General features: G+C 38.9%; 1 protein-coding gene across 1 annotated transcript; it reads left to right on the top strand.

Moving 5' to 3' along the window:
- Positions 1-34,479: 34,479 nt before the first annotated feature.
- Sem1 (SEM1 26S proteasome subunit) lies at positions 34,480-53,772 on the top strand. The gene is made up of 3 exons (XM_021638285.2): positions 34,480-34,679; positions 50,788-50,881; positions 53,568-53,772. Exons 1-3 carry the CDS (start codon positions 34,604-34,606, stop codon positions 53,608-53,610), a joined length of 213 nt encoding a protein of 70 aa, XP_021493960.1. The 5' UTR covers positions 34,480-34,603; the 3' UTR covers positions 53,611-53,772.
- The last annotated feature ends 18,317 nt before the right edge of the window (positions 53,773-72,089 follow it).

The following is a 72,089-nucleotide window of genomic DNA, read 5'->3' as shown; positions in this document are numbered from 1 at the left end:
TGTGGCTTTTAGAATTTTTTCAAATCACTTTTTAAAACTTAAATATTTTAATTCTTGAGGATTTCATACATGTGTCCTAACTGTATTATTATCCCTCAAATTTTATTTTTTGAATGATGCCTTCAGTAAGTTCTCTGTCCAAACTCTACACATCCATCATGCATTTCTCTTGTAGTTTGTTTTCTTCTACAATGATACCTATACACACTAACTCCTTTACTAATTTATAACTGTGTTTGATTAATAATATTGTAATCCCATGTACATATGAATTTTCTATCTGGATTTTGTTTTTCTCTTTGTTATGTCTTATAAGTCTAACATTTAAAACATTTTTGTGTGTGTGTGCAAAAGTGTTTTTAAGGGAATGTGTCTACAACAATAACAAGATACCATGGTAAAATATATTTTTTGTTATTGCTCCACTACAAATATGAAAAGTTTTTTATTTTAAAATATCAAAGTTGATGCTTTAGCTTATATGTAGGCCACCTTAATTTGCATATCTATAATTTAAGCTATCTCACTTCTACCTTTTCTGTGGAGATCTTTCTTTTACAGATCCTTGTAAAAGATTCCAATTTTTCTCTCTGTTGCTCCAGTATTTCATTCCCAGCATTTTTGTGTTAATCTGTCTATGATAAACCTCCCTCTGTGTTCACCTTTAATGAGAAAGTGCAGAATGAGGACCTTTAGAGTTGCTCTCTTCTCTGAATTGAATTGTTCTAATTCTCCTAAATTTTACTCCAATAATGAGTTTCCACTTCTTCAGTTGTCAGTTCTGTGGTTCTTTTATCAAACATGCTTTGTTTTCTTTCTGTTTAGGAATTCTTTCTTGGGTGTAAGCTTTGGCCACTCAAAGACCACTTCAGTGAGACAAATGGAGAAGAGCACACAGAAACATAAAGGGAGATTCCTTCTCTACCCATTTTTTCAAAATATTTTTTAATTAGTTCTTTGAGAATTTCATACGAGTTTTCATTACATTCATCCCTTTTTCCCATTTCTTTCAGAACCTTCCTAACTCCCTACCCACCCAACTTCATGATCTCTCTCTCTCTCTCTCTCTCTCTCCCTTTCTTTCCCTTCCTTCTCCTCCCTTCCCTCTCCCTCCCTCTACCTTTCCCTCTCCTTCTCCTACTGAGTATAGTTTGTTTTAGCCAACTACCTCTGGATACGATCATGTCTTGAAATTAGGTCAATCTACTCGCTATCATTCTACTAAAAAAATTAACTTTCTTTCTCCCTACATCCAATTAAGTGTCAATAATGCCAGATCTAAGAGTTGGACTTCATGCCTACTACCCCTCTCCTTCATGCTAGGATTCTGTCTAGTTTGATTTTAACTACATCTCGTGCATGTCATAATTATTGTGAAATCATATGTACATCTATCGAGTTGCATCTGGAAGCCATTCATGACCTTTCACTCTTTCATGGTAACTTCAAGGAAGTAGTCACTTATGAACAGGTCATATAATATTTCTGCCTCTTCTTCCACATAGTTCTTTTAGGCTTGAGGGTAGGAGTATGATATAAATATCCCACATAGGGCTGTGCACTCTGACGCCTTGTAGACTCTGCACATTGACTAGTTGTGGATCTCTGTGGTAATTATCATCTACTGTTCATAGAAGTATCTCTGATGATGGTTGGTCTACAGGTATAGCAGTAAGGCATGAAGAGTCAGTGTGTTGCTATGACCATTTCGCAGACAAATAGCAATAGGTCAGGAATCTATGGCGAGATAAGTAGACAGGGTCAGGTATTAGCTCTATGTTGTGAAGCAGGCCTTAAACCTAATCAAAAGTGGTTGGTTAATTTCATGACACTCAGGTCACTGTTGGACCAATGGGCGTATCTTGCCAAACTTGCTCCCCATTCATTCATATTTAAAATAACAAGTTTGCCAACACAACATGTGTAGTTTGCTTTGTATCAGTTTGGAACCTCATGTAAATATGCTAAAAAGTGATCACATCACATAAGCAGTGATATATCAACATACCTATTCTTGTACATATGCTGGGGAGAGATACTTTGAAGGACTCTGTAGAATACCCCCTGTCTCATCTCAGTTCTGGATAGATTTTAAAAAATAAAATGAATAATGAAAAAAAGTGGAAAAGTCAAAATAGTATTTGGATGAAGGCTGGACCCACACAGGAAGTCATGACTTTAGAGTTATGAACTTAATAGAGCTGACAAACAGTTGTAGAAGTGGGCAACTCACCAGCCCATTACAGCAATGCATGGTGAGAACACATCTTTCCTGAGGGGACCCTAAAGAAGTACTGTGTACACTGCAGATAACAGATCCAAGAGGAGGAAAAGGGATTTAACTGGAAAAACCTGGGACTCTTGGCTTTCTTTTTTTTCCATAAATTATTGTATTCTCAACCATGTTCTTATAAAATATTTTCATATGGACATAAGAGTAGAGGAAAGCAATACCTCACTCCTTTGTTGGTTCTACCTATGTCCTTTCCTTAACATTAAGAAATTTAGAGGCACTCTCTTTTATCATTGGTTCTCAAGTAGAGGTTTGTTTTCCTTTTGGTGATATTCGGCAACATCTGGAAACATTTTGAGGAATCTTAGAGGGGAGAGAGTTCCACTGATAGAGGCTGGATGCTTCTAATCACCTAACAATGTTCAGGGCAGAACCAACAGTACAGACTTAGCTGTGAAAGCACGGCAACACATGCTTATAGTCCTAGAACACAGGAGGCTAAGTCCAGAGAATGACAAATCAAGATGCTGGAACCACCTTTTGAGATACTATCTTAGAAAATAAAATTAAAAATAATATTAAAAAGAAGGAAAAAGGAACATCTGGCTCAGGATAGACACAATAGTACAAAGGCTGATACACTTTGTCAAAGGCACATACTTCCTCCCATTTGTACTCCTCTACTCTTAAGACCCCCAAATCCTAAAAGGCATGGCTGAGTGTTTGACTTTGCATATTCAGTGTTCAGTTGTTGATCAACACACATTTTTTAAAAGTATTTAGTGAATGAATGCTGTCATGAACAATAAGGCACCAAGAACAATAGCCACCTAAACTTCTGGATAACATAAAGACCACTGTGGTAGTTTGAGTTAGGATTATACCAATAGGCTCACATATTTGAATGCTTAGTCACCAGAGAGTGGAACTGTTTGATGGGATTGGAAGGATTAGAAGGTATGACCTTGCTAGAGGAAGCGTCAGATTTTTACAAAAGCCTATGACAGACCCAGACTTGCTCTTTCTGCCTGTAGACCAGGATGCAGCTTTCAACTACTGATCAAGCAAGCACTATGCCTGCCATGATAATGAACAACCCAATGAAACTGTAAACAAGTCCCAATTAAATGCTTCCTAAGAGTTGTCATAGTCATAATGTCTCTTCTCAGTAATAGAACAGTGATGAAGACAGAAGTTAGTACCAGAAGTGTACTATTGCTGTGACAGGCCTGACCATACTGTTTGTTGGGGGACTATGAAAGACTTTGGGACATTAGACTACAAAAACAGTTTGATGCTTTAGCTGAGGCTAAATGAGCTATTCTCATAGGAGTATAGAAGATAATACTTAGGGTGGTTTAAACTTAGGGGGCCTAGCTCAAGTGGTTTCAGAAGGGAAGTATATTAGAGACTAATTCTGATAATTTGGCAAAGGATGTGGCTGTTTTTTACCCTTGTCCTAAAAATCTGCCTGACCCTAAATTGAAGAGTTTCAGATTAATTAATGATGTTGTTGGCAGAGCAGGTTTCAAGACAGCCTAGTACTGAGTATGCTGTATGATTGCTAGTAATCACTCTTATGCAGATCTATAATGAAAAGGAACAAGCTGGAAGAAGAGAAATGAAAAACGTACAGTTTGAGGAGAAAAGAAACCTCAGGAACTATAGGTCAGGAGCCAAGGTCAGTGCTCAAGGAGATAAAAAATGTAGAGAAAAGCCTGATGTTAAGTGGAATAAAGAGAGGGGTTACCTCGGGGCAAGACCGCATGCAGCTAAGCTTCCAACTTGTGAAAAGAAATTAAAGGAAAGCTCATAAACAGTAAAGGAAACCATCAACAGCAGAAAGCTGATGCCAAGATATTGAAGGAGGAGGCCAAGTTCCAGCTCCATCAAACAGCAGAACTTGGCATCTCGGGCCACATGGTTCCGTCTTTAGCATCAAGGATACAAGAAAGTAGTTGCGGTATCTCTCTTTAAGGCTAAGCAAAGCTGCTGAAGTCAAGGTGGTGTCAGGGATGTTCCTGCATGGAGACCGAGAGAGGCCATTGTGTAATGCTGTCAGTATGAAGCCTGGATGGTGTTGGAGACCCCAAAATTTAGACATGCCAGGGTCCTGGGATAGAAAAGCTTCAGAACAAGTGTGGAACCAGCCCAAGAGAGAGAAGCGTGTTGCAGTCAACAAAGCTAAAAGGAGCTGCATATCTGAAGAATGCTTTGACATCAGATACAAAGATGTAGAATTTTGAGTTTGCCCAGATTGTCTTAGACCTTGTTTTGGTCTGGTCTTTCCTCACTATACTCCCTTTCCTTGCCTAAGCCTCTGAAACTGTAATATACATTCTGTACTGGAAGTCTGTGATGTGCTTTCTTTAAATAATTTTATTTAAATTATTTAAATTACTCATCAGGAGTGGCTGCATTGTCATCCTCTGTGGCCTGGTAAGGCTGCTCCCCGCTCAGGGGGAGGTGATCAAAGAGCAGGCCAATCAGATTATGTCAGAGGCAGTCCCTGTTCCCATTACTATGGAACCAACTAGGAGACTGAACTGTCATGGGCTATATCTGTGCAGGGGTCTTAGATTATCTCCATGCATGCTACTTGGTTGGACTATCAGTCTCAGGGAAGACCCATGTGCCCAGATTTTTTGGATCTGTTGCTCTCCTTGTGGAGCTCCTGTCCCCTCCAGGTCTTACTAACTCCTACTTCTTTCATAAGATTCTCCGCAATCTCCTCAAAGGTTGGCCATAAATCTCAGTATCTCAGACTCTGCAGGGCAGAGTCTTTCAGAGGCCCTCTTTGGTAGGCTCCTAACTTGTTCCCTGTTTTCTCCTTCTGATGCCCATCCTCTTTGCCTTTCTGGATGGGGATTGAGCATTTTAGCCAGAGTTCTCCCTCTTGATTAGTTTCTTTAGGTGTACAGATTTTAGTAGATTTATCCTATATTATATATAAGACAGCCACTTGTAATCAAGGTTTTTAAGCTAGAACCTAAATTCGTGGTCAATAAACAAGTAAAATTCCACAGAAAATTTTTCTTACTTGTTTTTATTTTTTTAGTACAGTACCTAGATTTTATCATAATTTTAAAGAAGTCTAACACTCTAGTAATATTTTTTTTTTAATTCTACGAACTTTAAGCATCAATTCCCTTGCAGGAGAGTTTTGGCCAAACTTGTCATAAAAGAATTTACTTGTGATTCTGGTTTCTCAAGTTGAGAATCAAAATTGCTTGTTTTCAAGCCTGGAGATTCCTTTCTTTGACTTCCTCTCTGTCCTGTTCCCCTTCATGACCCTTGTCATAACATTTGCTGTGTTCCTACAAGGATGGCCTTCAAATATTTTATCCTCAGGATCTGTCTAATTTCATTCCATCTTGGTTCTTGATGCATTTAATTGGCCAGAACATTGTATTTTAGCACAGATGTTCAAAAGTATTATATCTGCCTGGTCTACAAAGAAAAGGCATGTGTCCTTACTCCGTATCTCTACCTACTAGTAACACTTGAAGTTTGGCATCAGGTTCTTTTTCCCATTTCTCATTCATGCAAAGGATTTTCTGCTGGAGAAAAGAGAGAGAAACATCTACTAAAACTGTTGCTTGGCCATTTAGTGGCTATGCAATCTATCGTTAAATACTTTTTATCTTTGAGACTTGGTTCCTTCATCTGAGAGAAGGGTAACAATAATGGCAATCACCTCATAAGGTGCGTGTAACCTGCTTAACTATTGCATGCTACCAAGTAAGTATGCTTACTGCTAACATTACAGTAGTTTAATGGGTTATTGTAGAGGGTTACAAGACTCTAGTTAACCAAAATATAGACAACGCTTCTTGGATAATTAGTAAGAGCCTGAGTTTTCTCTTTGAGTAATTTAGCTGAAACACCTTCTTGACATTTCTTTCTTGAGAATCTTAGCACTGAGCAAGGGAGGGGCTTGTAGTTTAATTTCATGTTGGCAAACTACTAATCAAAATTGCTGCTTAATCACCCCATTCTCCAATTAATCTGTGCAAAGTAGTTTCAGTACATGGAGTGGATACATTTTCTGCTAAATTAATTTGAGTGATATCTTAGTTCTGCAAGTTGCTTTTCAGCACTTGATGCTATTGATCTTTTAAGACTGTAGAGGAGTAAAGCAATGGGTGGGGTGCTGACTGCTGAGAAACCTTTGTAAGATAGAAAGAAAAAGCACTAAATTAGCTGAACTGCTTTCACTGATGTGACTGGTGGTTATACATAAAAATAAGCTCTCTCTGCCCAGCATGGTGGCACATGCTTTTAAGCCCAGACCTTGGGAGAGAGAAGTAGGTGGATCCTTATGGGTTCAATGCCAGCCTGGCATATGTAGCAAATTTCAGGCCAGCCACAGCTCCATTATGAGATCTCGTCACAGTAAACACACAAAAACCAAACTCTCTTGGTAAAGCCTTTAGAAATAAGTTTGTCTGACTTCCCTTTTTGGGGTATGTGTGCACATGTATATACCTAAAATTTGAGACTACAGAAGTTAATGTTAGGAGAGAAAACATGTTATGTAATAAGTGGGCATTTTACCTATTTACTCAGATTTTCTGTTGGACTCTTACATCATTAGGGTTTAAAACTTTCCATGAAGTTTTGTTCCTTAACTGCTGAAGTTGGCTCCTAGGTGCTTTCGTTTTGACTGTTGCTGTAAATGGTTATTTTGCTGAATATTGTTGGTTAAGCAAATTCTTTTTTTAAAGATTTTTTATTTATTTTTATTTTAGTTACATTTTATTAACTCTGTATCCCAGCTGTATCCTGCTCCCTCATCTCATTCCTTCCCAATCCCATCCTCCCTCTCTCATCTCCTCCCTGCCCCTTTCCAAGTCCACTGATAGGGGAGGACCTCCTCCCCTTTCATCTGATCCTGTTTTATCAGGTATCTTCAGGACTGGCTGCAAAGTCCTCCTATGTGGCCTAGCAGGGCTGCTCCTCCCTTGTGGGGTGGGGTGGTCAAAGAGCCTGCCATTGAGTTCATGTCAGAAAAATAGTCCCTGTTCCCCTTACTAGGGTATCCGCTTGGATACTGAGCTACCATGGACTACATCCAAGCAGAGGTTCTAGGTTATATCCATACAAGGTCCTTGGTTGGAGAAACAGTCTCGTATAAGACCCCTGTGCCCAGATATGTTCTGAATGGAAATTCGGTAGAGTCTTAATATTTTCAATATTTTGTTAAAGTCTTGGTGCTTTAATAGATCTTGCATTCATAAAAATTAATATTTGTTTGTTTGTTTCTAATTCTCTCCCTCCCTTTTTACTTTCTTCCATACACCACCTCTCTTTTTAAGACATGGCCTTGCTATATCACACTGAGTAGTTTTGTATTCCTGGTCTCGGGAAATCATCTCAAGTAGCTGGAGGTATATGTGCCACCATTCTGTAGGATGTTGCTTTTCCTTGCATGATGGTGTCCTTTGCTGGACAGAAGCTTTTCAGTTTCATGAGGGCCCATTTATTAATTGTCGATCTCAGTGCCTCTGCTTTTGATGTCCCGTTCAGAAAGTGTTTTCCTGTGTCAATGTCTTCAAGGCTATATTCCGCTTACTCTTCTGTTCTGTTCAGTATGTCTGGTTTTATGCTGAGGTCCTCCACCCATCTAGCATTTAAGTTTTGAGCAGAGTAAAGATATGGGTCTACTTGCATTCTTTTACTGGCAGCCATCCAGTCTGGCCAGCACCATTTGTTGAAGATGTTGTTTTTTTTTTTTTTTTTTTTCCAGTGTGGACACAGCACCTTTACCTGTTGAGCCAACTTGCCACCCTATTGCCCATCTGTGTTTTAAATTTAAGGTCTGACATATTTCTCTAATTTTAAAAACTTTTGCTCATTGTATTCCCAAATATTTGTGTTTCTCCCTTTATATATTCCTTCTTCCCAAGATTCCTATTGTATAGATATTGGCTCTTTTAAAAAAAAGAAAACCACAAAACTTCTGTCTTCTGTGTGTCTTACTTTCTCTTATTTATATATTCCTGTTTCCCAAGAAAGCAAACATGTACCTTACCAGGTACAGATATTGCATTATTTGGTTCAACTCTCATCATTTGATGTGGTCTTCAAACATTTTGTTGTTGTTGTTCTTGAGGGTTTTTATTATGCGATAGACAATTTTGACCTTTCTTGTACACCAATGGTGCCTCATTTAGTACGGATTGTTCAATTTGTCTTATTTTGTGGTGCTTATACCTCACGGAACTACTTCCTTGGCTAACAGTGCTTTTCAGTAAAGTTGGAAAGAGCGAGGCTGTTTCTCCTCTGCAGGGTGTACTTGGAAGTGGAGAGGGTGTGTCCCTCAAGGAAGAATGCCTTGGGTATTTTAAGTCACCTTCTATTACTCATTGTGCTGTTCTCTTTGCCACCTAGTACTAGGCACCCACTTTCAACCTCCTGTAGCTTCATCAGTGGAAGCATCCTTTATTAAGAGTGCTCTGAGCCCCTGTCGTGGATTCCATAAGAAGGGGAGAAAGCAACCAAAAGGTCTGGCCTCTCACATTTGCTCTAGTGATTTCCTGCAGTGGGTTCTTTTCCATGGTTTGATCCAGGGCACAGGACAGCATCTGCTGTGGACTGCCATGACCCTCACACTTTCTGCTGCCCCTAAAGAGTCTACAGGACTCATTGTCAGGGGCTCAGGTCTTTAATCTACTTTATATGCTTTTTTGACACTTTGCTTAAAACCAGTGACTGGTTCACTCTTTTGAGAGGATCAGTTACTTTCAAAGAGCTCCTGAATGCACATCCAGGTTTGCTGATAAAATATGCACACTCTCCCAATGGTTGCCGCAGGTGGAGAGATAGCAGTTTTATGCCACACTTTGATAAAGAACATATATAAAGCTAGTGTGATGAGATGAAGTTTAACAAATTGTGTTGCTGTCCAGGATATAGACAAATTTTATTCATCCTCTCTTTCTTCCTCTTCCACCTTTTCCCTTCCCTCTGACTGACGCTCTCTCTTTCTCTGTGTGTGTGTGTTTATATGTGTCTTTTCTCCTCTTTCTTTATCTCCTGCCCTTTCTACATGTAAAAATAATTAGGTCTTATTTGCCCACAGCAGTAGCAATCTATCCAGTGACACTCAAATAAAAGAATATTTTCAGAAGGAAGTTTGGTGGAAAGGCAGAGAGAAACTCTTTCTCACCTAGCCTGAGGCTTATGTTTAGACAAGAAAGACTGATTTGACTCCAAAATAAAAATGTTGCCGTGCAATTTTTCCAACAACAAAAGGTAGGCTCATAAGCAAAATACTATGGTTCTCTTTGTTCTTCTAATTATAATGTCCCCTCTGATTTCACTTAATGTGTTTCTTGCCAGAGCAAGCTGGATAATTGAATAAAGACTGCCAGATTAGTCCCTCCAAATCACCTATGGTCTAATGAAGAGAAAGATTGCCAGAAATATACAATCAATTTTTTATTTCCTTCTAAACAGAAAATGTGCAGAGAACTATTCAGAAAATGTTATTTTATTTGCATTCTGCATTTATGTAAATCCACAAGAATAAGTGGTTTTCAATGACATCATCCTCCTTCCTTTCTTTGTAAGTCGATAATTAGCTGCCGGGTACACTTTCCAAAAGAAGGATTTCACCAAATAAAGGGCTTTGCGAATGCAAATCGCAAAGCAGGCGGCACACAATGAATAGAGAAATAAACTTACCCCCCAAATGGAAGGAATATACCTAAGTAACTGTGCCTTAGAAAGAGTAGTTACTAGTTATTTTATACTTTCTTTTTCAGATCTCACCAGGAGAGTCCAAAGAAAACCAGTTTCAACCCCTGGTTCAATGGATGGATTTGAAATGAGAGTGAGAGAAGCTGTTAGTTGTTGGCTTCTGCTCAGAGCTCCACCTGGTATAACTACTCACCCTCCACCTAGGCTCTCTCGTGGCCAGGCCAGACAATGAAATCTCCATCCTTAACTGATTATGCGCCTCTTTCTGGGCTTCCTTATGTGCTGAACTACAGGGACAGACCCAGGAAGCAAACGGCAGATCAAAAATTGTCTGTCAAGACAGAGGGAACACTGGAGACTCTTTATGCTAATGGGAGCAATTTTTCCTAGACTTCTACAAAACCAGACTCCAAAGCTCTGCGAGCATTTGGCAGAAATGATTCCTGGATTTATCTTTCCCCTTCACCATCACAGGTACCCATATCTCCTCTTTCTGGATATGAAAACCAGGCCTCGGACTCAGTAGCCTCAGTTGTCCTTCCTGCTCTATTCCTCTATTTTTATCTGCATGCACTCTCACCTTCAGACTCGAATTGTCTGCTTGTTTTACTGTTGTGTCTGTTTTGCTAGAAGGGTGTCTTTTCTCCTTCTCCACGCCTCCACACATATCTGTAGCCTTGTGGCCAGTATAGTAATGCCCTAACAAAGGTAACTAAAGACCCTAGAGAATTAGATAATTAGACCCTAAAGAATCTAGAGAATTACTTTACCGTATTGAATTGTAATCATCTTGATGTTTGAAACTGATAATTTCCAAATACATTCCAAACACATTCCAACATACCTTCTATTTAGTTATAGCTAGCTGTGTGTTGTACACACATTTTGTATGTGCAGATGAATCTTTGAATATTTCCACGATAACCATTGAACATGGGGATCTTTATTGATACCATTTTAAAAAATACATAGTAGTGGCCTGTGAAGGGGTTAAGTAATTTCTCATTTCTCCTGTCGAGAGGGAGAAAGTCTTCAATAAGTTCATGCTGAGTCCAAGCCCATGCATGGTCTATGCTCCACTCTGACATTCCTACTGCCCAAGGTATGTCTTTGTCTCCATAGTTTTTAGATTCCTCCACATTTTTATTAGGTCTAGCCTTGAATCCTCCAGGCTATCTATAGAGATCCATCAATCAGTTCAGATTGCCCTAGAAAAATCCCTCGGACTTAGTGGCTTACACTTGGAAGTTTATTTTCTCACAGGCAAAAATTTTCTCACAGGAGATTAGAAGTATGAAATTGGCATCCCAACACGGTGAGAACTAAGGGCTTCATGCCTTATAGACAGTCAGTTTCTCACTGTGCTTTCATGTGACCTTTTATGTCTGTGTAAATGCAGGGAGACTTTTGGTGTGTTTTCTTCTGATAAGGCCACCAGATTTACTAGAATAGATTATCACCTTTATAGTATAACTTAACCCCAATGCTCTTGTCAAAGCCCACTTCCAGACACAGTCACATTCAAGGCCAAGGCTACCAATAGGAATCTGACACTATCCTTTAGTTCAGACCCTCCTCCTTACCTCTAACTCCTTCTCACATCCATTTCTCCAGATCTTCCCACAATCACTTCTGATTCAACAAACTAAATTTTGTGCACTCATTTCTCTCTCACAGAAGTCTAATAATCTCTGTTTTTATTTCAGACTCAAAAACCTCTGGTGGCTTTCAGATTTTATTCCACCCCAGTTCTGCTCACCACCAAAGAACTTTGACCTTTGAAGTATATCTCATACTCCTCCTCCAAACACCCCGAAACTTAATCTTAAAATACTTATTTAGCATTTACCTTGTGTTTATGGGCTGGACAGGGGGTTAACTGATTAAGGCTTTGTTCAGCAAGGACTCAGCTGCTCCTGGGTTTGCTGAAGAGAGATTGGCCAAGTTTTCTTCTCTTGGTGAAGATGAAATCCGGTAGTCACGTAACGATATAAATGTTTCTTACGTTCTTGTTGACAACATCTCCACTAGCAACTTTGCTAGCAACCAAAGCAAGTAGCCAGGCCAAATCTCTAGCCACCAGTTAGAGGACAGGAACTGCACGTGAGAGGAGTATATATTAGAAATAGTGATGCATCCCACCATGTCTTATGAAGACTTAGATTTTTCGACTTTTTAGACAACTTTTAGACTTTTTAGTAGTTCCTTGGGGCAGTTTCACTCTTTGTTGTCCAGATATCAGCAGCCCAGTCAAATCCCAAACATTAAACTGCAACATGAACCAATAGCAGTGGCAAGACTCAGCAGAAACACCAAGACTCTACCAAATCAGTGAAAGCAGCAAGACTGAGCTGGAGTGCCATAAGAAATACTCTGGAGTGCTCTCTCTGAGAAGTGAAGTGCAGAAAAACAAAGACCAGTGAAGCAGTATAAACCTTATCAGCATTGTGATGCAAAAGTGATGTCTCTCTGTCTGTGGCTTCTACTTATCCCTTCTCAGAGTCCATGCCCTTTGCATGAGACAGCTTCCAGGAGAACATCATGTACCCTCTCATGTGTCTGTTTTCAACTGACCAAGATTGTGTGTCCTCTCACAAGTTTGTTTTCGACTAAGGATGAACTAAGAACATTTCCACATCCCACATTTGGGAGCAAAACAAAACAAAACACATAAAAGAAACCCAGACTTTCATTACACATCTTCTATTTATATATTACGGCGCACAAGCTCATAATGGCTTTTGGTGACTATATATGTATACATAACATATATAATCACATATGTAATATGTATAATGTATATATATATATACATTATATATATACATACATATATATATATATAATCACAGCCCACTGCTTCTTGTATACATGTCCCGGGTTACCCTTCCATCAACGACCAGTTTTGTCATAATACTCATTCTGTTCAGAAGTGATGGGTGGGTTAAATCCAACTGCCATTGGATTTAAAGCTCTTTTTCTTATCTTTCAAACATCCTCATAATTTGACCATTTATTTACTCAACATAAAGTAAAGCCTTCACTCTCATCACAGATACCTTTTTCATGAGCATCTTTTATTCTCTTCTTAGTGTCTTTTCTTGCCTGAGCGGCTGTCTTCTTTTTCTATTCCTGATGACTTGGTCCTCTAGATAATTTTTTCCAACTTTTATACTTGTTAGGATATTGATCGATGTGTCACTTCTCCCAGTGAGATCTGTCGATCATTAGTTCAGCCAAGAACCATTTTCTAAGTACTTACTGGCAGCCAACATTGTACCAAATGTTAGCGATAGCAGAAGAAGAAGAATTCAGTCCAAGATCACAGGCTGATATCTGGAAGAAAATCTTGGTATCAGAGGGCTGCAAAGGAATGATCATAAGCCACACGGGGGTGGATTTAAGTGCTCTTTTAGAAAAACATGGTCAGATATTTTCATTCATAGCTGTCTGTGGTCAAATCCGTGTAGTTAGTGGGAGTTATTTAGGTAAAAGCGAAGAATGCATTTAGAGTAGAAAAGGCTACAGCAGGAAAGAAAGAGCCACCATCTTTGGAGAGCTGCCCACGATTCAAGAGTAGCCAGAAAAATCCCACAGAAGACAGAGAAAGGAGGAAATGAAGGCTGGAGAAGAAGTCACACCAAGGGAAGAAGGGAGCTAGTAGGAACATCTCTAACACAGACAAGGGAAACAGTTGCATTCTTAAAGTAGGAAGCATGAGAAGAAGATGAAGATAGAAGAAGATAGAAGGCAAGGGAAAAGCAGGGAGGATGGTAAAGAAAGGTAGAGACTCACAGACTGATAATTTAAGAATAATTCTTGGTTTATATCTGACCAAACAGACAGGTAAGAAGGTCTTCTAGCATTCCTGAAATCAGTCTCTCCTGGGCAGCAGTCTTGCTGGGTAGGGGTAGGTTTGAACTGGCCCATGCCTGGGAGGGGTGCTGAAGGTCATGTCATCCAGATCAGCTCCAGATCAGCTTAGATATACTCACCATAACGAGATCTCCAAAATAATGCCACAGGCACAGTGAGTTCTCCTCACAGTGGACTTAGAACAGTGCTGATTTCCGAGATCTCTCAACTCTCCTCATCTTTTGGTGCAGTTTCTGGAAGACATGGCGCATCCTTGTATATGTAGTGACACCAGAAAAATAGTGCTTTGCCAGGCAGAAAAACCAAAGAACTAAGTACTAAGAAGAGAGTCGGCCTTGCATTTAATAAAGTTTATGTTCTTTGTAAAGAAACTGAAGTTAATGTTTGTTTATATATCTTAAGGAGTAAGATTCCCTCTGCTAAAGGAATAATCAAAATATACACTCTGTCTTAAAAATGAAAAGCTTTCTGCGGTGTTTATATTAATATCAATGACATTGGAAGGCTTTTTTTTTTTCCTAAGAGAAAATAACGCAAGTGGATTTGAATGATAGATTTTTTTTTTCAGGGAGAGAATCTTACTGGTTTGCAATGTATTCAATTAGTGGCCAGACCGGCCATCCCCGGCCTTCAACAGTATCAAGCGCTCTTAGATTACCTAACACGGCCCCTCCAAGTACGGTAGGTGTGTTCAAGGGGGCTCGTTCAGTCTAGTTCTAAAGGTCTTAAGCTTCAAAGCTTTAATCACCTCCTTTAGAAGACTCTTCCCTACTATCATAGGAAGTATGTCCTTAAGGGAAATTTGCTGATACTTAACCCATATTTTACTTGTTATAATTTCCTATTAGTCTAATTAATACCTTTCTCTGTGCCATTCCTTGTGACTCATCCTTCAGGCATCACCTAGTCCTCTGCGCCACTTTTGCCGTCAGATCCTTTGCATGTGGACAGTTAGTCTGTGTCTCTAGTCAATCTTAATTGTTAGGAAATGTTTAAGCCTGTAGTGCTAATAAATCAGCTCAACATATAATTAGAGGCTTAACTCCGTGAAGAGAAGATACAGCCTATTTGTTAATAATATCACTTAGGTCTTCTTAAACATTCTTGCTTAAAATAACTCCGTTAAATTAGCAAGTAGCCTTAAACAAAATGTCAAAATAATGGCCTTGCAGGACACGAGGAGTCCAATTCTTTTACCAAAAGCAAAGAGCTAGGAATGGGCTATCCTTTCCTAGCAGTTATTCTAGAGGCTAATTGACTCTACTTTTGCAAAGCTGGAGAAAATGCAGATTGCGTTGACATTACTAACATGCTGGACACATTCCTTTATCCTTCAGATCATATACACTTGGCAGATGTAGGCCAAAACTGAGAGAAGCGCAGTAACGTGCCCGATGCCTCACAGGAAAAAGTGAAACATGACGATGTTTTCAGAATAACACAAAAGGTCACACCCTGACCTTTTAAAACATCACACAACGTAGGATGATTGCAGATCACTTAGTAGGCCTGAGCTTCTCCACCACACAAAAATTTCGGCATCCCATTTTTCCTACAGGCATAATAATTATGTTTATGAATACATACGTAAAATAGTCACAGAATTCATATTTTCATCCTCCATCATTTATATCACCACCACTCCCCCTGTTTGCATGCTGTTATGGTTCCAATGTAAAATATCTGCACAGTTTCCTTGAGGGATATAGGACTATTCAATCTGTATCCAAGTGGGTTACCCTAGTAAGAGGAACAGGGACTGTCTCTGACATGAACTCAGTGGCTGGCTCTTTGACACCCCCCCCCTCCAGGAAGGAGCAGCCTTGCTAGGTCACAGAGGAGGACTTTGCAGCCAGTCCTGAAGAGACCTGATAAGCTAGGGTCAGATGGAAGGGGAGGAGGACCTCCCCTATCAGTGGACTTAGGGGCAGGGAGGAGATGAGGGACGGTGGGTTGGATTGGGAGGGAATGAGGGAGCGGGATACAGATGGGATACAAAGTAAATAAACTGTAATATAAAAATAAAAATTTAATTAAAAAAATTCACACAGGCCTATATGTTTGAGAAGTTGGTTCCCACTGGTGGTATTGTCTTGAAAGGCTGTGGAACTATGAGCTCTGGAGATTACCTATAAGTGGGTTGTTGGGGGCAGGCCTTGAAGTTAAGACTTGCTCATGGTTCTGAGTTCTCCACTTCTTGTTCCAGCCTGGATATGAGGAGCAGTTGCCTCATGCTCCATCTGCTACAGATGGACCCACCACTGCAGCCACGACTGTCTTCCATAACATAACAGACTGTATTCTCAGAATCCTCAGGCCAAAATAAACCTCTATCCCCTTAACTTGTTTCTGTCAAGTATGTGGTCATGAAAAAAGAAGTAACCAATACATATGATGAGTTTTCATGCTGGCTCTGGCATATGCACTTCACCGGGAACCCCAGTAATGAGCTAGCTGTGACAAGACAAGGTGATTGACAACAAGGCAGGAGTTAATTGATTGCTCTGGCTTGTCTTCACTTCTGTCTCTGGTTCATTGCTGATGTCAAGAGGAGGAGGAATACATACAGATCTTCAAGCAGGACGGAAGAGCACAATTACTTCTGTCTAACCCAGAGGTAACCCACCCCTTTCAGAGAACTACCCCTCTTGGTGTAGACCCAGGAGTATGGAGATTTGTCATCTTAGCCTCGTGTACATTAACACAGAAGAAAAACTAGGAGAATGTCTCTAGCACACTTCTGTGTTGGGCTGAGGTAGAGGCTCAGAGGCAACATGGCCCTTCTCCCTTAGCACGCACTCTCTTAGCTCTTGGAATCAGACTCCGGAACGCTTACTTATGAAGCGCTCTGTCCATGTCTCCCATAGCAAGGTGTGGAGGGATTTGAGCAGATCAAAACAGGAAAATCCAGAACGTGCCTGGATACTGGGATCCAGCTGGTTCTGGGGTCAGTACTAATGAAGCCACTTTTCTTATTAAACCACTGCCAGAAGTAATTTTCTGAGAAAAGATACAGTATGGATACTTCTGTATTAAGTATAAACTAATAATGGAAAACAGTGGTGCTCTGTTCTCTGTGGGGTTTAATTTATAAAGCAAAGAGGACATAGAGTCAAGAGCTTTTTATCTCACACGGAGGATAAACAGCACTAGTACAGATCTCGATATTACAGTAGTTTCTTTACTATAATATTAAGATGAAGTAGTGGGCGTACATGTAGGAATCTTGCTCTCTGAAAAATGAATGGTGTGGAAAAACAAACAAGCAAACAAACAAACCCCTGCAATTCTGAGAGAGACACAACCTGAGGAGAAAGCATGATCACAATTCTACCTCAAGCTCAACCTAAAGCCTTCACGAGGTGAGGAGTATTACAGAAGCGATCTTTCTCCATCCTTCTCAGTATGTAATCAGCCCTCTGCATCCATGCGTTCTGCATCTATGGAGTCAGTCAACCATGGATCAAAGACATTTTTAATTGCATGTACAGTGAACAGGTACATTGTTCCCAAAATAATACAGTGTAATCATTATTTATACAGAACTCAAGTTGTAGTAAATAGACATGAGCTAGCAATAATCAAATAGTTTGTGCACAGCTCATGAGCAAATGTTATTGTATTATATATAGGGAATTGGGGCTTCTTCAGGTTTTAATATGCTTGAAAGTTTTGGAACTATGCCCACACAGATGAGAAGAGATTGTGGTGTGTATTTTTTGGCTTGAATATACATAGTTTTCTTCACTTACATTAAAACCACACACTTTGGAACTTTCCTACCTATGGTGTAGGATCACATTATTATAGATCCTCAACGTCCATCTCAACAATACAGTGACATTACCAAACAATACTGAAACCCCATTGTGGTGATCATAGTTTTAATCACTTTTTTCTTTCTATTCTTAAAGTAGGAAAAAAAATGTAAGTAGTAGCTGGCAGATCTGGAATTATGATAAAGCATTATAGGAAACTGTGATTTTTCTCATGACCATGGTGCAGTATTCTAGCAACATCTGGATGGACACAGAACTGTGGGTTTTTTTTTTTTTTTTTTTTTTTATCACCATAAGACGGGCATTGGTTGGAGGTCAATTTTGCTCATAAAACATTTGTTAGCTATTTACACGATTATGATTAATTATCACAGGCCAATAAGATGGATCAGTGGGTATGGTGCTTGCTGCCAACACTAACAATGTAAGTTTGATCCCCAGGCCATGGTAGAAAGAGAGAATTGACTCCTGCAATTTGTTCTCGCTCCTCCACGCCCCTGTACTATGCAATGCCCATGAATGTGTGTGTCTACACACACATACACACACACACACACACAAACATACATACAAAAATACATGATTATAATTTTAAAGCTATTAATCATCACTTTTTAAAATAGTGCATGCAAAAAAATAAAGTTTCAGTCATCTTTAAAAAATAAAATAAAATAAAATAGTACATGCCTCTGTAATCCCCAGCTCTTGAGCCATTTATTTCCGTGTTCAGATGGTGTGGAAGGAGGCACGATAAAGAGCAATGTCGCGTTTGTATTTGGAAGCTTGGCTGAAATCTTCCATATATGATTTACACATAAGATACGTGCTACTCACAGCTATTTGATTAACGAGATGACCCTAAGATTATTCTAAAGGTCAGGTGCCTAAACTCAGAATCAAATGTAAGTCCCTGACTCCAAAGTCTATCCTCTCAGGAATGCTGGGAAAAACAGCCAGAGTGATTGCAACATGCTATTCAAAATCAAATACAATGAGCAAGAGCTGATCAGATCAATTTCTTGCACACAAATTGTACCCAAAATGAACTTTAAAACTCACTAAACCAGTCTTCCTATTATGCAATCTCTCATCCTAACATTTCTAAATATGCAATGTCATCTTTAATGCATTATGATCTGAATGCTTCATAGCTAGTTCTAATGGTACTACTACTTGGATAAATGATACTTAAAATTAAATTTAACACTCATTTAAAAGAAATGTCATGCTTTATAATTAATTACAATTTCCAACGAGCATTTACCGTCATAAACTCTAAGACGAGTGATCAACACCGACAGTGACAAGACATGTTGATAATATCCTTGATATAATGGGATAAAATTGTTACTTTACCTCACGGTTTTTCTCTCCCAATACACAAGAAAAGCATTAGAGAAATCTCAACTGGGGGCATCCTACAAAATACTATGTGCATATATATGTGTGAAATAAAAGTACTCTTGAATACTTAATGTCATAATGAGTCTAGAAAGTCTAAGGCATTGTCATAGTTGTGAGGACCCCAAGAACATGTGATCATGGAATAAATATAATGTGTTCTTCTGGATGGGATTTTGGGGTGGAAGACATAGGGTAAAAGCTAAGGAAATATGCATAAAGCATGAACTCTAAGAACAGTGTGTAGACAAAATTAACTGGGAGGCAGATGAGAATCTCTGTAGTAGCTACATAATACTTTTTTTTTAATCTAAATATGTTCTTTACAGGGATGATAATTAAGATAATAAACAGAAGGGTACATAGACAGAATTTGCTTTTAATAAATTTCTTAAAATTTATATTCTTCTATTCCTGTTCTTATGTTTCTTGAAAAACTGAAGAAGAGAGTCACAAAATCATCTTTTTTCTTATTCACTGAAAATGTGTTTTCATGAGAAAAACACATTAACAAGTTAGCCTTTTCCACCTTTACTTTTGAAATAGAGACCAAGAAACAGACAGCTTTATTTAACTTTGTTATTGACCAGCGATATTTAAAAGTCACCTTAAAATGAAATTAATTAAGTGTAGTATGCTGCCAGGCAGTGGTGGCACACGCCTTTAATCCCAGCACTCGGGGGGCAAAGGCAGAGGTCAGCAGATCTCTGTGTTTGAGGCCATCTGGTCTACAAGCGAGTTCCAGCACAGCCAAAGCTACAGAGAGAAATCCAGACTCAAAACAGAATTTTGATATATAAATATGAGTATATATTATTCAAAAGAAAACCTGACCAATGAAGACTAGTTAGGTAAATCTAATCTGATGGAAAAATTAGCTTTTTAGTAAAAGTATTCCTAAAATTAAAAAAAAAAAGTTATTTGTAAATTTGTCAAATAGATGTAATCCTACCTTGGAGTAACCTTTAAAGTTCAATGAGAAGACATAGAAAGAAAGTACATGAAAAAAGCTATGGTATGGCTAGCTTTCTAACATCACAGCTTTTAAAATAATGTTCAAATACTGTCCAGATTTGAATATCCTGTGAGTAAAGAAGCCGGCACCGTATGATTTTATCCTTAAAAAAAATTTTTTTTCATAAGCATGAATGCAAACTTCAACCTTGCTCAAATAACAGAACATGCTGATACAAGCTAGAGGCAGAACTGCAGAGACATTCCACACCCAGCCTCCTGCAGTGTTCTCAAAATCCAGGCCACAGTGTGACCCAGATGTGCAAGTCTGTGTTTGATGAATCAGCCCTCCATTCAAGAAACACATCCTTGGCAACCTGGCTATGATGCTCCAAGGTGGGAGGACTGATTTGCCCAGGAAGAAGCCATCCAGAGCCACCACAGACTGGCTCTGCCCAGGATGTGGGGAGGTGTTGTTTGCTTGGAATCAGGACTAGAACTTAGAATGAGCCAACTTCTGTAATATCCTGAGAGTGTACATATTTTGTTGGTAAGATTCTAGGTGCCGGATTTGCTGTTTAGGCTCTCGTATATGAATCAATCTGAAGTCCTTTATATTAATACATAATTGCTTGATCTCCTAAGGTAATGTGAAGTAAAATGGGTCGTTCAATTCAAGAAACAAGCTTATCTGTATAAACCACTGCATGTGTGATCAGAGGAACCACAACATAATAAGTATGACTACAGGTTCTCAAAGGAGACATGACTGTGTCTACTCCAGGACCTAGGCAGCCAGGGTGAAGTACAGCCATCACTAGTGTTCTGTTATCTTATGGTTTTGCTACTGATTCCCACTTCAAAAAACAATCAGTGAAAGCAACAGTAAACAGACACGCTATGCAAAAGAACCTAGTAGGTCCACTCTCTGACCCAAGGTAATATCTAGGTGTCTTTCTTCTCTCAGAACTCATGGTGATAAAGACCTAACTCATGATGTATACTCGCAAGAATTTTATGAAACATAAATTCATTGGACTTTACAGTTTGACTTCAAATGTTTTCCTACTTGGAGGTTGTAGACCAATTTCCATTTCCATCATTACTCTTCTCTTTTACCATCTTGCTTCTTTGCCCAGAGATTCTACTCTTTGTTCATCTCTATGACAGATGTGAGTAGAGCAGAGCTATGGTCCAAATGCTCTCTTGTTAACTGCATTAATGGTATTTCTGCTTTAGAGATTTGCAGTACTGTAGAAATGTTGACACCAGAGAAGAATGTAATAAGTATGGAGGAAGTTGTCAAAGCCTAAAAACAAAACAAAACAAATAAATAAAAAAAAAAGAAACCTATGTAGAATTCTTTCAGGTATAGTCTCTAGCTTACAGTTGGAGGACGACATATTTTGTCTTTTATTTCTTGTTCATAAATGTGATCCTTAGACTGGGAATATACTTCCAAATTTGGTGGCCATTTTCACCACACAGGAACAATCCCCCATGGATTATGTCAGTAGGGTGGTACTATCCCTCCCTGGCCCTACTGTAGAATGCGAGTCAATATACTGAAAACCTCTTCACCTTCTGTTTCAGTCATCCTACTGATGAGAGTGAGAAGGACTCATTGAGCAGAAACACGTCTCTGAATCACATTCGTAAGTCCCTGTGGCTTGGTTTGCAATTTCATTATCATGAGCTTAATCAGCAATGTTGCTGGCGCTCAGCATTCACCTACATGGCCTTCCTCACCCATCCCTTAGGTCAAAAGCTCATCCGAAGCTTGCATGTATACTGTGCTCCGCAAAGTCAGAAGAATAGTCTTCTAGCTTGAATTCCAAGTCTATGCTAAAAGGGGCAATTTCCTCTTCTCTCCAGCTACCAGCTTCACAAGCAATCTCAGGATAGCAATAGGCATACGTGCAAATTAAAAAAAAAAAAAAAAAAAAAAAAAAGAGTATGTTCTTAAAGTTGAGATGGCTTGCTTACAGCTTTTCTTATAACTGTGGTATTTCAGGGTTATGTCCACCCAGGGGCCTAAATTTTCCTGTCACAAGTCTGGATGCATTTAGTTTGGGACAAGACAAAAATCTTTACCTTACTTACAATTCACATTTTTATGGATGCCATATGTATCCACACATTAAAGATTTTATATTTCTAATCCTCATTGCAACCACCTTACATTTTGATAAAGTCTCTGTTTTTTGACATTCTTTTTACCCAACGACCTACCAAAAGAAAGTATCCATGTATATAATTTACTAATTGCTGTGAGTTGTACTTAGGTAGGGCTTGTCTTTTCTTTCCCACAATTTTTCTCATATTAAGCTTGTCTATCAAATGATTACAATAATATATGGAAATAGTCCTTCATGTTTCCAATTTGTATTCCTGGAATAAGATAGGTTGTATTAGCAGAGCAACAATAAAAAAATGTTATTATTAAATCACAGAGAAGCATCATTTAGGATAAACACGCCTTTGTCTAGCCTTCTATAAATAAATGTGAATGGAGAACTAATACTGAATGATGTTAAGATCTTAGTACTTTGTATTATATAACAGTAAATGACAGGGTGGAATTGAACAAGCCTATTTATGGTCATTCATTACTAACCTGGAGTTTTGATTCAGAAGACTGTCCTAATTACAGTGATTAAAAAGATTTTCTAAGAGTTGACAACCATGTGGAGAGGAAAAATAGAATAATTTATATTAATGAAATATTAATACAGGCTATAAATCATTCTTACCTAAAGCTTAAATGGATCTTATAATCAACAAATAATGCTAGGACAACTTGATATTCATATGAGAATGGATGAAACTGGACTCTTATTTCACACCATATACAGTGTTCAACCCAAAATGGATTATAAACTTTGATGTGAGAATAAAGTTTTCTTACTAGAAAGCATTGGTATAAATATCCATGACCTTGGTTTATACAATGGTTTTTAGTTGGGATCCATGAGCATAAGTACGAACAGAAAAGAATTAGGCAGTTACATTTCATCAACATTAATTTTTTTTTCTTGCTTCAGTGGACACTGACATACAGATGAAGAGCAACTCTCAGAGTGAATAAATATATTTGTAAAGCATGTGTCTGATAATGAATTTGCATACAGAATCTATAACGAACTCAAAGAGTCAGGTGTGGTGGCTCACAGCTTTGATCTCAGCACTTGAGAGGCTGAGACAGGCAGATTTCCGTAAGTTAGAGGACATCCTGGTCTACATAGAGGACATCCAGAGCTACATAGTGAGACTCTGTCCCAAAAATCAAAATAACAACAACAAGACAAAACAAAAAAGAAGTCATAGAACACAACAATGAAAAAAACCCACCCAATTTTAAAAGCAAGCAAAGGATTTGACAACAGATTTCTACAAAAATATCCATGAATGTCTAGTGAGCCAGTGAGCACATAAAGAAGACACACGATGTCATTGGTCACTAGCAAAAATTGCAAATCAAAGCCAAAGTGAAATAGCTGTTAAACCATTAAGATGACCATTTAAAAAAAAGGAAAATGCCAAATCACAGAAAAGATGTGGAGAAAACAGAATCCTCATGTATTGCTATTAGTAATATGAAATGGCACACTCCTTTAAAAACAATCTGACAGTTCTTTTAATAGTGTGGACACATTACTGCAAAAGGGATGGCTCCATTCTCGAGGCATGTAGTGAATTAAGTGAGAAATGTCTCCCATGGGTTCCAGTATTTGAACATTTCGTCCAACGTTGGTCTGTTTGGGAGGGTTTTGGAGGTGGAGCCTTACAAAATGAAGTGTGTCTCCAAGAGCACGACTCGTGGCTATTCAGCCTCGCCTCACTTCCAGTTCCATCTCTCTGCTTTGTGCTTCCAATACCCAATACCGTCTCCTGCTCCCACCGCTTGCTGCCATGCCTCCCCGGCATGACTGACTCTTGTCCCTCTGAAACCATAAGCCAAAATAAACTCTTTCTCTCTTAAGTTGCCTTTGGTCATGATGTTTTTATCCCAGCAGCAGAAAAGTAGCTAATACACTAGATCTTCTCACAGTTACATCCCAAGAGCAAAGAAAAGATACATCTATAAAAATTCAAAATAGTCAAAATACAGACAAAATATACATACACTGAAGGATCAACAAAATGTACTATACAGATATAATTACATAACAATTTGGCCATAAAATGGAAGAAAAAAAAAGATCCTGATATATACTATAACATAGATGGACTCTGAAAACATGGAAGGGGAGAAGTTAAACAGGAAAATATGATGTCATATAATAGCTATTGGAGTTCTTTGTGAAGTAAGAGAAATGTTCTAGAACTGGTGATGGTCGTGGCAAATTTGCAAATGTAGTAAAATGAGTTGTACACTCTAAACTGGAGAATGTGATGTGATGTAAGTCAGATATTTTAACTATCTGTACCTTAAGAAAAAAAATATTGCTGCAATTGGGAAGGGCTACCAACTTTATTAAGAAGGAGGTGGTGTGGGGTGGTGATCAGCTCCGGGTTTCTCAAACCAATCTCTGCAGCTCAGCAGCGTCAGCCTTACCCAGAAGCAAGTTTAGAGAAGTGTCTTCTCTGGTTACACCCAGCTGCTGAGTCAGAACCCCTAGGGCTGGGCTCAGTGGTGTTTTAGCAAGTGCTCCAAGTGCTCTGGTGCTCACTGGAGGGGGAGGGGGAAGCCAGTGGGTGAGTTACAGTTTTAAAAACATAATTGTTCCTCCACTCACTACATAGGCAGCCTTTGGCAAATCTCTTGACCTTTCTATGTCTTAAATTATTCACCTGGATAAATAGTTCCTTGTGGAGTTATTGTGAGGATTAAATGTTTTAACGCAGGCGACGTGCTTGAAAAGGGCCAGCCATTCAATGTGTAGTAAATAAAGGCACCGGTTACCCATCAGTCCTAAGGTGATGAGGGGCACAAGCACATCGGAAAATGAGTCACATACACACACTTGTATTTTCTTGTAGCCACTTTTTTTTTTTACAAAGTTAAAAACACAACAAATTTTAATGTATTTTATTCAACCCAATGTATCAAAAATATTACTTCAATACAGAATCAACATAAAAATTTTGAAATATTTTATACTCAATTCCTTCCTACTAAATCTTTAATCAGTCCAATGTATTTTAGCATCTGTCTGTGTTTGGAATAATCCAATTTCAATTGCTTGCTATCTAGCCTCATGAGGCTGTGGCCATCCTGTAAAACAGCATGAGTTCAAACCTGTGTTGGTTTCTCCTTATGAAGTCCTTCAATATTCAGAGCCATAGGCTGCACCTGGGAAGCTGGCCAGGTGGTGTCCTGCCGTGTTTTCCTTGACCATCTGAACAGGTGATGTGGGGTTGCATCTAAATCTGAACTGACCCATCTCCTCGGTATGGATTGCTTTACAAGGAAAAGCCAGGAGACTACCGGCAAAGAATGTCAATGATGTCACCTATTACATCCCAGCCTGTCATGTGTTCCTTACTGTTGGATTTGCAGAGTCTCACTTATCCTGTCTAAAATACAGCGGACGCTAATGACCGCCAACAGTGATTTTTCTAACTTATTTAATGCCTATCTTTTAAACATCTGAAAAATGTAACTTCTCTTTTGTTACCACGTCTACAATCAAATTAATTTGGTTTATCAAATTGATTTTTTAAGCCTCTCAGCTACCTTTAAATGCTTGCCAAACGTTTAGTAAAAACAAGTTTACAAAGATAATAAACCTATAACAGAATTGCCAATATTTGGGGGTTTTATTGCAATAAATATACATTCAGTATATGCACAAATGATAAGGATTGCATGTAAATTTAGATATTTCTTATTGTTACTCTAAAAAAAAGGAGAGCGAGAAGCAAATATTCAGAGTTCTAATACTTAGGATTCCTCCTACATTGTCAACATCAGGAACTATATAGGCTGTGTGGATATGCTAGCAATCCATGATGCTAGGTCACGCTGACATTATTCAGCGCCACCTCTTGAACACTGGTGCCACACAGTTGTACCAGCTGAGTGCTGGGTGAGTGGCTACCAGGGAGGCTGGTACATTATAAATTATAAATTAATATGGTTACTAAGCTTTTCAGTTTTTCAAAGCAATAAGTTGTGGGAAACTTACTGAGAGGAAAAGAAAAGGTCCTTGTCAGAGTCTAGAAATCATCTCTGACTTCACATCTTAATGTTCTCCCTCCCCTCCACCCAGAAGCCTCATTCTTGTTCCTCAAACACAGCAGGTTTGACAGTTCTCCCTTCTTGGGATGTTCCTCCTTTAAAAATGTCTCTGGCTATCTCTGCAACTCTTTCTGCTCTTCCTCAAGCCCTCCCCCTCTCCAGGAGTTCTGTTCTCCACTGTTAAAAACTCCAACCCCAGTGCCTCCTCTTGCTTAGCCTGCCCTATCTTAGCCTTGCTACCTCTTAATTAAACATCTGGCAGACGGTGTTGACTCTGCACTGTTCCTCATACCAAAACGTCACTCCAAAGGGTGAAGCTCTTGTCCATTTTGTTTACGCACGTGCACAGTCCTAGAACAGTGACTGACAGTAGGCACTCAGTAAACCCTTGCATGATGAATGAACAAAGTAATTCACCGATAAAGGAGGCTCTGGATCTATGTCTCTTTTCTCTGTCATGATTTACCCTGCTATAGGATTTGAACCAGGTAAGTTTTTCAAGCATGTTTCCTAACCTGTTCATTGGGCTCCCTAAGTTAGGGATCCTCAGTTTCGGAATTTATTCTTCTGGGTAGAGTGCCAGGGCCGAAACTTGTCATCTTTACTGTATGATGCAAGGTTTGGAGTTTTTATTTATTTTTTATTTATTTTTATTTTTAGAGTGTGTTTCGATTTTGACTGACTTTATTGTTTTGTCTGAGGATTTGGTCTTGTGTTGAGATGAGTTCTGTCTGTCTGGGTTGATCAAGCAATTTAGCAACTATTCTCCACAGAGCTGTGGAATAGTAGAAACCAGAGCTGGAAAAGTCCTCCTGGTTGATCCGGGCTTCCCCCCTTGCCATTAAGTCTTGTGCTTTACAATACGTAGTCCATGGCTTTGTTCAGTGAGGTTTCAAATATCTTCAGAGATTCCTTTGGGCACCCACTCAACAAATCTAATACTCCTAACAATTAACAAGAATTCGCAATGCATTGTCTAAACTTTCCCGGTCTTATTTTCACTTTACTTCCCCTATTTATAGTTCAAGGTAACAAGCCCTTTTGCTTTTGGCATTTTATATCTTTTGAAGAGGTGTAGACTTATATTTCTGTTTTCCCAGCTTGTTAACCAAACCATACATGTGTTCGCAGCTTAATCTTCTGTCCTCCTCTTTGTTAAATTTTGCTTTTGCTTATTGAATTCCTTCTATGTCTTCACCTTGATTTGCTGTCTGTGCAATTCCACTGGTCACCATTGAACAATGCTGTTCTTCTGACAGCATGAGACGTACTTAAATGCCTTAAGACAAAGCACAACCACTGCCGGATGAAATGGTGGCTATATTAAGTTTACTGCAGAATCCGCCTAGTATGATTTTATTTTACTCACGAGAATAAGAAGTGAGCTTTGTGCAATGATGTTCACTTTGATAGTAATTGTGTAATATCAGATACCTTGCTTATGCCTTTTGCATCCTTGTGTCTGTATCTGCAACAGGAGGAAATAGCAGCTACTTTTCAGCCTCCTTCTCTGCAGTCTTGTGGAAACAAATACAAGATTCTAGGGATGGAAACGAGATTTTTTAGAGATGAAAAGCACCCCACTTCCCACCTTCCAGAGTTCCACATGATGAATTCTTCTCAGTACAGTAAAGTTCAAATGACACTCCTTGTTTTCTGGCTAACAGTAATTTATGTTAAATCCAAACATCTCTATTTGTAGTGAAAGGTAAAATTTAAAACTTTTCAAATGCCATGGACCTATGTTTAGAAAAGAGAGTCTCCCCGTCATATGGGTGTGTTGTCAAACTGCTCTAAGGGTTTCTAAATGTTCGTGGCAGTTCCCTGTCGTAGTCTCGGACAGGCACATTTTAAAAAGCCCCGTGAGAGATAATTTCATTCTTCACCTTTAGATTGAAATGCCTTTGAAGAAAAATCTTTCTTTTCTAAAGAGTATAATTAGACTTGCATTTCCACAGTGTTCCATCTACTTCAATTCAAGGTCAACTTAAAAAACAGAACACTCAGAAGGATTGTATTGACCCCTGCAACAATCTAGTGTGGCTTGTGAAAACAAAAACAAACAAATACAAACAAACAAACAAAACCCAAAGAGCTGAACAAACAACCATTTGATAATTTCTCCCCAAACCTTGGCTACCTTTCCACATTTATTTATGAGGCAATTAATAATTTATCTCATAAGATGAAATCAGAAGGTAAATATTTTAAATATTAAAAATTATTATTTATAATTGTACATATTCATGAGATGTCTCATGATAGGGCAACATCAAAATACTTTCAAGGCAGCTAAAAAAAGAAAATCACCACAATTATAGAATATCCACCCAGCCAACTTAAAAAAATAATCTCTTCCTCACAGAGACCTTAGAAGCTTCACTTCTCAAACTGTTCAAAGGCCGATAAGGCAAAAAACACCAGGACCAGGCTACCACAGGAAGGAACCCACAATCCAAAAGAAGCAGAATAAGCAAATCCGACAGCCCAGGGCTTCCTCAGCCCCACCTGGCACCACGCCAACGATCTGTGCTTTCTGGATTTGAGACCTAGATTATATGTCAGTAATGGCTGTGAGAGTTCTTCTAGAAATAGGCTATGGTTATGAGATGCCATGGGCTCCCAGTCGGTGTCTTTTTACAGTTTGAGGAGAAGTGAAACTTCAAGTTTTAGCATGCGTTTGAAATAGGTTTTTCTTCTTTTTGGTGGGCTTTAATTATTTGGAGAGTGAATTGAATAAACATTTCATTTTTCCAGGCAATTAAATAAAGTTTATGGGAAAACATGAAATGTGGGGGGAAATTAAATATAGTAAACTGAAAAAATGTAATACATAAGTTACACATTGGATTTTTATGATCTACAAATCTAGTCCAAGAAAAAGAAAAATCGAAATTTGAAGACTTCGGAGCTTGTTTTTAAAAACAGTAAAAATAAGTTCCAGGTGGTGTGGGAACAAGGATAGAGTCCCAACTCACAGCCAAAGTAGAACAGAGGACCTAGGTAAATAATTGTAGGATGGATGAGGTGTGGGCAGAGGGAAACTTAAAAGCAGAACATTTTGCCTTGTTTACTTAAGAACTTTCTACAAAAGTAAGAAAATAGATATCCATATGTCTCCAGCAGATAAAGTATATAGAAATATTGTATCACATGAAGCTTTGCTTTGCTTCCCCAGAGCAAGTAATAACACACGGCCAGTGTGGCTTAATCACTGATGAATGCAATAAAGGGAACAGATCATTAGCTCCTAAAGCTAATTATTTTGTTTTTGTAAAAATGTTTCAATATGCCAGATGTTTCATTAATTTTTTATTATTTAAACTGATTTATAAGTTAAAATGCTCAACTTTTTTTTCTTGAGATGTTAAAATCTGAGTGTTAAAAACCGTTAACAAACAGAATTTACAGTTCAGTTAACAGTCACTGAATGTGAAAAGAGTTCTTAAAACGCTTCTCTTCAGAGCCATTCTGGTTCCCATAGAAACCAATGCGCGATCCTGCAAAACAAGGTAAGTTCTAAAATAATCACCATTATAAATACCCATTATATAAATGTAAATACAGGCAATTGAAATGATTTAGATGATTTTGAAATTGCATATCATTTCCCAAACCATAATGATTCCTTCAGAGTGGTTCTTGTCTGTCATATAAATACAGCATTTACAAAATTTTAAAAATTCTTATGATTTGCTTGTGAGACCATAATCACCTTTTCAAACAAGTCTTGGGCATGCAAATATCGATTTTTGAACATGCATTTTGGTGCAAGATGGGTCTTTGGGGCTGTGCTTTTACTTCATGGTAGATTAAGTACTTCTCATTATTAACTTTTGGATTTATATAATATTTTCTTTGTTGGTTGCTAATTACAATAAGATAAGATATCTTAAAATTATGTTTTTTCTATTTTATTTATCCAGACAGTTCATTTAGTCATGATATCACCCCCCCATCCAATGTAAAAAGTTTTTTTGGGGGGGAGAGGCGGGTATCATAACAAAATGAATAATGATTTGGATATAAAATCCTCATAGTATTATTGAATCTGTAAGTAGGCTTGCTCACACATGTGTGTGCATGTGTGTGTGTATGCCTACACACAGACAGACACACACACACACAAACAAATCCAAAAGAATTTAATATAAGTGTAAGACCCACCATTTGAATCTCCTAGAAAGAAACACAGAAGAGCTGCGTCCCATTACTTTACTCCATGGTTTCTGGATTATGACTCTAAACTATAAACAACAAAAGCAAAAACAGACAAGCAGGACTTAAAACTCAAAAGTTCCTAACCAACACAATGAAAAGACAGCATAGGAAATTAGAGGAAATATTTTCTCACCAAACAGCTGATAGGTTAATAGTCAACAGAAATAAAACTTCTGAAATTAAATAGTAAAACCCAGAGTAGCTCAATTAAAATATAAACAAATGGCTTCCCCACAAAAGACATAAAAATAAGCAACATGAGAAGTTTCTCACCTTTACTAGTCATCAGGAAAACGCAAATCAGAGCCACAATGAAATGATACCTCACGCCATTTAGAAGGGCTATAATCCAAAAGCACAGACAGCAAACGATGAAGATATGAAAATTATTAGAATTGGAGATTTTTGCACTATACTGCTGGGACTGAGAAATGGAAAACAGGAAAGATGCTTCTCAGAAAAACTAAAACTAGAATTGCATGTGACCTTACTGTCCTACTTGTGACTATATAACCATAGAATATGCAAGGAAGAGAGTGATGAGATAGGTAGGTATACTTCCAAGGTCACTGTGGCATAATTTATACTAGTCAAAACATGGAAATAAACTGTATATCCATGGATGAAGCTTAACAATTGTTATACCATTAAGAAAAAGCAAAGTCAGCCATGTGTAATGCATGTTTCTCAAAAGCATCACGGGATGGACATTATTTTAAGGGAAACAAGCCTGCTGCGGAAGCATAAAAACGGCCTGATTTAACTGAGATTGAAAGAATCCCCGGAGCCTATCTAGACGGGGAGACCCCGCTTCCCAAGGAACAGCAAGACCAGCCTTTGGATGCAAACCGCAAGAGGTTTATTTTGATACACGGGTACCCGGGGTGACCAAGCCTATCGGAGGACTTGCGCGCCTCTCGGTTGGGGTGACGGGTTTTTATAGGGCTCGGGAGCAGGAGGCGTGGTTACAGAAGCGAGAAGCATAGTTACAGGGGTCTGATTGGGTGGTTTGAACAAAGCCGTAGTTAAGTCACGTACCCAGAACAGGGAAGGCGGGAAGACAGATTGTGAGCCAAGTCACGTACCCACCCGGAACCGGAAGGCGGGAAAGAATGCAGCGAGGTAGCTCTTGCTATACCGTGCCTACTCTACATAGTGTTAACAATCGCTGCTTATCTTTTGGTCTTTCAAGATAAAGCGTGTTATTCTGAAAAAAAAAATGATTTAAAGGGAGAAAAATTTATTTAGGCTCATGGCTATACAGCTTTTAGTCCATGGCTGTTTGGTTTCTGCAGTTTGGGGGCCTGTGATGAAGCAGAACAGCTTGGTAGGGAATGTGTTGAGGAAAGCAGCTACGTACAGTCTCTTCAAGGACATGTCCCCCAAGACTCAACTTCCTATACTAGACTCCAAGTTTCCATCACCTCACCACAGTGCCATAGGCTGCTGAACAAACTTCAGTGTATGGACCACTAGAGATCTCTAAGATCTAAACCATAAAATTGGGGTATCCAGAAAAGGTCATCGTAGAAACAGGAAATACAGTGGTGGACATCAGGGGAAATGGGGGCTTGCAAGTAGACTCTGGATATCTGAAGCTAACTCTAAACCCTACTGGGATGATGATGATGATGATGATGATGATGATGATGATGATGATGATTTATTGTTTAAGATCTAACCTCTTAAATTCTTTACATTTTAGCTAGGCGATGCTGGCACAGGCCTTTAATCCCGATACTTGGGAAGCAGAGGCAGGCAGATCTCTGATTTAAAGGCCAGCCTGGTATACAGAGTGAGTTCCAAGACAACGTGGTTACACAGAGAACCCCTCGCCCCCCAAATTAGAGGGCCATCTATACTTTAATTTTAAAAACATGTTAATTCTTTGAGAATGTTATTATATAATGAGTAATTTTTAGAAATGTGCTGTATAACAGAGCATCTACATTTAACATTACAGCACTCTACACTTCAGGCTTTAAGAGTGCTGGACATGGTAGCACGTACCTTAATCCCAGCACTTAGGAGGCAAGGCAGGCTCTACGAATTGCACTACAGTCAGGCCTACATGGTGAGTTCTTGGCCAGGCAGGTTTACATAGTAAGAGCCCTCTAAAAACAAACACCTTCCTCTCTTCAGAGAGTTGCCTGTGCTTTCAAATGGTATTAGTGGTTGTTCAATTAAAAAAAAAAGTTCAGCTATAAAATCGTCATTGGTCACAAAATGTGGAGAAATCAACTTAGTACTACTGATCAAGAAGCTTCCTCCCTGCTGGTTAGCTTTCATGGGAAGGTGCCATGCAAGTTGCTAGGTGGAGAAAGCTGTTTTTTACCTGGCTGGCCAGTGCAATAATGTATGCCCATGAGTACAAGAGTAGCACAAATGTTATGGTGGTAACCAACTTATTTCAGATTGGATTTAAGCCTCTTCACAAGAGTTGGCTTCGAGTATCCAGAATCCTGTTGAATAGGGGAGAGTCCATTATTCTTACTGCATCCATCTGCTTCAGGGGAAAGTGAGTTAATATTATAGATCCCAAAAGAGTGAACATTTGACCAGGAAACTGTGTGCGTGATGATTAGTCTTAATTGTCAATCTGACACAGAATAGGATCACCTGGGAAGAAAAATGTCTTAATAAGATAATTGTTATTGGGCATGTCTATGAGGGGCTGTCCTGATTACATTAAGTGAGATGGAAACTCCTGCCCACTACAAGCTGGGCATTCACTAGGAAGAGCATCCTGGACTGTGTGAGTTCATAGACAGCACTGAACACAAACAGCAAGCGCATATTCATTCTCTGACTGTGGATGTAAAAGCTACTTCAAAGGTTTTTTTTTTTCCCCTTGGCATTCCTGCAGTAATGGACTGCAACCTAGAATTGCAAGCCAAAAGAAGCTTTTCTCCCCTGAGTTGCTTTTCACCCGGCTATTTTATCACAGCAATGCAAATGATACTAGGGCAGAGTGTCTGTATAAAATAAGGTATTCCCTACAAAAGATGTTCTGCTTCCTACCGGCTGATATATCTCTTTAAAAAACATACCACTTTATTCATATTTACATCTACAAATCACTTGTGATTTGTTCAACCATTTTTCCCATTCCTTTTTTTTTTTTTTTTTCAAATTCTTCTGGCACTGGGAAGTAAACCATTGAGATGTAGCTCTAGTCCTCTGTTTACTTTTCATTTGGGAACAGGGTTTCACTAAGTTGCTCAGGCTAATTTTAAAGTCATACTGTAGCCAAGGATCCCTTCTGCCCCAGCCCCCTGAGTAGTAGCGATTATAGACCTGAATATCAGACCTACTTCAATTTTCATATCACCTAATAGAGTTACACTTGCATTTATGATTCTGTGTATTATATGCATAACCTTAACTGTGGTGCTGCAAATAAATAAATTATACTACAGAGAAGTTATGTGAGTCATCTGAGACTCTTTTTAGACGCCACAGAACATAGACTTATGAGCTCTGCAAACATATTACTATGTGCTTAATTTAGGCACCAACCCTTCCCACATTTTCATTGTCCAGTTTTTTTCCATGTGCCACAACATTTAAAAGGAAGAAAACGAAACCCAAATTATGTCCTTTGAAAAACAATAAAATGTCACATCATTTTTTTTACTCGTTTATTTTACACCAATCTGTCAACTAATTACGTAAACAAACAAAAAAACAAACCAAAAAGACCCTATCTCGCACAATTCAATAATCAAGAGACATAGCATAAAGGAAAAGTTGGAGGGCAGTCAGGATTGTCTAGCGTATGAGTGATTTTGGCTGCCTCTGGTCCTGAGTTTCCTGTGGTGTGGAGATACCTAACAGCATGCTCAAGGAATTGGATTGAGTAGTGGGATAATGTTAAATTAAGGGCCTGCCTCTTGGTGGATGTAAGTTACCTCATACTTCTAGATTTCTTTTCTCGATTATAAGCTAAGTAATGGTCTTGAGTGACTTTAAACACTGTAACGCTTTCACAGCCAGGCAACTACATGAATAATAAAACGAACGAAACAAAGTATACAACGAAGCACTCCACTGTTTGGAAGTAAGAGACCGGCTGCAGCCGCAGGAAGCGCTGGGCGGACCTCCGCTATCCCAGCATGCCTCGCGCTGCCCCGTAGCTCTTCCTGGCTAGTCTCTATGGTCGCGCCGGCGTTGGCAGTATCGGCGCCTGACGAGTACGGAGGCTTCTAAGTTTGCGGCCGGTCTGAGCGGTGTGGGCTTTGGCGGAACGCCATGTCCGAGAAGAAACAGCCCGTCGACCTGGGTCTCCTGGAAGAGGACGACGAGTTCGAGGAGTTTCCCGCGGAAGGTAACCGCCGGGCCGCGCGCTGGGCCCCGGGCCTCAGGTGGGGCGGCGCCGGGCCTGCTCGCTGAGTCGGCGGGGTTGAGCTGCGCCCGGCGGCGCGGATCCCGGCGCGGCCTCCGCTTGTCCGGAGGCCCGAAGTCCCGGTAGCCGTAGCCTGACGGCGCGGGCCAATGTTTGGTGCCTCAGCGCTGGGAGAAGCGGGTGAAGCTGAGCCCCGCGCTGCAGCGAGGTTGTGGCCTTTTATCCCCGGCCCGGGGCTCATCGCATCTACAGTCCCTTGTTTTGCTTCGGTTTCACAGCCTTCCCTCGGTGTTAAAAGTTCTCCAGAATCTCACGGTTGCCCCTGGCAGCCGATGCTTCCCACTCCTAGGATGGCCTGAATGATCCCTGTGAAGTAGGGTCGCAGAGTCATGTGTAATGCACTCATTACAGATTTTTGCCTTAACTTCTGTTTCTCTCTATTGACGGTCACTTGAATTAACATAAATCAGGCTTTATAAAACTCTCAAACGTCTGCATTCTAAACTAACTTAAGTACTAGGGATGCTTTGGTTTTCTCCTTGTAGGTAATAGTATATAATTGCTAATGTTGAAGAGGAAGCTATGGTCTTGGACATGTAAGTGATTCGCTTGTGTTAGCACAACCAGTTTCTGTAACCATAGTAAGTAAATGTTGCTGTGTCTACCACTATCCACTATCAGTAAGGAAACTGAAGTTTGGAACAATCGAGAAACGGGCCCAGTGTCAACACTATAGAAACGATGAGACTGAAATAGGAATGCCTTGACTCATACCAAAGCCCTTTATCTGTTTACTCTGTTTGCTCCATCTTTTTTTTTGCCAGGTTAGGTTTTCAGAATTGGTTACTTTTTTGCCTAATTGTTTTGAGTAGGATTCCTAAATATTTACCTTGTTTTTAAAAAGTGAGTTACTGTGGTGTTTCTGAAGGTAGTAGGAAGAGAACAGTGGTTAGTGGTGTGCACATATGTGGCATCAAGCAATTATCACTTGACAAAAACTGTACTAAGTTGCCTCATGATCTCATTGTACATGAAACCACATCACTGGAACATTTAGTCTGTTTATGTATGATGCAGTGTTTTCGTTTTAGTGAAAGAGGACATTAGTATGCATATTACACAACCACATAAACCAATTTAGAGGACATTTCCTCCCAGTTAGGAGTGTATAATGTGTTATGGAATAGTTTACCTTTTGCTTTGGTAATGAATTTATCTGTTCAAGTCTGGTGTTCTGTTTTCGGGTTCATTAATAATCCTCTAACAGAGCTTTGTGGTAGAATTGAGTAAATGAGGACAGGGTCAGATTCTTACTCCACCTTCTTATGGTCTTTCTTCCTTGTTACATACAAGCTACACTGGTAAGACACTTGATTTACATTATATAGTCGTAACTTCCCATCCTGAAGTAATAGAGACTGGCATGTTAAAAAGTAAAACAAACTCTTGCCATTAAGTGGCCAACTCAGATCTGAAAGGTCCTTCAGACCAATGTACCCATCCAAACTATCCCTTCCCTTTACTACAAGTATCCATTTTAAAATAGCTAGACATTGAGAATTGACAAAAGGATTTAGAGCTGTCTGCTTGATGATGTACTAGATTCGGCACCTTTCATCAGCTTTTGTGTAGTGTAGTGTGTATCCTTCAGCGTCTGTATTTTGAACAGTAGTCTGTTTAGAGTGTTGACAGTTGTATTGTGTTTAAACATTTTGTTAAAGTTAAGGAAAAGCGAATACTCAGAAGACAAAAGGATGCACAAGAGACTTAATAATGTAAGTGCCCTGTCATTTATTGATCTTTCAAATTTGTTGTCTCTGTATAGAGTCTACTTCCTTGAGGAATCTTTATGTTTCACATGAGAAGGAACATTTGAAATGCAGTTGTTCTGCACGTGCATATTTCTTCTCCAGTTACCAGTTACATAGTCTTCCCTTAGTTTGAATGAGGGAGATTTTGCTCCACAGAAAGTTTAGCCCACTGGGTGAAGCTACTAAATGTTTACAAATTAAGACTTTTGATTCCACATTAAAAGGAAAATGAATCCTCAAAAAAATATCACTGAAGAACTTTTTGTTTGTTTGTTTGTTTGAGACTAAATATGCTCTCTCACATTTTTGCTGTTGTCATAGTACAGATTCTCTGTTGCTGTTGAATGTGGTACATGGACCACCAGTTTGACATTTGCATTGTTTGGTAGAATGCTAGAAACACCTCTTGGAATGATTCAATATTTGAGTTTTCTGATCAGTTATTAGTACTCTGATTTACATTCAAGAACTTTCCCTTTGAAAAACCTGTTGTTTCTTGTGATTACCCTTTATGAAAAATACATCATTGACAAACTCACTTATAGAATAAGTGAATCTGGAGTTATCTCTGCCATCTATAGGATGTCGTACTTTAAGAGCTTTGTTAGTCTGAGAATGCTCCGTAGTGGGGCTGACCACTTTGTGTTGTTTGTAGTGTACACTGTAGAGCTTGTCATTGAATTGTTTTTATTGTTTGTTTGCTGGGAGTATTGTTGCTACAGCTCCTTCTAGATAAGAACCTGCTGGATGGGATTTCAATATAGTGATCTTAAAGATAAATTGTATTTTAAAAAGTAAACTTAAGTTAATGTTTGCATGGAGACCTTATTTGATCTGAATAGCTCTTCTTCAGTATGAAGTATAACATCTGGAATGAGTCTCTGAAGGTACAAAGGAACAAATGTTCCATTTATGCCCCCAGTTCCCTTGTTTAGTCTGAATCTGTTACATTGGCAATTCTTATAATTATTCTAATTGATGGGTATGTACTGTAATGGTCATTAAGTAGAAACTGTTACAAAATCATGTTTAGAATTTTGTGGAAGGCATTCTATACAATTTCTGATTCTTTATGCTTAGTGAGAATAGGATTTGTAAGGAAGCCATTCACACTCAAAGTTCTGGTATGACTGGTTTTAATATAGTTCTGGAGGCCTTCGGAAAGTTAGAGTTTTAGACCGAGTTAACAACTTTGTCTAGAGAACATTTTAAATTTTCCATCATGTAGTTAAGTTGGTGGTTACAGAGTAGGTTATAAAATTGAAGTTCTATGATTGAAATTTCTAACTACTTTTTCCTTGTCAGACAGATATTGAAAGGATTTTAAAGTATTTAATTTTCTTTTCACTGACATTTAGAAGTGGATGATATAAATGTGGAAATAGTAGTCGTTTAGATTCTTTTGTTTTTTTTCTTTTTTCCAGAGCTAAGGGGTTTTGGTTTATATTTTCTTGCTTTTTTTAGAATATTTAAGTGAAATTGAGCAGCAGGATTTGCAAGAGTTCTGCTGTGTTTGCTCTCGTATCTCATGTCTACACTGAAAAATCAGGGGTACACTACCAACCACTGCTTCACCCCGTCCCATTAAGTTCCAGCGTAAGACCTTGGTATGGTTGAGAATCTATTGAGTCAAGACAGTGGGCTGGTGATCCCTGAAGCTTCTGCTGAGTAACTAAGGCCCTCTCACTGGTGCCTGTCAAAGTAGGGCATCTTTAGAGGTCTAAACAGCTGGTGAGTTGGGGAGGTAAAAATGGCCAGCAGTTTGTGAGTGGGAGCCAAGGAATTTAAATGTATAGTTAGGGTGTATTGCTGTGAAGAGACGGCATGACCATGGCAAGTCTTATAAAAGAAAAATATTTAATTGGGGCTGCCTTACAGTTCAGATAATGGTTTAGTCCATTGTCAGTAGGGCGGGAAGTATAATGGCATGCAGGCAGACATAGTCCTGGAGAGGTAGCTGAGAGTGCTATATCTGGAGCCACTGTGGGCAGGAGGAGGAGACAGTGAGCCACTAGGCCAGGGTTGAGCTTCTGAAGCCTACCCACAGTGACACATTTCCTCCAACAAAGCCATACTTCCTAGTGTCACTCCCCATAGGCCTATGGGGGCATTTCATTCAAACCACCACGTGTGTGCTATACTTAGATGTACATAAGAAAGCATTTCCGTGAGAAGAGTACTAATAAAATATTAACATGAACGCTGGATACTAACTGTACTAAATAATTGTCAGAAGGATTAGATAAGCACAGAAGGCAGACAGGACCATTGTTAACAACGTTCCATACTGTGCCGGTTGGTTTTCCTAGTACCAAAGGGACTTTGCTGTTAATGATATTAAGTGTAATGTAGTAGCCATATAAACAAGACCAGCCAACATTTTACATGGTACTGCTGTGAAACAGAAAATTTGTGTCATTCAGACTTTGAAAGAAGATACCAAGTCTACATGGTAAATAAGTTAACTACCGAATGTCCATTTTTAGAAATTATATTCAGACCTGGGATGATGACCCAGTGGTTAAGAACATTGACTGCTTTTCCAGAGGGCAGAGGTTCAATTCCCAGTTCCCACATGGCAGCTCACAATTGTCTGTAACTCCAATTCTAGGGGATCTAACACCATCGCACAGACATACATGCAGGCAAAACACAATGCACATGAAATGAAGATAGGTAGATAGATTAATTCCAGTCCTCAAACCTAATGCATTGTTTGCTTATATCTCATATATTTACCTTACTGTGTTCAAGCAGACTCTTAATTAAATGAATTATAATTTTATTACTTTTATTATTACCCTCTGATATGAATACGGAAAACTCCTTCAAGCTTTTTTTGGTGTGGCTTTTGACATGTCCTCATCATTCTCTCTGCATTTGCTGGCATTAAGTAAAATGCTTGAACCTAATCTTATATTTTCCTACTTTGGTTGGAGTGGAGAACAGGACCTTGAGTCTAGTTATGCTCATTGCTTCTAGGGTGTTACTGCTTCCAGTGGAAAGAACTAAAGAACATGCAGTTACATGTATGTGTAAAACCAGAAGTTCATATAGATCCTTCTACTTGGAGTTCAGAACCACGGATTCCTCATAGCTTTTTGCTTGTTTTCAACATTTATAACTCCCTTCTTTAGTAACTACTAGGCACCTGGCCACTATATCTTAAATGTATTGTCTATCTTAAATGTGTTCTCTATTTGTTTATTCTCTTTTTCTGCTGGCCTGTAAAACTCTGTAAACCTTATTTGGACTTAAGCATTCTATATGCTGGACCTCACTTGCTCTCCTTCTCACTCTAGTATGGATGCCTTATTCACTCTCTCCAGGCTGTGTCATACAAACTATACATGTCTTTTTAGAGAAATGTCCTTCATAAGCTTGGACACCAGGTGCATTCTTAACTTAAAACATATATTTGCAAATTTCCTTTGAGAAGAGTTATGCTGATGTATATTTCCGTTTACATTCATGTTTTCTCTCCTAAGCTTAGTCTTTGCCAACCTGTTTTGTGTCAGTCTCATTCTTTTTTGCTTGTGTGTGTGGTGTGTACTTGTTTATTTGTGCATATGTATATTGAAGCCCGAAGCTGATGCCAGGGCCAATCTTCTCCATCTTATTTTTGAAGCAAGTTCACTCAGTGAACCTGGAATTCACGAATTTGGCAAGAGTAGGTGGTCAGCAAACCCTCAGGATCTTCTCTTCTTCCCCAGTACTTCCGGTGTATACCACCACACTCTGCTTTCAACATTGGTGCTGACGAGCCAAATTCAGGTCTGCATGGTTGTGCTGCAAGCCACGGAGCTATCTCCTAGCACCTTCTTTTCTGTTGACTTGAGTAAGATTAACCATTATGCTTTTCCTTGAATTGCTAACCTTTATCTTTAGTTTTATTGCCTATGATTTAGGGATAATTTTTTTTTTTTTTTTGAGTTGTGAAAGGTTTTTCTAATTATATTAGCCTGCTTGGGATACCAGAAGAAAATACTATAGACTTGTATAATGGCTTAAACGACAAAATTTTATTTTCTGCTCAGTCTGGTAAGACAAGTGTTGACAGATTCACTCCTGGTAAAGAGGAAAGCTACCTTCTCTCTTTTGTACTCTGATATCATGAGGTCGCCACATTCATGACGTTATTCAGTCTGACTTATATCCCACCCCACATTAGTGTGTAATTCATATAAAATTTAAAGACACAAGATGCATACCTATGTATAAGTAGCATACTTTGTATATACCTAGCATACACTGTTTAGAGATACATGAATAGCAGAATGAGTAATCCCTATGGACATAGGAAGTAAGAGTTGTAAACCAGAATGTTAAATAGTACAGACTTTGAAAACTAATTGAATCACTTTAGTGCTCATGTAGCACAACGAGCAATTATGATTTTCTTAGTGTTTAACATTACTACCTGCTTGTTAAGCTTTGCTCACTGAAAGCTGACTTATGAAAACATTAAAAGAGAAATAAAAATTGCAAAAATTATATGATCTTCTTTTGAAGTGTTTAAATTTCACCAAATATCTTTATCCAATTTAGTAGCTGTGGTGTTGTCTTATTTTGGAAAAGGTGTTTTTACTTAAATTTCTTACTGCCCAAGTGCTTCTGTAGTTAACATGTAACAAGTGATTTATTCAATTGGTATATAGTAATTACCTCCTGTAGATCTGGTACTGAGGAATACAAAGAGAAAATAACTTTCCATTGCCAGTCCTAAGTGCTTCACATAGTCTCTCTTACTGTTGGTAAGAACTCTGTGAGGTATGAACTTTTTACCTGGGACTTAGCAAATAAAGTAAGTAACCTGTGTCGTACTAGGTAGACACTGTTCTAAAACAAATTTCAACTCTATGTAGGATCTGCGTTTGAATGTAGTTAGGAACATAAATGCTAAGGAATAAGGACCAGAGGCTTTGTTACCAAGTTAAGTGTTTTCGTTTGGGGAAATGCCTATCTGGAGAGAATCTCTAAAGACACCCCCCCCCCCCATTCATACACATACCCCTGGCTAAACATGACTTAGTCTACATTATCTCTTGGGTTTCTTGAGATTTGTTTCCTTCTGTAGGGGTGTGTGTGTGTGTGTGTGTGTGTGTGTATTGGGATATTAGTAAAGTCTGACAACAGTTTAAATAAAGGATATTACTTCTGTTTATTAAAGATACGAGTTAGCGTTGTTGAACAAATATTTTAAGAGATGGAAGTGGGGTGAACAGTTGGCTTATTGGCTAAGAGCACCTCTTGTAGAGGGCCGGGGTTCAATTCCCAGCACCTACAGTGCAGCTCACAAACATCTGTAACTCTAGTCCCAAGGCATCTGACCCCTCGTATGACTTCCTTGGGTACCAGGCATGCACACTGTGCACACACATGCAGGCAGAGCATTCATACACATAATTAATTAGTCTTCTAAAACGAGATTGAAATGTAGACAAGAGGCTGCCGAAAGAAGGGTAAGTAAGTGCTTGGTGGTGAAAATATGTCTATGTATTTGTAGATGTCTATTTTTTGTAGATGAGCTAGTACTGGTGGGGTGGGTAAAGATTTGCTTTGCAAGCATGAGTTGGAGTCAGAATGAAGGTGGAATGAGAGTCCACCAAGTTGTCTTCAGTTATCTTCTGGCCCCTGCAACATTGCATGTGCCACCCCGCCAGCATTTTTTAAATTAAAAAATAAGTTTTTTTTTTTTTTTTTTTTTTTTTAAAGAACTAAGAAATAGTATTTGTAAACCAGGAGTTATAAACCTGATCTTGGAAATCTTTGAAGTCATACTATTTTGGACTTTATTCTTAAGTAGATTTGAAGTGATTGTGAGGTAGTTTTATTGCTTTTTAAATTTTGTTTATTTGCTTACTTTGCTTTTGACAGTGAGGCATGTGAGTCTTGTATGGGCAGTAATATCACTTTGGGAGATGTTAAACCAGCAGAATCAACTTGGAAAGGTAGAGAGCAAAATCAAGTAGACTAAGGAGTAAATTGTTGAAATGACTCGGATACGGAGGCTCTGCAGTGGGTTATTAGGAATGAAGTGAGTGTAATAACGCATGGATAACAGGAAGCCAACTATTAACTTTGGTCTGCCAGCTGTATATGTGGTACTAGAAATAAGAGATCAAGGGATTTGGTTTTGTACTTTTGTGTCCAGGAAAGAGATGATGGAGCTCAGTTTGGATAGCACTGAGTAATGAGAAGCAGGGTCAAAATTTGAGGTAAAAGTTTAAGTCATAAGTTTAAATCATTGAAAATAATGATTTCTCCTGTCTGCAAGCATTGCAGAGAATCATTAATACAGTGTCGGGGGTGGCTTTCTCACATAGAGTAGGTCTCAGGTTGGGCCAGTCATTGGTTGGCTATACCCTCATCTCTGTTCTATCTTTATCCCTGCATATCTTATAGGTGGGGTATATTTTGGGTCAAAGGCTTTGTAGGTGGATTAGTGTTTCTCTCCCTCCACTGGAAATCCTATCTAGCTAGGAGGTGGCCACTTACAGGAGCCTAGCACAACTGCCCTAAGAGTCTCCACCCAGCAGCAGATTAAAACAGATGCAGAGACCTACAGCCAGATATTAGGCAGAGCTCAGGGAGTCTTGTGGAAGAGTGAGGGCAAGGATAGAAGGACTAGGAGGGGACAAGAACCCCACAAGAAGACCAACTGAGTCTAATCTAGGCCCATGGGTTCTGACAGCATGAAGCATCAACCAAAGAGCACACATGGTCTGGACCTAGGCCCCTAACATATCTGTAACCGATGGGCAGCTTGATCTTCTGTGTCTCCCCACCACCACCCAGCAGTGGTGCTGTGCTAGGAGTTAGTATCTTGTCAGATAGACGTCAGATCTGTAGAATGTAAGAGATGTGTTTGCATTGGGATAACCTACAGAAACCAAAGTTCTGAAAATAATCTATTCTGTTCTTGTAATAAAGGAGGAATACCTGTAAGTTGATGAGAGTAGGTACGACTCCCTCTCACGTTTGTGTCCTAGTCTTATCTGTAGTTGTTAGGTTTTCTTTTCAGGTCACTTGATAATACGTGTGCGATTTGATGATTTTCATCATGTAATGCTCTGCATATGCTTGTGTATTTTCTGTTTGATAAAATTCAGTTTCATTTATTTAAAAAATATTTTTAGTGTTTTCTTTGAGAATTTCATTGCATTCCTCTCCACCAATTTTGTGTGCTCACCTGCTACTCCCCACCCCCTCCCGCCAGTAACCTGAAGAGTTTAATTTTTGCTACCCAAATACATACTCAGGGCGTGGAGCCTTCCATCGAGTATAGTGCACCAACCAGGGGCCACACCCTTAAAGAAAACTGACTCCTTCCAGAAGCCATCAGCTGTCCGTAGTTCTGCAGATAGGGTGAGAGATCAAGAACCCCCTTCGTGCTGGAATACTGACTGCTTTGATCTTGTACAGGTCTTGTGCATGCATCCTCAGGTGCTGTGAGTTCGTGAGAGCAGCAGTCCTGTGATAGCCCAAAGATACTGCTTCCCTTCAGTCCTCCAAACCTCTGGCTTTCAGTCTTTCTGCCCCACTCTGTCTATTATGGTCCCTGAGCTTTGGAGAAGGAGGTTTTATTTGTAACTAAGTGCTCCACAGATAACTTGCTCTCTGCACGTTGACCAGTTTAAGTTAAACCACCACCGACTACGTAAAGAAACTTTACTGATAAGGTCTAAGGGTTACACAACTGTGGGGATAGAGAGACGTGAGCTTAGAGAGCAGTTTGACACTGGTCCATTTAGCAGAATATTAATAGTAGGTTCGCCCTTGACACTGAGGGAAAACATTTATAGACCATTAACATGCTAAGTAAAGTTTTTGCTTTTCTCCAAGGGGGCACACCCAAACCTTTAAGGAATTTGGAGCATATGTTAGAAGATGAGAATATTAACAACATTTTATGAGAAAAAGCCTTTTTGACACCTAAATGTCCATGTAATAGATGAGACATGTGGTATACCATCTCAGTTCTTTAAATTTAAAGGTAGCTACAAATATAATTTCTGGTTGGTAAAGAGAAGACAGTCTTTAATGTAAAATTACTAGAAATTTAGTTTCAATTCTTCTAAAAACATGGTGCTCTCTTTTTAAAACAGCGCACATCTGGAGGCAAACAAATTGAAATAAATCATTTAATTGATCATTGTATCTGGCAATACATTTAATGTTGAAGTTAAAATGTACATTTATATAGTAAAGGAAACATTAGATGTTAATAAGACATCACTGAAGGCTTTACAAATAAAATTTCTTTTCAATGTTGTGTTCTAATTGAAAATTAAAATACAATTCAAATATCTGTTGCAAAAGATACTGTGTTATGCATTCGGAAGTGGCATGAATTTGTAACTTAGCTATATCTTTTGTATTCAGTATAGAGTATTTATATGTATTAGAAATACTGTTTGGAGCCATTAAACTCTATTAAGCCTTTAACAGAATAAGGTGAGTACATAATTCTATTTACTAAGCAAAACGTTAGTTCCCTGTAAAATAGATGTCATAGTCTGATTTGCCAGTATGACTAATTTTCCTAATGCAGTTATGAAATAATTAAAAAATGCTTAATAGTTATAACTAAAAACAAAAGTGTTTCTTGGGTTTGTGAAGCCTGATGATGATGTCCAGAGTCTGCATGCACACTATGGCCAGTACCTTCACATGCGCACACACACAATAAATAAATAAATGAATGAATGAATGAATGACACACAATAAATGAATGAACGAATGAACGAACGAACTAACGAACGTAGATAAGACATTTATTTCTCGGGACACAAAATAAATAAATAAGTAAATAAATAAATGTAGATAAGACATTTCTCAGGTTCTTTATTTGTAGTAATTGGAAGGAATAATATCTAAATCAACTTTAGTGCAACTTACTCCTAGGACAAGGTATTAAATTTTAAAAGAATATTCACAGTTGTAAGATTGATTAATGAAGAATTTGATCCAGCATTTCTGTCTTTGTAGTCAACAATACACTTAGAAATGCCATATAAGAATACCAGGGACTGAGCTGCCACGGAAGCTCAGTGAGTAAAGGTACTTGCTACCAAGCCTGACAACCTGCACTTAGTTTTAGGACCCACATGGTAGGGGAGAACCAACCCCCATGAGGAGCCTTCTGACCCGCATGTACACCATGCATGTTTACCACTTACATAGACACACTCACATACAATACAGTGTCAAAATTACCAAGAAGATAGAGCTATTTCCGTTCATCCTCAAAGCCTTGCCTGTGGTGTTTGTTTTCCTTGCTTTGTGAGACATTTTATTTTTCAAAGAACTTTATTTCTGCCCCTCTTTCCTTTTATAGCATGAGGTGGCTGTTTAAAGGAGGGAGAGATGCTTCATTCTTACTTCAGGTGCTCATCTGTATTTAGTGTGAAACATTAGAAATCACACCATCTCAAGGAAACTAAGACTTAGATGAAGAATTTTGACTTTCAGATTAAGACTTCACACTTCATAAAACAAATCACCAACTCAGTTACATTTCTTGTTGGCGATTCTCTGAAGCATTTGGTTACAAATTAACAAGTTTTTCGCACAAAGTTAAAAGAAAAGCCATCATGGAGACATTTGAATGACATCTAGTAATAACAATATTGAAACCAACATTTGAATCAAATAATAATTTGGATTAAAAGTTTCTGGAACCCTATAATTTTAGTGTTTCTAAAAAGGCAATTGCTTTAGAAGACAATTAAGGTTCTGCAGTGCTTTTGAAAGACTTTATAAGCTTTATCAAAAAGTACTATATTTTTATTATTTTATATTTTTAACTTACATCTTTCCACACATGATGATTTTCTTTTTAGGGACCAGTGTAAATGGAAACTGCTTACTTAATAGGAAATTATTTAGTTGGCAGTGTTTCCGGCTGACTATGTAGGCTTGATGTTTAAGTGCCTTATATATTCTTCCCTTGTAGTTTTACTGACATGTCACCCCCCTTTTTTCAAAAACATAGTGTAAAGTCTTTACTCAGATTATTGTTTGGCCAATTTTGTTTTTAAACTTTAAACTCCCTTAGGTATGATTATAAAAATTCCTAAAAGTATCTCAACAGCTATTTGACATTTCCTGTTTCTGTGTTCTAGCCAAACAGCATATTTACAACCAGAGTTTTAAGACTGGAGGGGTGGGGGATTAATTTTAAAAAGTTAATATCTTTGTGAGGCAGTCTTTTCTTCATCTGGTTTTGATTGTGGTAATGGTGATTATTCTCAAACCAAAAAGGGTAATGTAGAGTGATCTTTTAAGACCCTTTCTAGTTCCAAGTATCAGTAATTTTTAAATAGTCATGTTTTGACCATTTTATAAAGACTTCAAGTACAAAGCCTAAATTTGTTATAAGGTAGTTTAATAAAGTAGTTTCCTTTGAATTTTAATAAGGAAGTGTTTAGTATTACCATTTCTTGGGGGGGGGGGCTAGTTATATTACTAAATGGCCATAGAACATAGTACAGTAAGACTACAGGTAGTATGGAGGAGTGAGAGGAATATTATCAGCCAATGCTCATTCTCTGTAAAGGATAATAAATTCAGTTCTGTTATCTAAATTTTTGTAAACAAATCGGGATTATTTGAAGGCTTTGTTCAATTTTTTAAAATAATTTATTTTAATTTTATTTTATGTGCATTAGTGCAAAGTTGTCAGATCCAACACTTGAATTGGAGTTACAGACGGTTGTGAGCTGCCATGTGGGTGCTGGGAATTGAACCTTGGTCCTTTGGAAGAACAAACAGTGCTCTTAACCACTGAGCCATCTCTCCAGTCCCGGCTTTGTTCAATTTTAACTAAAAAATTAAAACCATCATATTGATCATTGGTATTTTACGGATATAAAGAAACATCTACTGTCTGAAACCAAGCTTTTTAAAACAGTTTTTAAATTAAATTTTTATTTTTTATCTTAATTACAATTTATTTACTTTTGTATCCCAGCTGTAGCTCCCTCCCGCATTCCCTTCCAATCCTACCCTCCCTCCCTCATCGCCTCCCTGCCTCTCTCTAAGTCTACTCACAGGGAAGGTCCTCCTCCCCTTCCATCTGACCCTAGCTTATCAGGTCTCATCAGGACTGGCTGCAGTGTCCTTCACTGTGGCCTAGCAAGGCTGCTTCTCCCTGGGGGGTGAGGGGGGAGATCAAAGAGCCCACCACTGAGTTCATGTCAGAGACAGTCCCTATTCCTTTTACTAGGGAACCCACTTGGATACTGAGCTGCTATGGGCTACGTCTAAGCAGGGGTTCTAGGTTATATCCATGTTATGGTCCTTGGTTGGAGAATCAGTCTCAGAAAAGACCCCTTTGCCTAGATATATTTGATCCTTTTGGAGCTCCTGTCCTCTCCAGGTCTTAGTATTTTTTTTTATGTGTATATGCCTATGTGTATGTGTGTCACATGGATGCCAAATGCATGCAGGTGCACACAGAGGGCCAGGAGAGGGTGTCAGACTCCCTGGAGATGGAATTAAAGGTGGTTGTGAGCTATGGGTGTGGGCAACCAAACTTGAGTCTTCTGAAAGAACTATAAGCACTTAAATGCTGAGCCACGTACGTCTCCAGCTTTGAAGCTCCTGTTGTTTTTAAAGTTTGATCCTAGCATCTATTGACTCTTTTGTGTAATAGTTCCCTCACAGATTTCATATACTAGTTCTCTCAGTGTTATTAACAGTAAAAGGCACAGTGAGAGTCCATGAGGAAAATAATCTGAGCCAAATTGACATAGATGCATTAGGTGTAAGGAAGAGATGAGTAACTTAAGATATTTAGCAATTAAAATTGAAAAACTTGTGAATGTGGTAGTTGAAAGAGGAAGAGTAACTAAAATGTCTTCCAAGTTTTTGTTCTTTTCTGGCTTGTCAAACAAGATAAATGGAAGTAATTTTCTTTTCTTGTTCTTAATTCAGAAAAATTTAAGTATGTAACTGGAATAAAATACCCTTACGAGCCACTGTTGAATAGTTTTGAGTCAACTATATATGTACATAAAACAGCGTAAATCACGCTTTTAAAGTTTATTTTTCTTCTGAAGTTTGTGTTAGTTTCGATACACTTACACAGATTTAGGGAGATGTCAGCCTATCGATGCCGGGAAAGCATGGCCCCTGGTGTGTGAGGTAGGCACTTGTCCATGATTTTACTGAACCACCTTCCAAAGCCGACGCCTAGTGAAGTTCTTCCACCAGCCAGGCCTTCCTCCTCGAAGTTCTACAGCCTTCAGAATAGTGCCACAGTTTGTTAACTTAGATAGTAAGCAACCTGTCCTGATATCCACCCATTTTTCATTCCATAATTTTAATACTGGTTAGTGATTTTTTACTAAGTTGGGATGAAGTTTTGCAAAATGATCATTCTGGGTTGTGGGTTTTGTTTTGTTTTTTTGTATTTACACAAACTGAACTGTAAAGGACTATATTATCTTTTTCTGTCAAGTATTTGTTATAGACTGTCATGGTTTTGTTGTTGTTTTTCCTAATTCAGTATGTTACGCCCTTAAGGAAGTTTCTGTGAGCTTTGACATGCTTTCTGGCATTAAAAAGAAATCTCTTAACTTGCCTAGTGGTATGTCAGTCAGGATTATAGCAGTTGTGTAAACCTAAGCGTGAGTTTGGGGACATATACATCTGTTTCTGGGATAGTTTGGTGTCATTAAAAAGAAAAGGATTTAGTCTCCTTGGAGACTAAATTTTCATCTGAAGTAAAAGGAACAAGTGGAAAAGGTAGTATGAATGTTTTAGGCTTTTATTTTTAATATTTTTTTGAGATTATAATATTATTTTCCTTTTCTCTTTCCCCACTCTAATCTTCCCCTCCCTAGCTTTCCTTCAAATTAATGGCCTTTTTCTCTGGTGGTGGTGGTGTGTGTATGTGTGTGTTCCTAATACATGAATACAATGCACACAATCTGTATAGTGTCACACACACATGTTTTCAGAGCCATTTTATTGGGTAACTGGTAGGAATCAGCTGCTGTATGCTTCCCCTGGGAACACTATCTCTCCAGCTCTCACCATTCCTTACTTGCCATGTCGTTCTTTATTTAGTGTTGAAGCCTCATGAGTTTTCCCTTTTCCATGTTAGCACATCTTTTGGTGTTCTTATTCAGGTCTTACTTAGTTAGCCATGTTGATAAGACTTTATGGGTGTAGCTTCTTACATTTCTAAGAGACACAATCTCACAACAGACTTCCTGTTCCTCTGGCTTTTACAATATTTGTGCTCCCTCTTCTGAAATGATCTCTGAACCTTAGGTGTAGGAATTGTGTTGTAGAGATTTATCTACAAGATGCCTAAAGATATTTACACAGATGTTTTCTTAGTTCTAAGTAAAGCTGAAATCTATTTAAGCCTGTCCTTGAAAGCCAGAAGGAAAGAGGAAAAAGAAAAAAATTAAAGTAAAACAGCAGCATCCACCCCCGTACATATATACATATTTTTCCTTCTGTCAAAAGTCAAGTTCCGAGTGCACGTCTGTAATTTCAGCACTTGGGATATGGGGGTAGGAGGATCAAGAATATAAAGTCACAGTCTCCAACACAATGAGATTCATACCAGTCTTGATTTATATGAGATCCTGCCTCAAAAAACAAGTGCAACTTCCAAATTTTATATTGCCTTTTATTTGCTAAATATTAGTGGTGGCTTATAATTTGAATTAGTTTGTTTTTAGTTCTTGGAGGATTTCATACAATGTGTTCTGATCATATTCATCCCTTTCCCTGAATTCTTCTCAAATCTACCTCCTTTCCCTACCCACCCAGCTTTGTGTCTTTTTTTTTTTTTTTCTTACCCATCAAGTCCAATATGTGCTTCCCATGTCTTCTAAATATTTGGTCTTCCCCTAGAGCATAGTCAGCTTACTACAGGCCCTTAAAGAAAAACTGACTCTTGCGCTCTCAAAGCAGCTATCAGTTGCCAGTAGCTCCTCGGCTAGACATAGGAGCTTGTGCCCACATATCCGCTTTCTGTGCTGGGATTTGACCTGGCTTGAGTTTTCATGAGCATGGTGTGTGCTGTCAAAATCACTTTGAGTTCATTCTTGTACAACTGCCCTGTTATATATGGAGGAAATGAGAACAAGATAACAAAAGCTTGGAGATTTATAGAGTAAGATTACAGTTTTTCTTAGGTATATTGTTATCTGTTTTGTTTTTGAATTGTTGGGATACTTAATGGCAAATTCTCTGAAGTTTTTGTTTGTGGAAAAAAACATGAAAAATCCTTAGACATATGTTTCCATTTTTAGACTGGGCTGGCTTAGATGAAGATGAAGATGCACACGTCTGGGAAGATAATTGGGATGATGACAATGTAGAAGATGACTTCTCCAATCAGTTACGGTAGGCTTCCAGCCAGATTTTATTATAGCTCAGTATTAAGTTTAAACATGGAACATCTAGCGTCCGTAGGTAGTTATCCTCTTAAAACTTTAGAGATGATGCTTTCATTATGTAAAAGAAGACACATTCCCTTCACCCTTTGGATTTCTAAGCAAGAATAGTTGTTCCTTTTAATAAGGTAGTTAAATAGAAGCTTGTTTATTATTTTTCATTAACTTGATCCTGTCAACATTTATTTTCAACCAGTATTGTCTAACTGGGCAGAAAGTAGAATCAGAACTAATTGGGGAACTCAATTACTGATCCTTAAAATTGGAGATTGGAGTTATAGTAGTCCATTTATTGTAGTCACATACAAATTCACCCGAATTGCTAGACATTTCATGTAGATACTATTATAAAAGATATGCTCTGTGGATCTAACTTCTTCCACTTAGCATAATCTCTCCCAGATTCAGAAATATGGTAACATATATCAGTGCATTATAACTCAGTAATTCCTTAATGTACAAAATGCCAAATTTTATGTGTTTTCCAGTTTGGGGACATTTAAACTTTTTATATGCTGTGTATAATGTGCTGTTATTAACACATATGTTCCTTAGATTTTTTTCACCAAACCTGCATTATTTAGGGTTCTTAAACACCTTTACCTCCCTTCAACACTCCTCTCCCCATCCCACCCTCTACTTTAGAAGGTTAGTAGAAAAAAGGGCTATAGACCTCTTTTATCTACTTCCTGCTGGTTAGGGTTGATGGATCTTTAGGGGATTACCAAACTCAGTTGTCAGGAATGAGCAGTCCAGTGCAAAGGCCAACACCAAGCAGCAACAGGAATCAGCACAAGTCAGCGGCAGCTGAAAAGCTCATTTGGATTGCCTAGAGAAGTTCTCTGGAAGGTTTCTTTCTGAGAAGTCAGGTGTCAGAGCACGAAGTTGTCAATCCAAAAAATCGATCTCACTGTTCGCGGTGGCCTCTAAATAGCTCCTCTTCTCAAAGTCTGCCCACGGATGTTCTCAGCTGGCCAAAGGTCGGCCCTCACACGAGCGAGCTCACAGGGAAACTTCACGTGCCCAGCTTGCAGCAGAACATCACATGACCAAACTGAGTCTTCATAGAAACCACAAACTTCCATTTTACAATATGTGCATGTATTTGAGCACCTATCTTTAGGTTTTGGGGAGTATGAAATGACATTTCTGGGTTGTATGGTAATTCTCTGTTTTAACTTTTTGAAGAACTGTCAGACTTGTCTATAATCACTGAAAAGTTTTCCCAGTAGCAATGATAAAACATTCGTTTATTTTTTTTTAATGTAACCATCTTGTAAGTGATGACTATGAAGCAGTTTCTCCTTGTAATTTCAGTTTTAATTTCCCTATTAACTAATGTTTTTGTGTGCTTCTTGACATTTGAGTGGAGGGAGAGTCTGTTCAAGCTTCTTCCCATTTCTAAAATTGGACTTTTGTTGAATTGTCCAAGAATTTGCATATTCTTGGTATTAAAACCTTGTCAGATACTCCGTTAGGTTGTCTCCTTTACTTTGTTATTTCATTTACAAAATTTTAAATTTTGGTTAAATTTATTTTTTGTTTTGTTACTTTATACTTTTGGTATCAGATTTAGGAACTCATTACCAAATTCAAAATAATGAACTTATCCCTATGTCTTTCTGGATAAATTTGAATGAATTTTGGCATATGACTTACTTTTACATGTGAACATCCCAACACCATTTGTTAAAGAAGAACTACTTTCTTTCTTGTATATAGCAGCTATGCTTGGGATGATTATACAATCGGTAAAATACTGATATTTATATGAACTTTGCAAATCTCAAAATTTTGTTGGTGTCTAAAAATACATATGAATAGTAATATGTCCACTGATTTTAGCCTTTCTCTCTGCCCAAAAAGCCAAACCAACAAAAACTTAACATTTAGGGGTGAGGAAGATGGCGTACTGGTTTGCACACTTGCTGCTCTTGAGGAGGACCCAGATTCAGTTTCTGCCACCCACATGGTGGCTCGCAGCCATTTATAATTCCATTCCCGGGGTATTGAGCACCCTCTTCTGACTTCTGTGAGCAGTAGGCATGTAAGGAGTGCACAGACATGCATCCAGGCAGCTTCATGCGCATCAAATCGAGAAGTCTGAAAGAATATTTAGATTACATTTTAATATACATTAAAATAGGACTTTAGGATAATATTTTCAAGGGTTTTGGAGGATACTAGATAGTTCCTCATTACTTATTCTGTAAGTAGGTTCATATATGAGAAAATTAATGCATATAAAATGTAATCAGAGGATAAGCAGGTTTTTAATTATTATAAACTTATAATATAATTATTTATTTTAATATTTATAATTATTTATAAATTATACTATTATAATTATTATAATTTATGAATTATTATAAATTATTTCATTGTTATAAATACTGATGATTATAAATTATTGTTAATAATTTTATAAATATAAAATTATTATTTAATTATTGACTCATACCCAATTTCCTTCTTATGGTTTTATTTTAGGAACTAAAATAAAGCTGTTTTACAATGTTTTAAGCTAGTTATCCAAGCTTAACTTACTTAATCTATTATGTCTTAAAAATAACTGTTTGTTTTCTTTTTTTGATTTGTCAGGAAGAATGCTAATACTGTCCTTTGTATTGTTTCAGTGCTGAGCTAGAAAAGCATGGTTACAAGATGGAGACTTCATAGCATCCAGAAATGTTGCAAGAACCTTAAACATGGACTGTGTGCTAAGTTCTAGGACAGAGAAACCCGAATGAGATACTTTAAAGAATATGTTTATTTCATTATCTGGTTGGATTTATTTTTGTTTTTATAACAAAAAATAAGTAAATAAATGTTTTGAGCTAATCTTTTTGGTTCAGATGTCTTGATCCTTTGCCTCTATTCTGTAATTTTATATTCATGATTTTCAAGAAACATACTGTCAAAGTCCACATCGTAAATTTTTTAATATTAATCAATTAGAAGTTGGGATTCATCAGATTTCCAGGTCCCGTTTTCTAAGATGTGTCTTTTATACCACATTAAACTTCAATATCTTCTGTGTTTTGATATTGTAGGCAACATTTACTGAAATTAAAAGGGGGCCCTTCAACACCTGTGTTTTTAAAGTATTAATTTTAAATCTTTGTAACTCACATAGTTAATAATGTTCTCACTGTTTGGTAGAGTCCATTGGCTCTTTGGTCACACTTCTAAGAATCATATCTCCATTAAAATTGGGGATATTGGGCCCAGGATACTTTAGCAACATGTGTGTATTCCCAGCTACTGCAGACATTCATTCCACAGAACACAGTTTCTGGAAGTTATTACTGTTGCCATTCCTACTGCTTGAGTGGGAGATTTAATCTAGTGCATAAAGGACTCTTTGATGCTAATATATAAGGCATTTTTAGAAATATTTATGAACCAAAATGCATTACTTACTAAGATAGAATATTAGTATCCATACTAACCAAGTTGAAAGGGGAAAAAATCCTGCCCTTTGGGCAGACTGTTGATAGTTTGTGCCACTTTCAACCTACCTATCTGTGACACTGGGGAATGGTCTTGAATATTTTTAGCTATGCAATGTCACCTTTCTTCCACTCAACCTTAGCTTTCATCTATATTCTATTCCTGAGTAATTTTAAATATAAGTTTTAACTAGCATAAGTGAGTAAACAGACACTAAAATAGTTGGTGACCTGAAATACAAAGCTATACCTTAAAATAATTTTGGACATAAAGGAGTGTTTTCTTGACTACCTAATAGAACTGATAAATAATGGAATGGAATAAAGAACAAGAAAGAATTTGGACAGAATAAATACCCTGTGCATGTAGCTGATATTTTTGCAAAAGTGGCGCCGCATCATCCAGTAGGCGTGTCTTGACTGGCTGTCACTTCAGTACTGCTCAGGTAGCACACACCATTCCTCCCCAGCGGCTCCTGTGCTGGCAAGCCAGCCCGCAGGATGAACGCTTCCAGCTGAGTCCCAGCCTCCTTTCTCTATGAACAGTAGCCAAAGCATGCAGGGTTTTCTGCAATAGAGACCCACTGTCTGGGTCCGTGATGCAATCAACCACTAGCAATAGCCTTGGCAATTTATGGATACTCAGGCCTTTCTGTGACAATGACTCATAGAGATGTGCCCACTCCTAACACTCTGATTTTCTTCCAGCATCCCCTACAGCTCCAGGGAATATCCTTTCCACTTAAAGTGCCTTTGTTCAGACTCTTTAGTTGCTGTTTTTACTGATCTTCCAAGTGCTTTTCCAAATCTCTAAGATGCTCAAGGTTTAGCATCATATAATGAAGTTTTTTTATAGAGCCCACTGGTATCATGCTGAGGAGACAGCTATCCTGGGATTCTTCCTAGGATGCCCTATTCTTGGGTGTCTTGAGCTTGCTTGTGTATCACCAGAAACATGCAACATACCGAATGGGGAAAGACAACCACAGGGATTTTCCTTTTGGATTCTCCACTCAAGCAGATCAGCTTTAGTTTTGTGTCTAAGCATCCATTTCAGGGGCCATGCAGCCTACTTCCTCTAACTCACCTGTGCATTTTTTTTACCGATATTTCTTGGTTTGTATTGTATTCGAAAATGAGACCATATGCTTTTACTCTGCCTCTCCCAAGAGGAGAAATATATCGTTCCCTTTAGGCCAGTGGTTCTCAACCTGTGGGTCAAGACCCCTTTGGTGGTCACCTAAGACCACTGGAAAACTGATATTTTTATTATAATTCATAACAGTAGCAATTATTACAGTTATGAAGTGGCAATGAAAATAATTTTAAGGTTGGGCGTGTCACCACAACATGAAAAGCTGTATTAAAGGATCTCAGCATTGGGAAGGTTGAGAAACTGCTTTAGGCAGAAAGCTGTCAGTCTGTAGCACCCTCAGTCCATTGGCATGTGACACTAGGAATTGGCTTTGGATTTCCTAGCTACTTAATTTATGGTCTTGAATGCTCACCTCTAAATCCTAGCTTTCATCTAGTCTGCCTTGAGTGTATTCCTTTGTGTATCCAAGTATTTTCTATTCTCATCCTGTGTCCGTTGCTTTTAAAAAAGTATATATGTAAGATTGCAGATCTGTTTCCAGTTATGACCTGTCCCTAAAACTCTAAACTCATATCCATCTGCTAATTTGATTGTTCTTGCATTGACAAATGAGCATCTTCAGATTCACTGGTTGAAAGTGGAAAAACGGGAACCTTGATTATCCTTTCCAAACATGGTATTTGGCCCAGTCTTGCCTGTCTTACCTTTTCTACCCAGTTATCGAAGGTCAAATTGTAAGAGCTGCCTTATCGTCTGTTTTCTGAAGTAAGCTGCTTATTGGCAAGGTCAGTCACCTCTTTCTTCAGGACAGGGATACCGGTCTATCTATTTAGCCTCCGGTTTATTGCTCTCCTGCTTTCCTCAGGAATTTATTACCCCCTCTTCTGGCAATTCTTTCTCAGGCAGTAAGGGAAACACACAGCACTCCGAGGTAGGGTGAGCTCTTCATAATCTTCAACCAGCCCTGTTAACTTTCTCCCTCAGAAATGATTCGATAGGGGGTAGGCAAATTTGAAGAATTTTGAGCCAGAAAAACTGAAAAGGCTATAATGCTCCGACAAAAAGGGAACCTGCCTCATGCAATAGCCTTGGCAAATTAGATGTTGTTGAAATTTAGTTGCCCTTTTCCATAACACCCCACTCCCACCCTTGGTGTGTATGTATGTAAGGTTTCGTACATCCTCAGTCTTGACTAATCATCCCCATCTGCTCCAACATCCCTCTGCCCCATCCCCTCTTAGGCACTTTAGGTCCTGGTATTGCCATCTTGATTTTTTATGTCACATGTGTTTGCTGTTTCCTTTTACTATATATATATATATTTTTTACTTGAGTTGCAATATCATGGGTTTCCATATGGCTTTTCATGCTTCATTTGACAGTGGAAGCAAGGTAAGGACTGCCAAGGAGTCTTGCATCTTCCCTTGATAAGGATGATAGGGAGAGCCAGTCTCAGCATTCTGTCATTACACAGAACTTTAAAAATGCCAGATTCTCTGCCAGGCATGATGGGCTGTTCCTTTTATTCCACCCAAATTTCAGGTTATTACCAAAATTTCAGGCTATCTACCAGAGCCAGCACGTCTCCATTGATAGTGTAACTGTACCTTTCTTTCTCGTAGTGTTTTTGTTTATAGTATTTACCAGTGGTCTCCTTAGAGGAATTTTAACACAGTGACGTGGCTGTGCAAGAGATCACATCCAAAGACAAAAGGTCTGTGTGGTCAGGCTGGAATACAGACACTCCTTTAGTACACACCTTTAGTCCTCTGGAATATAAACACAACACACATTTAATCCCTTTGGAATTTAGTATACACCTTTAATCCCAAAGATAACATCTAATTGAGGGGCAAACCAAGTGTCAAATCAGAAAAAGATTTGACAGAATGAGTCAGGCATAAGATATGCCCAACTCAGAAGAATGGAGAGGAAAGAAGCTACTTAAGGGCAGGCAGAGAGAGAGAGAGCAGGGGAGTTCGATGAGTGGAGGGCAGCACAGTACAGGAATAAAGTTGGTGGAGAAGCTACAGTAGAGTTCAGAAGCACAGACAGTTCTGTGCAGTTTTTCAGGGGTTCTTGCAGTTCAGTTTGTGGAGTTCAAAGGCAATTTTTCCAAGCAGAGCAATTCAGGGAGAAGCCAGTTTGAATCAATCAGCTTAGAGAGAAGTTTTAAGCCAGAACAGCACCAGAGAATTCAGAAAGAACCAGAACTGATGAGTTTAAGTCTGGGAGACTGAAAACATTCTAGGCCTAGGTTAGCAGACTGAGGCTGAAAGCTGAAGCCTTCAAGGGTGGGGCTTGCACAAGATTAGATTGTATGGAGGCTAGACTCAGTATAGTTACTGGCTGTTGGAAGTGGAGGTGCTTTGCCCAGCAATAATAAAGGAGTGGGAACCAGAACAGGGCACAAATGGCACATGCTGCAGCTATAGAGTGTATGTACTTGGTTGTCTTAAATGCCTATTAGAAAGTTAATTCCTTTCTAATCAATCTTATTTATAATGTTGGCCAATAGGTCTAGGGATAGCTAGATAGAAACCCTCTGAGCTCAGCCCAAGCCATGTATTCGTAAAGCTGGGGTACAGCTCTCATCTCATCCCCTCAATAAGGAAATAAAAACAACAGTTACAGGTCCCCCTTTTAGACAGATCCTTACAAATGGTGTCCTTATTGGCTTTATCATTAAATACAGCTTTTAGATGAGTGAAGTTTTTCTGGCTTATTTTAAAGACAAGAAGAGAGTGGGAAAATGAGGTAGGAAAGAAAAGTAATAAGCTGTGTCAATCAAGTAACCACTGGGGCAACTTGACCTTAATGCCACCTGGAAGCCTTGGGAGGGTATAGCCAGCACTTTACAGTTCCCCCTTCCAAGCATTATGAGAACCAGGTATGTGTCAGATGAGTCAGTCTTTAGATAAGGGCTGCTTTGAAAGGAAATGACATTATTACCTGGTGTAGGCCACGTACCGGAAGAGTCGCTCCTAGCCACTGGATGTTCAGTATAGTTACTGGCTGTTGGAAGTGGAGGTGCTTTGCCCAGCAATACTAAAGGAGTGGGAACCAGAACAGGGTACAAATGGCACATGCTGCAGCTATAGAGCGTATATACTTGGTTGTCTCAAATGCCTATTAGAAAGTTAATTCCTTTCTAATCAATCTTATTTATAATGTTGGCCAATATTTAAAGATAAAGACATTTTGGCAGAATCAGCATAGAAGTAGAGACAGTTTGTAACAGAGATGGCATTTTTGCCTGCCTTTTTGTTTGCATATATACTGTATGTCCATATATTAAGCCATTGCACATCTAATTGGCTATACCTAGACAACTTAAAACTTACAACCTATGAAAAAAATGAAAGATCACTAAGGACTAAGAAGTATACTTTTTTTTTTTGTTTCTGCCCATAGTGAAATATCTTCCAGAAAATTTTTCATAGTTGCTTTTCTCTGACTAAAATATGGTATCATTAAAGCTCAGCAATGATGAAGTAAATTGAGCACATGAATCTTTTTTATATTTTCAAGACTGATTTCCAACTTAAGTAAATCGATGTACTCTTACCTACGTTAGTATTTGTAAATAAAGATGACGAATGTGCACGCCTGAACCTTTGAAAGCCGACACTGGTTTGTGTTTGGCATTTTATGTCTAAAACCCATGGCAGAGCTCACAACCTTGTCATTTGCATGGCTATATCTCCCAGTAGAGGAGCGGACAGGGCACTGATTTGTAAGCAAAGCTACACTCTGCTAAGGCTGAGCAAGGCGTCACTACTAGGTATAGAGATGCAATCTGCCTTTATGTTATCTGGTAATTTTTCAGTAAGTTCAGTTTGATGATTGTAAAAAGATATCTTCTAAATTACTCTGGCTTTGCAGGCATACACACCATTCCTCTGAAGCAGAACTGTTAAGAAAATCATACAGCAGAAACAGAACTATATATTTTATATATTACACTATATATAATGTATATATTTAATGTATCATATATAATATAATATATATGATGTAAAAGCCAGTGAGATGTATTGAAAGGTTTCTTTATATCTCTCACTTCAGTTTGTTAAATAAGTCTGGTAAGCACATGGAACCTACGTTTTTATTTAAAACAATATTCTGCATATCCCTAGTAATGTAGAGAATTACTTGTTATCTTTTTAAATTCAAGTTAACTGTTGATAAACTTACAAAATAGCAGTGAAGTCAGTTGTCTTTATTTCTCTAAATAAAGCTTTTGTTCTACCTTTCTTGCCTAAACAAGATTGCTAATCTTATTTTCAAACTATTTTAAGGCACAGAAAAATCTAGGCATGGTTAGTCAGAAATTAGATTAGTGATAGCAGATGAAGCTATAGGGGTCCTATGGGAGAAGATGAGGATGAGGACGGGACTCCACCCACATTTGATCCAGTCAAAATACTTTGACCTTTATTTATTTTAGACATTGGAATTCAATGTTGGATTTTATTTGAAAAATTGATTCTACTGCCCTTTTTTTTTTAAAGGTTGATAATAGTGATCTGGATTTTCTACAATATTGGCAATTTCTCCTAAATGTCACCAAATAAGTTAGGTTTTACTTTCTGTCCAGATTCAGGGTAGAGCCAGTTCATACTGTGAAAATTATAAACATTTCTTCTAAGTTAGCTGAGTCTCTGTCATCTGTATGTTTGTGATCATGATGTTAAACCTTAGAGAATTGGACCGATTTCTAAAGAGCATCTACCTCAACCATTTCATTTTATAGATGAAGAAAAAAATCCAAAGTGGTTGTGACCCATCCCCAAGGTCACATTGGGTAGAAGTGAGTGGAGATTCCAATGCTGGAGCCCCGCCATTGAACCAAGCCTTTTCTTTTAATGACCCCACTTCATCAATGTTGACTATAGATTATTTGCTAGATACCAGGAAATAGAAGCGGCGTAAAGGAAAGCATGAGAGCAAATAACAGCAAGTCAGCAACGGTAAGTATTTGTACTGCTTAGTTAAGTTAGTCGCAGTGTGGGCATCCCCAGAAAAGGGCCCTTAGGGCTCAGAGCCTGGGGCAGCTTCTGCTGATGTAACTAGAGTCATCCCAGAGACGAACAACCAATGGCGGTCTCGAAAAATGGTGTGGAGGAACCTGATTGGTCTCCCAAAGCTTTAGAATGTGCTCTCCCTTCCCTGGCATCTGTGTGTTGACTCCCTGCCTTTCACCCCCTGACTCCTTGTCCTCACCCACGGGCTGGACCCTTTTGAGGAGGACCAAAATAGCAGATGCTTGTTAATGTAAGAAAGATAATGAATCCTGGCATCTCGGGTTGAAAGGACTTGTTCATAGTGGACAATGGCTTCATCTAGGCCACCGGAGAAGCATTGTGCTTTATGTTGATATATCCAGCCAGATTCCCTTTCCGGGAATTAACAATGGGACTAGCCTTCCTCATTCCACTGTCAACCCTTTCATTTTTCCCACAGTCTTAGTGGGGTCCCAAATCAAGGTCTCCGTCCAGCCCTAAGATGTTGAAGGCCTAAAGCTAATGCCAGTTAAACTGTTTCTTGGGACTTTGTATTTCAAGCAGGGTCATACAAATAAATATGGGGAAAATTTTCAGAACCCATGCAGTGCAGACCACTGACTAGTTTCTGGACACTTTTCCCATGGGACATCTTGGATCCTATAATTTTAAAGCCTGACTCTTTAACCTTGTATTGATTCTCATAACTCTCCCCCTTCAAATATGCTCCACCCTTTTCTTAAGTTGAATAGAATTGCTTCATGTTGCTTGTTACCAGTTAATGCCTACGTCTGTGTAAAAGATTCCACAATTCTCTGATGGGACAATGCAAATGATCAGAGAAGAGTAAGATCTCCCAAAGTTTAGCCTTTTCATCCCAAACTCTGAGTCATCGTACCAACGAAAGATACCCCTAAATCCCACCAGAAGCTTTTCCATTTATGTTACATTGACAAGCTTGGTATTGGGAGACCTGTTATGCAATAAAGATAATTCCTTTCTCTGCTTTATCTTCTCCCCATTTAGAGACGGCTTCCCAAGAAGCTGTCCGGGGCCTCTCAGAGCTGTGAAGCACTGTCATCCTGTTCCCAGTGCTCATTTTGATCTGCTAAAGTACCATTGTGCTGGCCCTCTGCTGAGTGCTGTTGACCTTGTTCGCTGATTGCTTTTAGTGATTCCCTTCAGTGATTGATGGAACTGACTGGACAGTAATGAAAACAGAGCTGATTCACTTTATCTTAGCAGGATTAAAGCCCGAAAACAAATCTATTTTTTTTTTTTTTTTATGGGGAAGGGAAGTAGGAACAAAAGATTTTGATCAGTGTCTTAAAGTAACATGAAAGGAAGACTGGAGAGTTTAATATGGTAAAAAGAAACTTTGTAAAGGAAGGAAGCGTAGCTGTTGGATTCCTAATGGAAGGAGTGGGGACTCTCCAATTTCCTTTTTAACAATAAATGTGTTCACCTTCTACTCATGCTCACATTGCCTCTGGATAAATTCAAGATCTAAATAGTGGCAAGAGTGAGGACAAAAGGGAAATGCAAAATGATAAAAATTAGAGGTTGGGCTAGGGCATTGGATGGTGTAATTTGAGATCTTTACCTTTCCATGATGCCGCTCTAGGAAAAGGGAAAATGTAGCTTGTTCTTGTTCTGTTAAGTTGCTTTTCTGTCGGCAGTAATGAATGTGAAGGGTTTACTGTTAAACACTGTAGCGTGGCACCAAGTAGTAGCTCTTTATACCTCTTTTAAATTTAAATTTCAACTGTTAATAATTGAAGGCCAGTTACAGGTTAGGCTGTGGTGGGGCCTATCACAACAGCATGAACTAATAAAAAACTCCCTTTCATTTGTTTTTGTTTTCTTGTGGAGATACATAGATAATCCAGTCATAGACATAGCTAGGGTTCAGAATGTCAATGGCATTTCATTCCACTTCTATGAACACACTTTGTGTCAACAGTTGGTCATTAAGCCTCTCTCTGTCTCACATGGCAAAATGGAGATGTGTCAGCCAGAGGCCAAGCTGCCACCACCCTATACGATGCCTTGTATAAATTGGAAAATGTCACCTTGTCCTTCCTCCTGGAAATATGTTGACCCATGAGTTTGGTAAATGAGAGCCAGACTAGATTTCAGGCCTCCTTTTAAAAATATGAGCTACTCGCCTGTACATAGCATCCCTGGTGAGAGTTTTTGAATTCCCCTAACAGAGACCAACCCTAAATCCCTGAGACCAACTGCCAGAACAGTGTAGGACGTAGATCCAGAGGAAAGTCAAAATGTGGCAAGCTACTGCATGTGTGATAGCAGAACCTTAGTTGATGAAAACTCAGGAGCCAGATGGCCTCAGTGCTGCTCTGCTAGATCTTTCATTGCATTGCTTGCTCAGAACTTGCAGTATCAGGGGTGATGTTTCACTGCCTTGTCCCCATCTGGCCTGGAGCTTAGCTGCTGGAGAAAGAACTTCTGACATGCAAAATGGCAGCAAGGAAATACCCAGTGCCTCAGAAGAGGATCACACACTGATTGACTTATCCCCGAAGGAATTCAGGGTGCTGTTAGGATGCTATGTAGCAGTGGTTCCCAGCCTAATGCTGAGACCCTTTTACATAGTTCCTCATGTTGTGGTGACCCCCAACCATAAAATTAGTTTTGTTGCTGCTTAGTAACTGTAATACTGCTATGTTATGGATCATAATGTAAATATCTGTGTTTCTTAGTGGTCTGCGGTGACTTCTGGGAAAGGGTCCTTCGACCCCCAAAGGGGTCCCAACCCAGAGGTCAAGAACCACTGCTGTATAGATATAGAGGGGATGGATGCTTTGTAACAGAAACCATAAATGTCTCTCACAGGTTTTAGGTATTGATTCACTCTGAAGGTACTACCTGAGCTAATAAGACCTGGAGAGGACAAGAGCTCCACAAGGAGAGCAACAGAACCAATATCTGGGCCCAGAGGTCTTTTCTGATATTGATACTCCAACCAAAGACCATTCATGGATATAACCTAGAACTCCTGCTCAGATGTAGCCCATGGCAACTCAGTGTCCAAGTGTGTATGCTAGTAAGGGGAACAGGGACTATCTCTGGCATGAACTCAGTGGCTGGCTCTTTGACTGCCTCCCCCTGATGGCGCAGCAGCCTTACCAGGCCACAGAGGAGGACAATGCAGCCTGTTCTGATGAGACCTGATAAACTAGGGCAGAGGGAAGGGGAGGAGGACCTCCCTATCCATCGACTTGGAAAGGGGCATAGGAGGAGATGAGGGAGGGAGGGTGGGATTGGGAGGGGATGATGGAGGGGGCTACAGCTGGGATACAAAGTAAATAGACTGTAATTACTATAAAAATAAAAATTTAATTAAAAAAAAAAGATATTACCCAGACTTGGCTCCTGTTAGAGACTGCTCTGATCATGGAGGCATAAAGTGTTCGAACTAAAGGCTCTTCAATGACAAGTTTTCTTCACCCTATGTTTTGTTTCATGTCTTTTTCTCTGCACAGAGACATGACAGCAAAAATATAAAAAGTGGACCCTGCTGATTCTTTGAAGTTTCACAATTAAGTATTCATGAAGCATTGTGTGAATTCATTATTCTCTTTATATGATCTCTTTAACCCACCCCAAACTGAGGATAGAAGACAGTGTTCTCCAAAGAAAGAAATGTGTTCAGACTCTTTTTTTTTCCCTACAGAGTGAAATGTGCTTTGTTTTTTCTTTGCTTTTGTTTGTTTGTTTTTGTGCTACCCATATCTGAAAATAGCAAAGTAGTCCTCACAATTGACAATGCTGTCTGTAGGGTAGGATGAGGCTCTACCCTTGGGCTTCCATAGGATCCAGAGTCTTCTTGTGACCCACTCCTGCTGTGGAATACCTTGGTCCTAGGGCACAGGCCTTCCAATATGGGGGAGAGTATGTTAGCCATTCTGTTGGTTGATTCTTGCTCCTGATTCTACTGATTTTCCAATTAAATGTGATGTTTTCATGCCCATGAATTTTCACTGTATATAAAATTTCTGGCTCAATGCATAGCTCAGTGGAATTTCTCTTCGAACTCTTAACTGTTGAGCATATTATGAAATCATAAATCTGTTAGTGTGTGTCTTAACCATTCTAGTGGTATTCTAAGCCCTGGTTGGTTTTACCAATTTCACTGGCAGGTTAAGCCTAGGTTGCCTGTAGCTTCTGTGTGGATCTTGCAGCCTGGAGAACAAGAAAAAATAAAGTAGATGCATTAGGAACTAGGGAGAAAGAAAACAACAGAGATGGAGCTAGGAGCTACATTTTCTCAACCAACTGCCCTTCCCTACCAAAAGCACCTCAGAGCTAAAACCTAAGAGAGCCTGAACTGACTGCAGCAATGGATACTGCTGCCCCGAATTGGGAGTGTTTGCCTACAACCTTCTTCAGCTTGATGCCCAACAGTCCAGCTGGGCAGAACAGACACAGCTCTTGTTTTCCAGCCAGTCCTGTTCTTTCTTTCCAAAAATGTGACTCCGAGTGTAGTGCGGGGAGGCCCCAGGGGGAAGATGTGAGTGCAGGGTCATCAGGCAGGATGAGGAGCCACTGTGCTTCTTCTTGTCTCAGAGTCACCGCAAAGCTCTGGTCCAAAACAAACAAAGACCTCGCCAAGGGGAGTATTTTGGTTTTCTAAAATTAAAACTTTTTTTTTTCTAAAAAAGAAAAAAAAAAAAGAAAATAGCCTTTCATCCTGATATAAACATCATATAATAACAAGAATAGACTTTCTAAGCTGTAGCTTTCAGTGTAAACTTTCAGTAACTTTAATAGTATTGTCCAGGTACCTAAACTTCTCCGTTCTGGAATATCCTAAATTGGGGACTTTAGGGCAGGAGTCTGCTCCAGACACGCTCTTGTTTCCTTTTGCCTTCCTCATGTAGATTCCATGGGCTGTGGTGCCTTTCCTCTTTTCTCTGTTTACTTATCCCTCTCATTTCCACCCCATCCTCTTGTGGAAGCCCTTTTCTGTACTCTTGGTTTGGGCCCATTGCCCTTCTGATTTTGTGTTGTATTCAATATCTTTATCTTTTATTTTATTCCTTGGGTTTATTTAAATAAAACTATCTCTTTTACAGAGACCTTCCCTCTTCTCAAAAATCTAAAGCCCTCATAGTTTTGAGCTGTCTTTCTCCCATGTTGTCACCTCTATGCCAAGCAATGTTCTTAACAAATCAAGCAGACCAAACTCAAGTGCATGAAAAATTCCAAGAAGAAGAAGAAGAAGACACAGTTCTGTGCTAGCTTTGGAAGTAAGAACTGTTTCTATTAAGTCGACACTAAAAGAGAGGAATACCAAAATTAGACTCCGTAATGAAGCCATCCCAGGAAAAGGTAAATAGAAGGACAAACCTGGACCTGAGTCTTCCTGCTCACGTCCAACTTTGACTTCCAGTTCTAAAGCACGTTGTCGGTTCAGCGCGCTTTAGTTAGTTTGGCTGCCCCATAGCTGTGAATATCACACTCCTGGAACTTTGTGTGGCCTGCTATTCTTACTGAGTCAACATGAATGTAGCTCATCATGAGACGTTTTGGGCAGTTGTACTGACTTGACATTTTCCTGGAATCAGCAGGGAGCGTGTATTCCCATGTGGCAAGCTACTGGATTTCCTGCCCTGTATCGTGAGTTATAAACACACTTCCCCCATTGACGTTTATTAGAAGGTAACAAAAAGCAGACTGCTGGGTTTGGGTTTGTACTCTATGGATATCTTATATCAGGCATATTCTATGTTCTCCCTGTGCCAGGATGATGGCATCCTTGCAGGTTAAGCCCTCAAATCCTGCTCCACCATTTTAATAATTTCATTGACCTAACCTTTATATAGATGAAGTGCTTTGCTCCTCTGTGCTGCTTAAATGAATGCTTCAGGTTACACTTCGATCTGGGATGTGTCAGGTGACAATACCAGAGCTTTGACTTGAACTGGAACACTGGGTCAGACAGGGACAGGCTCCAGATGCTTTTGTATTGTATCATACCATCCTCCGTCTCCCGATCTGGATCCCTTCTTCTCTCTTTTGCCATCTGTCAATAGCCTTGAAGGAGGCCCTTAACCACCTATACTGCCAACAGGTCAGGGTTATTTTCTCATTGGAAGACAAGAGTGTATTATAAAACAGTATCTAGTTTAAAATATCCTGTGATTTTTCCAGGGCTCAGTAGTAGTTTATGACTAAGATGAGACCGTTTTCTCCATGATTCTAGTACTTGTCTCTGTGTGTGCTCACGCACATGTGTAAGTGGTAGGAAACTTTCTAAAAATTATTTCTGATTTGGGAAAATTCCGTGAAATTAGATTTTCAGTACCTATAAATAGAAGTTTAATGGAACACAGGCACGAAGATTTGTTTACCTTTTGCCCATCACAGCTTTCAACTAACAGAGTTGAATCTTTCTGACAGAAACTTTCTGATAGGCAGAGTCTAAAATAGTTCCTAGATAGCTCTAATATGGAGAAGGTCTGATGTCCCCTGACTTAGAGTAACGAGACTCTGTTTTCATATAAGGCTTCCAGTGCAGATTTTCAGTGCAAGGACTGGTGCATTAGTGTTCAAGTATTACCATAAGAGCACCACACTTTGTGGGGCTCAAAACCTTCCAGTGCTCAAGGCTGGGAGTGTGAAATGAAGCTGCACTGTGTTCCTTCCCAGACTATGAGATAGCCTTTCCCAGCTTCTCATAACGGCCTCAAATACTCTGGGGTTCTGTGTAACTGCAGCCTGATGGATCTCTTCACACGGTATTGTCCTCCCTTTGCGTTCCTGTGTATCATGGCCATCTTCTTACAAAGACACTAGTCACATTGGATCAGGGGTCTTCTCTGTCATCTTCAATAATTATATCTGCAATGGCTCCATTCCAAATAAAATAACAAGGTGACATGCTGGGGTTTACATTTCAATGTACCTATTTTGGGGGCTCGGGGGAAAGAAAGGCTGCACAGCTTATGACAACTAGGAATTTGGATTCCCCAGTAAGAGTTCATCTAAAGTTACAGGGAGAGCTGGTGGCAGAAGCAAGACCAAAGTCTAAGACTGTTTAGTCTGTAGCTGCTGGGTGGCTAGAGCTTCTACTGAGTTTGGGACAACGAATGATATCAGAGTGAGTTAATCTCCCACACCTAATATGCACTTGCCTCTACCAAACACTTTTCAGGAAATACCTATTTACGTGTTAACGATGGAACCCACTCTTTAAAGCTTCACACTGTAATTGGCTAAAACCTCCAATACTGCAATTTTTACTCACTGATAGTAGAAAAGAATTAGTGTAGTGAAGTTTCTTGATTTTTACCCCAATTTCAGCAGAGTCAAATGTACTCAACCCACACTATTTGTCAGCAACTGTCAAAGTTTACATTCTTCTTCTGAATGACATCCATATAAAGCAATATTAGGGACACAGATCAGCAATATGGAAAATAACTTGTTTAAGTACTTCATCAGATAGCTGAACAACTCTTTTTTTTTTCTTAATAGCTATCACTTTTGTTAACTGTAGGAAGCTTAAAGTTAATTTTTTTCAAGTTTGTTCTAAAAAGGTTGGTTTTAACTTCCATTAGGTCTGTTAATGGCTGTTTGCACAAAGGTAATTTCTCAGTGTTCAGATACAATTAAAATGTGGAGCATGAATTTCGAACTATAGGTTCTAAACATGGTAGATACACACAGATGTTAGTGTTATGCCAAGATAAGGAAGGGGCGGAGAGTAAATATTTAATCAGGTATTATTTACTGATAAACATAATACACTATTCATTACAGTATTTTTCAAGTGGTTTCACACTCAGATATTCTGGGGAAGCCTGGGTGGTTGGGACTAAAGAAAGCCACCAGTATGATTTAGCAATGTTGTTCTTTTGGGCTGCATCCAGGCTTTCTGGTTTAATGCTTTGGAAGATGCTCTTGCTTTCATCTGCCAACATCCAGGCAGCTGGGCATGTGGTTGAGAAACCCTGGAGAAAAACACCCCAGAATGAACCTCCAGCCATGAGACTCAGCCACACAAAACCTAAGATAATCACAAGATGAAATGATTGCGCTTTGAGAGGAAAAGCTGACAATAGTATTGTTACTGCAGAGAACATTTCACACTTACTGTGGCTGTGAGGTAGTTAATTGTCCTCACGTACGCCTTTGAAGTAGACGGAAGTGAGGGAAAATTACCCCATTTGACTGATAGAAAAACTGAGACAAGGGCAACTAGCTTGCATGTGGTTACGCAGGGAATAGTTGGCTGAGACGCCAGGATTCTTGACTCCAAATTCATTGCTGTAACCACCAGACTGAAACCAGCCGCCAAAGGCTATAATTTGGTCTTGAAGCTGTGGCTATAGTTTAGGACCACAATAGTGAGAGAAACACACTTTAAGGAGGACCTTGAAAATCTCTCAGGAGAAATATGCCTCTTTATCGGTGTTGATTATGCAACACTTGGAATAAATGAAGTTTCTGTACCCTACCACATTTTGTGGGTTTGGGTTAGGCTGTGTCACTCTTAGGAAAACGGTTAGGTTTGCCTCACCATTCAGCCCCAGTTTTTAGAAGAATTGTGTTGAGTTTATGATGCATGAATCAGTGTGTTAACATTACGCTTTAAAATTGGCAGAAGTATAAGGGGTTTGATGGATATGGGAAGTTGGGCCACTGAGGGAGAAGGAGAGACTTGGAAACTGGAAGATTTCATAAGGCCCTGGGGGGTAATTTGGATTGGGCCTGAGGGAGATGAAAAATCTTCAGGGATCTAAATAGACATAGGTCTTATATGAAGACACGGATTCTGTGTCCCTGGAAGCAGAAGGGTGTACAGAATGTGACAGAGTAGGATTCCATGGTGAGTACCAGGCTCAAGTTCTGGGAAGAAAACTCAGACATCACAAGAACTGGATACCCGTCTTTGGGTTCAAGGCTCAAAAGAAGGTATTGTCAGTATTCTATCTTGCAAAAAGTAAGCTGAAGCAGAGGTGCCGGGGAATAACCATTATGTTAACAATTACACTGCTGAGAGTGGAGTGGTTCGTTATTCCCTTTCATTCCTACTTCCAGCCCTATAATGAAGGTTCATAATTTATCGTATGGAAAATGTGTCTCCGAAGGATTGACAAGCGTGGATAATGTTGTAGTGAGACATGAGATGGAGAAGGGCTCTGTACCTTAGGCAAATTCCATTGCCCAAGCATTCTGCTCATTTTTACCACATGATGGTCACATAAGGACCTGAGTTCACAGGCATAAGGGAAGGAACCTACCGTTCAAGACTGGCAGAGACTTCTGTGACACCAATTTTTCAATTTTAATTGTAAAGACAGCTTTTTCATTGCATAATTTCACAAGGACAGACTTCACCAGGTATCTCCAACAATCATGCTTTAGTAAAACAAACAAACTCACCAATACATGGGTCATGTCTACTAAAATTAATTCCTTAGTATTACCTAATACCCAATCTTTGCTTAAATTTTTACAGTTGAGCAGAAATCCTTCTCCTTACCTACTGAAGTGGCTTTCCAAACAGTTATGTTGCCACACAGCCTTCTAAATATTTATATTTATAGCCATGTACTACTCCTAATCTTGGTTAGAGAAGTTTCTTACTGTACTGGGTAGTGGTTAATACAGAGACTCGTTAATGTTCAAATGCTGGGAATAAGCCACATAAGTATTCAGCTGTAGATGTGACATTAACAGACAAACAGAAACACACACACACACACACACACGCGCGCGCGCGCGCGCGCGCGCATGTGCGCGCACACGGCAAGGCTCAGACAACATCAAGGAAACAAGGATAGGATAAGAAGGGCATAAGAGCTGATGGGTGGGGAGGGTTGTGAAGTTCTGTCTTCTGGGCAGGACATGGCTGTTACATGTGTGAACATATAGCAGCTGTGGTTTCTGCACGATAGCCAGCCAGTTAAAAGTTCTGGCACATGGTGGAGAAATTTTCTAATGCCTCATCTCTAAATGAACAGCTATTGGCAGTTGATGGCTGCTGGGGCAAGAAAAGTCACTTTTCTTGGCAGTGTGGCCACTCGTAGGTTCCTCGTTCCCCAGTAAATGCATTCATACCTGTACAGCTGGGATATAAAGTGAATAAACTGTAATTAATATAAAAAATAAAAATTTAATTATAAAAAAAAGAAAAACCAAAAACCAAACCAAACACAACCAACAAAACAAACACCCACTATGGGAAATATGGAAAGCACGAATTGGCCTCAGAGGAAAGGAGCTGTGGTGTAAGGGCTGGGGATACTGGAGGAGGGAGTGGGGAGAATTAGGTTCTAGATTAGGCTAACTGATGTAGGAAGACCCATCCTAAATGTGGGCAGGAGGTACCATTCCATAGCCTGGGGTTCTGCACTGAATAAAAATGAGAAAGCAAGCTAAGCACAAGCATCTATCCTTCTCTGCTTCCGGATGCAGGCAGAGAATGACCAGCTGCCTACTTCTCCTGTCTCCAGACCCTCCTGCCACAGTGGGCTAAACTCTCTGGAACTATACTTCCTTTCCTAAATCAGTTCTGCCAGTTGTTTAATCCCAGCAGCAACAAGACAAATAACTAATACAGTAGACTGTGAAGTAGGATGTCACTTTTCCATATAAATACCAGTCACTCAAAAACCATTTATTCAATAATCTATTCTATCCCCTGTGAAATGTAATGCAACTATCATCTGTAATAGAAATGGCCACTATTTTGCAAGCCTCACTTTCCTTTCTTCTCATTTTATCTCCCTGGACAAATTTCTTCCGATGTCAAGAGAATAACACCCCAATTTTTAAAATATAGCAAATCTTCATAATTGGTAAAGGACTCCTTTCTTTATTCTTTCTCCAGTAATATATCAACTTCGTTGACTGTTTGTTTTTCATATGAACTTAAAAAGCAGTCTATTATATCCATGAAACACTTTGTCAATATTTTGACTAATATAACATTGAATATAATTAAAGGTTGTGGGGGTGATATCTTAATGATATCAAACTTTTTCAGTCAGAAGTATGGTACTCCATTCATTTTCCAAGTGCAGGTACCTTTAAAGAAAACGTCCAGGATCTCCCAGATTTTTGCCTGCCATTAGAACAACGTGTGGTTAAAAAAAACAAAAAAGAGTGGTGAAAAGGTCAGGCTCTGACACAATGCTTCCTGGACTACCAACACTTCGGCAAGCTCCTGTAAGTTCTCCATGAGTGTCTCTCCATCTATAGATGAGTGTAATTGAAGTCCTCATTTTCAAAGGCGCTTATGTACAATAAACAGATTGATAGCCAGAAGAGGTATGAAAACATGCCTGATAAGGAGCAGAGACCATGCAAAATTTTCCTTTTAATATTTCTTTCCAGTTTTCTCTCATTTCTCATTATATTCGAATAAAGCAGGGTTTTTGAGTTTTCATCTTTCATCTCTGTATTTATTTATGCAATTGATTTTTGCATATTTGTTTTAAACCTAATTATATGGTGGTAGTATTTCATTTGTTTGAAATTTCTTTGGAATCACTCCATTTGGTCAATTTTTCATAAATATGTCATGATTTCTTCAGAAGTAATCCTTTCATTTTTAGATATACATTTCTA

This window comes from Meriones unguiculatus, chromosome 21 (genome assembly GCF_030254825.1).
Source record: "Meriones unguiculatus strain TT.TT164.6M chromosome 21, Bangor_MerUng_6.1, whole genome shotgun sequence".
Classification (NCBI taxonomy): Eukaryota; Metazoa; Chordata; class Mammalia; order Rodentia; family Muridae; genus Meriones; species Meriones unguiculatus.
This window is presented reverse-complemented; position numbering and strand designations above follow the sequence as displayed.

Excerpts from the sequence above, each read along its gene's own strand:
- Sem1 (XM_021638285.2), top strand. The coding sequence starts at position 34,604 with ATGTCCGAGAAGAAACAGCCCGTCGACCTGGGTCTCCTGGAAGAGGAC. Across the intron at positions 34,680-50,787 it reads CGAGGAGTTTCCCGCGGAAG|ACTGGGCTGGCTTAGATGAA; the intron begins GTAACCGCCGGG and ends TTCCATTTTTAG. Across the intron at positions 50,882-53,567 it reads GACTTCTCCAATCAGTTACG|TGCTGAGCTAGAAAAGCATG; the intron begins GTAGGCTTCCAG and ends GTATTGTTTCAG.